Genomic DNA, 72,089 nt, shown 5'->3' on the forward strand with positions numbered 1-72,089 from the left:
ATAGTGATACAACGTGAAACTACTTTACTGTATCAAGTTTCAAGATGCTAGCACAAACCGTGTTGGATTTAGAGTTCCAAATACATGTATCAATATAGGAGAAAACAGAGTGAAACCTAAAAATTCAAACTGGTACTGGAAATGAACGCTTCAACATAGAAGAACGAACTTTGGGGAACCAAGTCGCCTTAGTGTACTGATCATTACCTGAAAGTATCATCCAGTTTGGGTGAAAAATATTTGCTGAGATTTTTGGAGATTCGTAATTTTTGGAAGCTTGGCAACCCCTTTCCATGAAAGTGTTTCTCGCCAGTCACTGCTTAGGGCTACATCAAGAGGAAACAAAACCTAGAGATAGAACGTGAAACTACTTTACTGTGTCAAGTTTCAAGAAGCTAGCACAAACCGTGTTGGATTTAGAGTTCCAAATACATGTATCAATATAGGAGAAAACAGAGTGAAACCTAAAAATTCAAACTGTTACTGGAAATGAACGCTTCAACATAGAAGAACGAAATTTGGGGAACCAAGTCGCCTTCTTGTACTGATCATTACGTGAAAGTATCATCCAATTTGGGTTAAAAAATATTTGCTGAGATTTCTGGAGATTCGTAACTTTTGGAAGCTTGGCAACCTTTTTCCATGAAAGTGTTTCTCGCCAGTCACTGCTTAGGGCTACATCAAGAGGAAACAAAACATAGAGATAGAACGTGAAACTACTTTACTGTGTCAAGTTTCAAGAAGCTAGCACAAACCGTGTTGGATTTAGAGTTCCAAATACATGTATCAATATAGGAGAAAACAGAGTGAAACCTAAAAATTCAAACTGTTACTGGAAATGAACGCTTCAACATAGAAGAACGAAATTTGGGGAACCAAGTCGCCTTCGTGTACTGATCATAACCTGAAAGTATCATCCAGTTTGGGTGAAAAAATATTTGCTGAGATTTCTAGAGATTCGTAACTTTTGGAAGCTTGGCAACCTTTTTCCATGAAAGTGTTTCTCACCAGTCACTGCTTAGGGCTACATCAAGAGGAAACAGAATATAGAGATAGAACGTGAAATTACTTTACTTTGTCAAGTTTCATGAAGCTAGCACAAACCGTGTTGGATTTAGAGTTCCAAATACATGTATCAATATAGGAGAAAACAGAGTGAAACCTAAAAATTCAAACTGTTACTGGAAATGAACGCTTCAACATAGAAGAACGACATTTGGGGAACCAAGTCGCCTTCGTGTACTGATCAATACCTGAATGTATCATCCAGTTTGGGTGAAAAAATATTTGCTGAGATTTCTGGAGATTCGTAATTTTTGGAAGCTTGGCAACCCCTCTCCATGAAAGTGGTTCTCGCCAGTCACTGCTTAGGGCTACAGCAAGAGGAAACAAAACATAGAGATACAAAGTGAAACTACTTTACTGTATCAAGTTTCAAGAAGCTAGCACAAACCGTGTTGGATTTAGAGTTCCAAATACATCTATCAATATAGGAGAAAACAGAGTGAAACCTAAAAATTCAAACTGTTACTGGAAATGAACGCTTCCACATAGAAGAACGAAATTTGGGGAACCAAGTCGCCTTAGTGTACTGATCATTACCTGAAAGTATCATCCAGTTTGGGTGAAAAAATATTTGCTGAGATTTTTGGAGATTCGTAATTTTTGGAAGCTTGGCAACCCCTCTCCATGAAAGTGGTTCTCGCCAGTCACTGCTTAGGGCTACAGCAAGAGGAAAAAAAACATAGAGATAGAACGTGAAACTACTTTACTGTATCAAGTTTCAAGAAGCTAGCACAAACCGTGTTGGATTTAGAGTTCCAAATACATCTATCAATATAGGAGAAAACAGAGTGAAACCTAAAAATTCAAACTGTTACTGGAAATGAACGCTTCAACATAGAAGAACGAAATTTGGGGAACCAAGTCGCCTACATGTACTGATCATTACCTGAAAGTATCATCCAGTTTGGGTGAAAAAATAATTGCTGAGATTTCTGGAGATTCGTAACTTTTGGAAGCTTGGCAACCTTTTTCCATCAAAGTGTTTCTCGCCACTCGATGCTTAGGGCTACATCAAGAGGAAACAGAATATAGAGATAGAACGTGAAACTACTTTACTTTGTCAAGTTTCATGAAGCTAGCAAAAACCGTGTTGGATTTAGAGTTCCAAATACATCTATCAATATAGGAGAAAACAGAGTGAAACCTAAAAATTCAAACTGTTACTGGAAATGAACGCTTCAACATAGAAGAAGGACATTTGGGGAACCAAGTCGCCTTCGTGTACTGATCATTACCTGAAAGTATCATCCAGTTTGGGTGAAAAAATATTTGCTGAGATTTCTGGAGATTCGTAATTTTTGGAAGCTTGGCAACCCCTCTCCATGAACGTGGTTCTCGCCAGTCACTGCTTAGGGCTACAGCAACAGGAAACAAAACATAGAGATACAACGTGAAACTACTTTACTGTATCAAGTTTCAAGAAGCTAGCACAAACCGTGTGGGATTTAGACTTCCAAATACATGTATCAATATAGGAGAAAACAGAGTGAAACCTAAAAATTCAAACTGTTACTGGAAATGAAAGCTTCAACATAGAAGAACGACATTTGGGGAACCAAGTCGCCTTCGTGTACTGATCATTACCTGAAAGTATCATCCAGTTTGGGTGAAAAAATATTTGCTGAGATTTTTGGAGATTCGTAATTTTTGGAAGCTTGGCAACCCCTCTCCATGAAAGTGGTTCTCGCCAGTCACTGCTTAGGGCTACAGCAAGAGGAAACAAAACATAGAGATAGAACGTGAAACTACTTTACTGTATCAAGTTTCAAGAAGCTAGCACAAACCGTGTTGGATTTAGAGTTCCAAATACATGTATCAATATAGGAGAAAACAGAGTGAAACCTAAAAATTCAAACTGTTACTGGAAATGAACGCTTCAACATAGAAGAACAAACTTTGGGGAACCAAGTCGCCTTAGTGTACTGATCATTACCTGAAAGTATCATCCAGTTTGGGTGAAAAAATATTTGCTGAGATTTCTGGAGATTCGTAACTTTTGGAAGCTTGGCAACCTTTTTCCATGAAAGTGTTTCTCACCAGTCACTGCTTAGGGCTACATCAAGAGGAAACAGAATATAGAGATAGAACGTGAAACTACTTTACTTTGTCAAGTTTCATGAAGCTAGCACAAACCGTGTTGGATTTAGAGTTCCAAATACATGTATCAATATAGGAGAAAACAGAGTGAAACCTAAAAATTCAAACTGTTACAGGAAATGAACGCTTCAACATAGAAGAACGACATTTGGGGAACCAAGTCGCCTTAGTGTACTGATCATTACCTGAAAGTATCATCCAGTTTGGGTGAAAAAATATTTGCTGAGATTTCTGGAGATTCGTAATTTTTGGAAGCTTGGCAACCCCTTTCCATGAAAGTGTTTCTCACCAGTCACTGCTTAGGGCTACATCAAGAGGAAACAAAACATAGAGATAGAACGTGAAACTACTTTACTGTGTCAAGTTTCAAGAAGCTAGCACAAACCGTGTTGGATTTAGAGTTCCAAATACATGTATCAATATAGGAGAAAACAGAGTGAAACCTAAAAATTCAAACTGTTACTGGAAATGAACGCTTCAACATAGAAGAACGAAATTTGGGGAACCAAGTCGCCTTCGTGTACTGATCATAACCTGAAAGTATCATCCAGTTTGGGTGAAAAAATATTTGCTGAGATTTCTAGAGATTCGTAACTTTTGGAAGCTTGGCAACCTTTTTCCATGAAAGTGTTTCTCACCAGTCACTGCTTAGGGCTACATCAAGAGGAAACAGAATATAGAGATAGAACGTGAAATTACTTTACTTTGTCAAGTTTCATGAAGCTAGCACAAACCGTGTTGGATTTAGAGTTCCAAATACATCTATCAATATAGGAGAAAACAGAGTGAAACCTAAAAATTCAAAGTGTTACTGGAAATGAACGCTTCAACATAGAAGAACGACATTTGGGGAACCAAGTCGCCTTCGTGTACTGATCAATACCTGAATGTATCATCCAGTTTGGGTGAAAAAATATTTGCTGAGATTTCTGGAGATTCGTAATTTTTGGAAGCTTGGCAACCCCTCTCCATGAAAGTGGTTCTCGCCAGTCACTGCCTAGGGCTACAGCAAGAGGAAAAAAAAACATAGAGATAGAACGTGAAACTACTTTACTGTATCAAGTTTCAAGAAGCTAGCACAAACCGTGTTGGATTTAGAGTTCCAAATACATCTATCAATATAGGAGAAAACAGAGTGAAACCTAAAAATTCAAACTGTTACTGGAAATGAACGCTTCAACATAGAAGAACGAAATTTGGGGAACCAAGTCGCCTACATGTACTGATCATTACCTGAAAGTATCATCCAGTTTGGGTGAAAAAATATTTGCTGAGATTTCTGGAGATTCGTAACTTTTGGAAGCTTGGCAACCTTTTTCCATCAAAGTGTTTCTCGCCACTCGATGCTTAGGGCTACATCAAGAGGAAACAGAATATAGAGATAGAACGTGAAACTACTTTACTTTGTCAAGTTTCATGAAGCTAGCACAAACCGTGTTGGATTTAGAGTTCCAAATACATGTATCAATATAGGAGAAAACAGAGTGAAACCTAAAAATTCAAACTGTTACAGGAAATGAACGCTTCAACATAGAAGAACGACATTTGGGGAACCAAGTCGCCTTAGTGTACTGATCATTACCTGAAATTATCATCCAGTTTGGGTGAAAAAATATTTGCTGAGATTTCTGGAGATTCGTAATTTTTGAAGCTTGGCAACCCCTTTCCATGAAAGTGTTTCTCGCCAGTCAGTGCTTAGGGCTACATCAAGAGGAAACAAAACGTAGAGATAGAACGTGAAACTACTTTAATGTGTCAAGTTTCAAGAAGCTAGCACAAACCGTGTTGGATTTAGAGTTCTAAATACATGTATCAATATAGGAGAAAACAGAGTGAAACCTAAAAATTCAAACTGTTACTGGAAATGAATGCTTCCACATAGAAGAACGAAATTTGGGGAACCAAGTCGCCTTCGTGTACTGATCATTACCTGAAAGTATCATCCAGTTTGGGTGAAAAAATATTTGCTGAGATTTCTGGAGATTCGTAATTTTTGGAAGCTTGGCAACCCCTCTCCATGAAAGTGGTTCTCGCCAGTCACTGCTTAGGGCTACAGCAACAGGAAACAAAACATAGAGATACAACGTGAAACTACTTTACTGTATCAAGTTTCAAGAAGCTAGCACAAACCGTGTTGGATTTAGACTTCCAAATACATGTATCAATATAGGAGAAAACAGAGTGAAACCTAAAAATTCAAACTGTTACTGGAAATGAACGCTTCAACATAGAAGAACGAACTTTGGGGAACCAAGTCGCCTTAGTGTACTGATCATTACCTGGAAGTATCATCCAGTTTGGGTGAAAAAATATTTGCTGAGATTTTTGGAGATTCGTAATTTTTGGAAGCTTGGCAACCCCTCTCCATGAAAGTGGGTCTCGCCAGTCACTACTTAGGGCTACAGCAAGAGGAAACAAAACATAGAGATAGAACGTGAAACTACTTTACTGTATCAAGTTTCAAGAAGCTAGCACAAACCGTGTTGGATTTAGAGTTCCAAATACATGTATCAATATAGGAGAAAACAGAGTGAAACCTAAAAATTCAAACTGTTACTGGAAATGAACGCTTCAACATAGAAGAACAAACTTTGGGGAACCAAGTCGCCTTAGTGTACTGATCATTACCTGAAAGTATCATCCAGTTTGGGTGAAAAAATATTTGCTGAGATTTCTGGAGATTCGTAACTTTTGGAAGCTTGGCAACCTTTTTCCATGAAAGTGTTTCTCACCAGTCACTGCTTAGGGCTACATCAAGAGGAAACAGAATATAGAGATAGAACGTGAAACTACTTTACTTTGTCAAGTTTCATGAAGCTAGCACAAACCGTGTTGGATTTAGAGTTCCAAATACATGTATCAATATAGGAGAAAACAGAGTGAAACCTAAAAATTCAAACTGTTACAGGAAATGAACGCTTCAACATAGAAGAACGACATTTGGGGAACCAAGTCGCCTTAGTGTACTGATCATTACCTGAAAGTATCATCCAGTTTGGGTGAAAAAATATTTGCTGAGATTTCTGGAGATTCGTAATTTTTGAAGCTTGGCAACCCCTTTCCATGAAAGTGTTTCTCGCCAGTCACTGCTTAGGGCTACATCAAGAGGAAACAAAACGTAGAGATAGAACGTGAAACTACTTTAATGTGTCAAGTTTCAAGAAGCTAGCACAAACCGTGTTGGATTTAGAGTTCTAAATACATGTATCAATATAGGAGAAAACAGAGTGAAACCTAAAAATTCAAACTGTTACTGGAAATGAATGCTTCCACATAGAAGAACGAAATTTGGGGAACCAAGTCGCCTTCGTGTACTGATCATTACCTGAAAGTATCATCCAGTTTGGGTGAAAAAATATTTGCTGAGATTTCTGGAGATTCGTAATTTTTGGAAGCTTGGCAACCCCTCTCCATGAAAGTGGTTCTCGCCAGTCACTGCTTAGGGCTACAGCAAGAGGAAACAAAACATAGTGATACAACGTGAAACTACTTTACTGTATCAAGTTTCAAGAAGCTAGCACAAACCGTGTTGGATTTAGAGTTCCAAATACATGTATCAATATAGGAGAAAACAGAGTGAAACCTAAAAATTCAAACTGTTACTGGAAATGAACGCTTCAACATAGAAGAACGAACTTTGGGGAACCAAGTCGCCTTAGTGTACTGATCATTACCTGAAAGTATCATCCAGTTTGGGTGAAAAATATTTGCTGAGATTTTTGGAGATTCGTAATTTTTGGAAGCTTGGCAACCCCTTTCCATGAAAGTGTTTCTCGCCAGTCACTGCTTAGGGCTACATCAAGAGGAAACAAAACCTAGAGATAGAACGTGAAACTACTTTACTGTGTCAAGTTTCAAGAAGCTAGCACAAACCGTGTTGGATTTAGAGTTCCAAATACATGTATCAATATAGGAGAAAACAGAGTGAAACCTAAAAATTCAAACTGTTACTGGAAATGAACGCTTCAACATAGAAGAACGAAATTTGGGGAACCAAGTCGCCTTCGTGTACTGATCATTACGTGAAAGTATCATCCAGTTTGGGTGAAAAAATATTTGCTGAGATTTCTGGAGATTCGTAACTTTTGGAAGCTTGGCAACCTTTTTCCATGAAAGTGTTTCTCACCAGTCACTGCTTAGGGCTACATCAAGAGGAAACAGAATATAGAGATAGAACGTGAAACTACTTTACTTTGTCAAGTTTCATGAAGCTAGCACAAACCGTGTTGGATTTAGAGTTCCAAATACATGTATCAATATAGGAGAAAACAGAGTGAAACCTAAAAATTCAAACTGTTACAGGAAATGAACGCTTCAACATAGAAGAACGACATTTGGGGAACCAAGTCGCCTTAGTGTACTGATCATTACCTGAAAGTATCATCCAGTTTGGGTGAAAAAATATTTGCTGAGATTTCTGGAGATTCGTAATTTTTGAAGCTTGGCAACCCCTTTCCATGAAAGTGTTTCTCGCCAGTCACTGCTTAGGGCTACATCAAGAGGAAACAAAACGTAGAGATAGAACGTGAAACTACTTTAATGTGTCAAGTTTCAAGAAGCTAGCACAAACCGTGTTGGATTTAGAGTTCTAAATACAGGTATCAATATAGGAGAAAACAGAGTGAAACCTAAAAATTCAAACTGTTACTGGAAATGAATGCTTCCACATAGAAGAACGAAATTTGGGGAACCAAGTCGCCTTCGTGTACTGATCATTACCTGAAAGTATCATCCAGTTTGGGTGAAAAAATATTTGCTGAGATTTCTGGAGATTCGTAATTTTTGGAAGCTTGGCAACCCCTCTCCATGAAAGTGGTTCTCGCCAGTCACTGCTTAGGGCTACAGCAAGAGGAAACAAAACATAGTGATACAACGTGAAACTACTTTACTGTATCAAGTTTCAAGAAGCTAGCACAAACCGTGTTGGATTTAGAGTTCCAAATACATGTATCAATATAGGAGAAAACAGAGTGAAACCTAAAAATTCAAACTGTTACTGGAAATGAACGCTTCAACATAGAAGAACGAACTTTGGGGAACCAAGTCGCCTTAGTGTACTGATCATTACCTGAAAGTATCATCCAGTTTGGGTGAAAAATATTTGCTGAGATTTTTGGAGATTCGTAATTTTTGGAAGCTTGGCAACCCCTTTCCATGAAAGTGTTTCTCGCCAGTCACTGCTTAGGGCTACATCAAGAGGAAACAAAACCTAGAGATAGAACGTGAAACTACTTTACTGTGTCAAGTTTCAAGAAGCTAGCACAAACCGTGTTGGATTTAGAGTTCCAAATACATGTATCAATATAGGAGAAAACAGAGTGAAACCTAAAAATTCAAACTGTTACTGGAAATGAACGCTTCAACATAGAAGAACGAAATTTGGGGAACCAAGTCGCCTTCGTGTACTGATCATTACGTGAAAGTATCATCCAGTTTGGGTGAAAAAATATTTGCTGAGATTTCTGGAGATTCGTAACTTTTGGAAGCTTGGCAACCTTTTTCCATGAAAGTGTTTCTCGCCAGTCACTGCTTAGGGCTACATCAAGAGGAAACAGTATATAGAGATACAACATGAAACTACTTTACTTTGTCAAGTTTCATGAAGCTAGCACAAACCGTGTTGGATTTAGAGTTCCAAATACATCTATCAATATAGGAGAAAACAGAGTGAAACCTAAAAATTCAAACTGTTACTGGAAATGAACGCTTCAACATAGAAGAACGAAATTTGGGGAACCAAGTCGCCTTCGTGTACTGATCATTACCTGAAAGTATCATCCAGTTTGGGTGAAAAAATATTTGCTGAGATTTCTGGAGATTCGTAATTTTTGGAAGCTTGGCAACCCCTCTCCATGAAAGTGGTTCTCGCCAGTCACTGCTTAGGGCTACAGCAAGAGGAAACAAAACATAGAGATACAACGTGAAACTACTTTACTGTATCAAGTTTCAAGAAGCTAGCACAAACCGTGTTGGATTTAGAGTTCCAAATACATGTATCAATATAGGAGAAAACAGAGTGAAACCTAAAAATTCAAACTGTTACTGGAAATGAACGCTTCAACATAGAAGAACGAACTTTGGGGAACCAAGTCGCCTTAGTGTACTGATCATTACCTGAAAGTATCATCCAGTTTGGGTGAAAAAATATTTGCTGAGATTTCTGGAGATTCGTAATTTTTGGAAGCTTGGCAACCCCTTTCCATGCAAGTGTTTCTTGCCAGTCACTGCTTAGGGCTACATCAAGAGGAAACAAAACATAGAGATAGAACGTGAAACTACTTTACTGTGTCAAGTTTCAAGAAGCTAGCACAAACCGTGTTGGATTTAGAGTTCCAAATACATGTATCAATATAGGAGAAAACAGAGTGAAACCTAAAAATTCAAACTGTTACAGGAAATGAACGCTTCAACATAGAAGAACTACATTTGGGGAACCAAGTCGCCTTAGTGTACTGATCATTACCTGAAAGTATCATCCAGTTTGGGTGAAAAAATATTTGCTGAGATTTCTGGAGATTCGTAATTTTTGGAAGCTTGGCAACCCCTTTCCATGAAAGTGTTTCTCGCGAGTCACTGCTTAGGGCTACATCAAGAGGAAACAAAACATAGAGATAGAACGTGAAACTACTTTACTGTGTCAAGTTTCAAGAAGCTAGCACAAACCGTGTTGGATTTAGAGTTCCAAATACATGTATCAATATAGGAGAAAACAGAGTGAAACCTAAAAATTCAAACTGTTACTGGAAATGAACGCTTCAACATAGAAGAACGAAATTTGGGGAACCAAGTCGCCTTAGTGTACTGATCATTACCTGAAAGTATCATCCAGTTTGGGTGAAAAAATATTTGCTGAGATTTCTGGAGATTCGTAACTTTTGGAAGCTTGGCAACCTTTTTCCATGAAAGTGTTTCTCACCATTCACTGCTTAGGGCTACATCAAGAGGAAACAGAATATAGAGATAGAACGTGAAACTACTTTACTTTGTCAAGTTTCATGAAGCTAGCACAAACCGTGTTGGATTTAGAGTTCCAAATACATGTATCAATATAGGAGAAAACAGAGTGAAACCTAAAAATTCAAAGTGTTACTGGAAATGAACGCTTCAACATAGAAGAACGACATTTGGGGAACCAAGTCGCCTTCGTGTACTGATCATTACCTGAAAGTATCATCCAGTTTGGGTGAAAAAATATTTGCTGAGATTTCTGGAGATTCGTAATTTTTGGAAGCTTGGCAACCCCTCTCCATGAAAGTGGTTCTCGCCAGTCACTGCTTAGGGCTACAGCAAGAGGAAACAAAACATAGAGATACAACGTGAAACTACTTTACTGTATCAAATTTCAAGAAGCTAGCACAAACCGTGTTGGATTTAGAGTTCCAAATACATGTATCAATATAGGAGAAAACAGAGTGAAACCTAAAAATTCAAACTGTTACTGGAAATGAACGCTTCAACATAGAAGAACGAACTTTGGGGAACCAAGTCGCCTTAGTGTACTGATCATTACCTGAAAGTATCATCCAGTTTGGGTGAAAAAATATTTGCTGAGATTTCTGGAGATTCGTAATTTTTGGAATCTTGGCAACCCCTTTCCATGAAAGTGTTTCTCACCAGTCACTGCTTAGGGCTACATCAAGAGGAAACAGAATATAGAGATAGAACATGAAACTACTTTACTTTGTCAAGTTTCATGAAGCTAGCACAAACCGTGTTGGATTTAGAGTTCCAAATACATCTATCAATATAGGAGAAAACAGAGTGAAACCTAAAAATTCAAAGTGTTACTGGAAATGAACGCTTCAACATAGAAGAACGACATTTGGGGAACCAAGTCGCCTTCGTGTACTGATCATTACCTGAAAGTATCATCCAGTTTGGGTGAAAAAATATTTGCTGAGATTTCTGGAGATTCGTAATTTTTGGAAGCTTGGCAACCCCTCTCCATGAAAGTGGTTCTCGCCAGTCACTGCTTAGGGCTACAGCAAGAGGAAACAAAACATAGAGATACAACTTGAAACTACTTTACTGTATCAAATTTCAAGAAGCTAGCACAAACCGTGTTGGATTTAGAGTTCCAAATACATGTATCAATATAGGAGAAAACAGAGTGAAACCTAAAAATTCAAACTGTTACTGGAAATGAACGCTTCAACATAGAAGAACGACATTGGGGGAACCAAGTCGCCTTAGTGTACTGATCATTACCTGAAAGTATCATCCAGTTTGGGTGAAAAAATATTTGCTGTGATTTCTGGAGATTCGTAATTTTTGGAAGCTTGACAACCCCTTTCCATGAAAGTGTTTCTCGCCAGTCACTGCTTAGGGCTACATCAAGAGGAAACAAAACATAGAGATAGAACGTGAAACTACTTTACTGTGTCAAGTTTCAAGAAGCTAGCACAAACCGTGTTGGATTTAGAGTTCCAAATACATGTATCAATATAGGAGAAAACAGAATGAAACCTAAAAATTCAAACTGTTACTGGAAATGAACGCTTCAACATAGAAGAACGAAATTTGGGGAACCAAGTCGCCTTCGTGTACTGATCATAACCTGAAAGTATCATCCAGTTTGGGTGAAAAAATATTTGCTGAGATTTCTGGAGATTCGTAATTTTTGGAAGCTTGGCAACCCCTCTCCATGAAAGTGTTTCTCACCAGTCACTGTTTAGGGCTACAGCAAGAGGAAACAAAACATAGAGATACAAAGTGAAACTACTTTACTGTATCAAGTTTCAAGAAGCTAGCACAAACCGTGTTGGATTTAGAGTTCCAAATACATCTATCAATATAGGAGAAAACAGAGTGAAACCTAAAAATTCAAACTGTTACTGGAAATGAACGCTTCAACATAGAAGAACGAACTTTGGGGAACCAAGTCGCCTTCGTGTACTGATCATTACCTGAAAGTATAATCCAGTTTGGGTGAAAAAATATTTGCTGAGATTTTTGGAGATTCGTAATTTTTGGAAGCTTGGCAACCCCTCTCCATGAAAGTGTTTCTCGCCAGTCACTGCTTAGGGCTACAGCAAGAGGAAACAAAACATAGAGATAGAACGTGAAACTACTTTACTGTGTCAAGTTTCAAGAAGCTAGCACAAACCGTGTTGGATTTAGAGTTCCAAATACATCTATCAATATAGGAGAAAACAGAGTGAAACCTAAAAATTCAAACTGTTACTGGAAATGAACGCTTCCACATAGAAGAACGAAATTTGGGGAACCAAGTCGCCTTAGTGTACTGATCATTACCTGAAAGTATCATCCAGTTTGGGTGAAAAAATATTTGCTGAGATTTTTGGAGATTCGTAATATTTGGAAGCTTGGCAACCCCTCTCCATGAAAGTGGTTCTCGCCAGTCACTGCTTAGGGCTACAGCAAGAGGAAACAAAACATAGAGATAGAACGTGAAACTACTTTACTGTATCAAGTTTCAAGAAGCTAGCACAAACCGTGTTGGATTTAGAGTTCCAAATACATCTATCAATATAGGAGAAAACAGAGTGAAACCTAAAAATTCAAACTGTTACTGGAAATGAACGCTTCAACATAGAAGAACGAAATTTGGGGAACCAAGTCGCCTACGTGTAGTGATCATTACCTGAAAGTATCATCCAGTTTGGGTGAAAAAATATTTGCTGAGATTTCTGGAGATTCGTAACTTTTGGAAGCTTGGCAACCTTTTTCCATCAAAGTGTTTCTCGCCACTCGATGCTTAGGGCTACATCAAGAGGAAACAGAATATAGAGATAGAACGTGAAACTACTTTACTTTGTCAAGTTTCATGAAGCTAGCAAAAACCGTGTTGGATTTAGAGTTCCAAATACATCTATCAATATAGGAGAAAACAGAGTGAAACCTAAAAATTCAAACTGTTACTGGAAATGAACGCTTCAACATAGAAGAAGGACATTTGGGGAACCAAGTCGCCTTCGTGTACTGATCATTACCTGAAAGTATCATCCAGTTTGGGTGAAAAAATATTTGCTGAGATTTCTGGAGATTCGTAACTTTTGGAAGCTTGGCAACCTTTTTCCATGAAAGTGTTTCTCACCAGTCACTGCTTAGGGCTACATCAAGAGGAAACAGAATATAGAGATAGAACGTGAAACTACTTTACTTTGTCAAGTTTCATGAAGCTAGCACAAACCGTGTTGGATTTAGAGTTCCAAATACATCTATCATTATAGGAGAAAACAGAGTGAAACCTAAAAATTCAAAGTGTTACTGGAAATGAACGCTTCAAAATAGAAGAACGACATTTGGGGAACCAAATCGCCTTCGTGTACTGATCATTACCTGAAAGTATCATCCAGTTTGGGTGAAAAAATATTTGCTGAGATTTCTGGAGATTCGTAATTTTTGGAAGCTTGGCAACCCCTCTCCATGAAAGTGGTTCTCGCCAGTCACTGCTTAGGGCTACAGCAAGAGGAAACAAAACATAGAGATACAACGTGAAACTACTTTACTGTATCAAGTTTCAAGAAGCTAGCACAAACCGTGTTGGATTTAGAGTTCCAAATACATGTATCAATATAGGAGAAAACAGAGTGAAACCTAAAAATTCAAACTGTTACTGGAAATGAACGCTTCAACATAGAAGAATGAACTTTGGGGAACCAAGTCGCCTTAGTGTACTGATCATTACCTGAAAGTATCATGCAGTTTGGGTGAAAAAATATTTGCTGAGATTTCTGGAGATTCGTAATTTTTGGAAGCTTGGCAACCCCTTTCCATGAAAGTGTTTCTTGCCAGTCACTGCTTAGGGCTACATCAAGAGGAAACAAAACATAGAGATAGAACGTGAAACTACTTTACTGTGTCAAGTTTCAAGAAGCTAGCACAAACCGTGTTGGATTTAGAGTTCCAAATACATGTATCAATATAGGAGAAAACAGAGTGAAACCTAAAAATTCAAACTGTTACAGGAAATGAACGCTTCAACATAGAAGAACGAACTTTGGGGAACCAAGTCGCCTTAGTGTACTGATCATTACCTGAAAGTATCATCCAGTTTGGGTGAAAAAATATTTGCTGAGATTTCTGGAGATTCGTAATTTTTGGAAGCTTGGCAACCCCTTTCCATGAAAGTGTTTCTCGCCAGTCACTGCTTAGGGCTACATCAAGAGGAAACAAAACATAGAGATAGAACGTGAAACTACTTTACTGTGTCAAGTTTCAAGAAGCTAGCACAAACCGTGTTGGATTTAGAGTTCCAAATACATGTATCAATATAGGAGAAAACAGAATGAAACCTAAAAATTCAAACTGTTACTGGAAATGAACGCTTCAACATAGAAGAACGAAATTTGGGGAACCAAGTCGCCTTCGTGTACTGATCATAACCTGAAAGTATCATCCAGTTTGGGTGAAAAAATATTTGCTGAGATTTCTGGAGATTCGTAACTTTTGGAAGCTTGGCAACCTTTTTCCATGAAAGTGTTTCTCACCAGTCACTGCTTAGGGCTACATCAAGAGGAAACAGAATATAGAGATAGAACGTGAAACTACTTTACTGTGTCAAGTTTCATGAAGCTAGCACAAACCGTGTTGGATTTAGAGTTCCAAATACATCTATCATTATAGGAGAAAACAGAGTGAAACCTAAAAATTCAAAGTGTTACTGGAAATGAACGCTTCAAAATAGAAGAACGACATTTGGGGAACCAAATCGCCTTCGTGTACTGATCATTACCTGAAAGTATCATCCAGTTTGGGTGAAAAAATATTTGCTGAGATTTCTGGATATTCGTAATTTTTGGAAGCTTGGCAACCCCTCTCCATGAAAGTGGTTCTCGCCAGTCACTGCTTAGGGCTACAGCAAGAGGAAACAAAACATAGAGATACAACGTGAAACTACTTTACTGTATCAAGTTTCAAGAAGCTAGCACAAACCGTGTTGGATTTAGAGTTCCAAATACATGTATCAATATAGGAGAAAACAGAGTGAAACCTAAAAATTCAAACTGTTACTGGAAATGAACGCTTCAACATAGAAGAATGAACTTTGGGGAACCAAGTCGCCTTAGTGTACTGATCATTACCTGAAAGTATCATGCAGTTTGGGTGAAAAAATATTTGCTGAGATTTCTGGAGATTCGTAATTTTTGGAAGCTTGGCAACCCCTTTCCATGAAAGTGTTTCTTGCCAGTCACTGCTTAGGGCTACAGCAAGAGGAAACAAAACATAGAGATAGAACGTGAAACTACTTTACTGTGTCAAGTTTCAAGAAGCTAGCACAAACCGTGTTGGATTTAGAGTTCCAAATACATGTATCAATATAGGAGAAAACAGAGTGAAACCTAAAAATTCAAACTGTTACAGGAAATGAACGCTTCAACATAGAAGAACGACATTTGGGGAACCAAGTCGCCTTAGTGTACTGATCATTACCTGAAAGTATCATCCAGTTTGGGTGAAAAAATATTTGCTGAGATTTCTGGAGATTCGTAATTTTTGGAAGCTTGGCAACCCCTTTCCATGAAAGTGTTTCTCGCCAGTCACTGCTTAGGGCTACATCAAGAGGAAACAAAACATAGAGATAGAACTTGAAACTACTTTACTATGTCAAGTTTCAAGAAGCTAGCACAAACCGTGTTGGATTTAGAGTTCCAAATACATGTATCAATATAGGAGAAAACAGAGTGAAACCTAAAAATTCAAACTGTTACTGGAAATGAACGCTTCAACATAGAAGAACGAAATTTGGGGAACCAAGTCGCCTTCGTGTACTGATCATAACCTGAAAGTATCATCCAGTTTGGGTGAAAAAATATTTGCTGAGATTTCTAGAGATTCGTAACTTTTGGAAGCTTGGCTACCCCTTTCCATGAAAGTGTTTCTCACCAGTCACTGCTTAGGGCTACATCAAGAGGAAACAGAATATAGAGATAGAACGTGAAATTACTTTACTTTGTCAAGTTTCATGAAGCTAGCACAAACCGTGTTGGATTTAGAGTTCCAAATACATGTATCAATATAGGAGAAAACAGAGTGAAACCTAAAAATTCAAAGTGTTACTGGAAATGAACGCTTCAACATAGAAGAACGACATTTGGGGAACCAAGTCGCCTTCGTGTACTGATCAATACCTGAAAGTATCATCCAGTTTGGGTGAAAAAATATTTGCTGAGATTTCTGGAGATTCGTAATTTTTGGAAGCTTGGCAACCCCTTTCCATGAAAGTGTTTCTCGCCAGTCACTGCTTAGGGCTACATCAAGAGGAAACAAAACATAGAGATAGAACGTGAAACTACTTTACTGTATCAAGTTTCAAGAAGCTAGCACGAACCGTGTTGGATTTAGAGTTCCAAATACATGTATCAATATAGGAGAAAACAGAGTGAAACCTAAAAATTCAAACTGTTACTGGAAATGAACGCTTCAACATAGAAGAACGAACTTTGGGGAACCAAGTCGCCTTAGTGTACTGATCATTACCTGAAAGTATCATCCAGTTTGGGTGAAAAAATATTTGCTGAGATTTTTGGAGATTCGTAATTTTTGGAAGCTTGGCAACCCCTCTCCATGAAAGTGTTTCTCGCCAGTCACTGCTTAGGGCTACAGCAAGAGGAAACAAAACATAGAGATAGAACGTGAAACTACTTTACTGTATCAAGTTTCAAGAAGCTAGCACAAACCGTGTTGGATTTAGAGTTCCAAATACATGTATCAATATAGGAGAAAACAGAGTGAAACCTAAAAATTCAAACTGTTACTGGAAATGAACGCTTCAACATAGAAGAACGAACTTTGGGGAACCAAGTCGCCTTAGTGTACTGATCATTACCTGAAAGTATCATCCAGTTTGGGTGAAAAAATATTTGCTGAGATTTCTGGAGATTCGTAATTTTTGGAAGCTTGGCAACCCCTTTCCATGAAAGTGTTTCTCGCCAGTCACTGCTTAGGGCTACATCAAGAGGAAACAAAACATAGAGAAAGAACGTGAAACTACTTTACTGTGTCAAGTTTCAAGAAGCTAGCACAAACCGTGTTGGATTTAGAGTTCCAAATACATGTATCAATATAGGAGAAAACAGAGTGAAACCTAAAAATTCAAACTGTTACAGGAAATGAACGCTTCAACATAGAAGAACGACATTTGGGGAACCAAGTCGCCTTAGTATACTGATCATTACCTGAAAGTATCATCCAGTTTGGGTGAAAAAATATTTGCTGAGATTTCTGGAGATTCGTAATTTTTGGAAGCTTGGCAACCCCTTTCCATGAAAGTGTTTCTCGCCAGTCACTGCTTAGGGCTACATCAAGAGGAAACAAAACATAGAGATAGAACGTGAAACTACTTTACTGTGTCAAGTTTCAAGAAGCTAGCACAAACCGTGTTGGATTTAGAGTTCCAAATACATGTATCAATATAGGAGAAAACAGAATGAAACCTAAAAATTCAAACTGTAACTGGAAATGAACGCTTCAACATAGAAGAACGAAATTTGGGGAACCAAGTCGCCTTCGTGTACTGATCATAACCTGAAAGTATCATCCAGTTTGGGTGAAAAAATATTTGCTGAGATTTCTGGAGATTCGTAACTTTTGGAAGCTTGGCAACCTTTTTCCATGAAAGTGTTTCTCACCAGTCACTGCTTAGGGCTACATCAAGAGGAAACAGAATATAGAGATAGAACGTGAAACTACTTTACTTTGTCAAGTTTCATGAAGCTAGCACAAACCGTGTTGGATTTAGAGTTCCAAATACATCTATCATTATAGGAGAAAACAGAGTGAAACCTAAAAATTCAAAGTGTTACTGGAAATGAACGCTTCAAAATAGAAGAACGACATTTGGGGAACCAAATCGCCTTCGTGTACTGATCATTACCTGAAAGTATCATCCAGTTTGGGTGAAAAAATATTTGCTGAGATTTCTGGAGATTCGTAATTTTTGGAAGCTTGGCAACCCCTCTCCATGAAAGTGTTTCTCGCCAGTCACTGCTTAGGGCTACAGCAAGAGGAAACAAAACATAGAGATACAACGTGAAACTACTTTACTGTATCAAGTTTCAAGAAGCTAGCACAAACCGTGTTGGATTTAGAGTTCCAAATACATGTATCAATATAGGAGAAAACAGAGTGAAACCTAAAAATTCAAACTGTTACTGGAAATGAACGCTTCAACATAGAAGAATGAACTTTGGGGAACCAAGTCGCCTTAGTGTACTGATCATTACCTGAAAGTATCATGCAGTTTGGGTGAAAAAATATTTGCTGAGATTTCTGGAGATTCGTAATTTTTGGAAGCTTGGCAACCCCTTTCCATGAAAGTGTTTCTCGCCAGTCACTGCTTAGGGCTACATCAAGAGGAAACAAAACATAGAGATAGAACGTGAAAATACTTTACTGTGTCAAGTTTCAAGAAGCTAGCACAAACCGTGTTGGATTTAGAGTTCCAAATACATGTATCAATATAGGAGAAAACAGAGTGAAACCTAAAAATTCAAACTGTTACTGGAAATGAACGCTTCAACATAGAAGAACGAAATTTGGGGAACCAAGTCGCCTTCGTGTACTGATCATAACCTGAAAGTATCATCCAGTTTGGGTGAAAAAATATTTGCTGAGATTTCTAGAGATTCGTAACTTTTGGAAGCTTGGCAACCTTTTTCCATGAAAGTGTTTCTCACCAGTCACTGCTTAGGGCTACATCAAGAGGAAACAGAATATAGAGATAGAACGTGAAATTACTTTACTTTGTCAAGTTTCATGAAGCTAGCACAAACCGTGTTGGATTTAGAGTTCCAAATACATCTATCAATATAGGAGAAAACAGAGTGAAACCTAAAAATTCAAAGTGTTACTGGAAATGAACGCTTCAACATAGAAGAACGACATTTGGGGAACCAAGTCGCCTTCGTGTACTGATCAATACCTGAAAGTATCATCCAGTTTGGGTGAAAAAATATTTGCTGAGATTTCTGGAGATTCGTAATTTTTGGAAGCTTGGCAACCCCTCTCGATGAAAGTGGTTCTCGCCAGTCACTGCTTAGGGCTACAGCAAGAGGAAACAAAACATAGAGATACAAAGTGAAACTACTTTACTGTATCAAGTTTCAAGAAGCTAGCACAAACCGTGTTGGATTTAGAGTTCCAAATACATCTATCAATATAGGAGAAAACAGAGTGAAACCTAAAAATTCAAACTGTTACTGGAAATGAACGCTTCCACATAGAAGAACGAAATTTGGGGAACCAAGTCGCCTTAGTGTACTGATCATTACCTGAAAGTATCATCCAGTTTGGGTGAAAAAATATTTGCTGAGATTTTTGGAGATTCGTAATTTTTGGAAGCTTGGCAACCCCTCTCCATGAAAGTGGTTCTCGCCAGTCACTGCTTAGGGCTACAGCAAGAGGAAACAAAACATAGAGATACAACGTGAAACTACTTTACTGTATCAAATTTCAAGAAGCTAGCACAAACCGTGTTGGATTTAGAGTTCCAAATACATGTATCAATATAGGAGAAAACAGAGTGAAACCTAAAAATTCAAACTGTTACTGGAAATGAACGCTTCAACATAGAAGAACAAACTTTGGGGAACCAAGTCGCCTTAGTGTACTGATCATTACCTGAAAGTATCATCCAGTTTGGGTGAAAAAATATTTGCTGAGATTTCTGAAGATTCGTAACTTTTGGAAGCTTGGCAACCTTTTTCCATGAAAGTGTTTCTCACCAGTCACTGCTTAGGGCTACATCAAGAGGAAACAGAATATAGAGATAGAACGTGAATCTACTTTACTTTGTCAAGTTTCATGAAGCTAGCACAAACCGTGTTGGATTTAGAGTTCCAAATACATGTATCAATATAGGAGAAAACAGAGTGAAACCTAAAAATTCAAACTGTTACAGGAAATGAACGCTTCAACATAGAAGAACGACATTTGGGGAACCAAGTCGCCTTAGTGTACTGATCATTACCTGAAAGTATCATCCAGTTTGGGTGAAAAAATATTTGCTGAGATTTCTGGAGATTCGTAATTTTTGAAGCTTGGCAACCCCTTTCCATGAACGTGTTTCTCGCCAGTCACTGCTTAGGGCTCCATCAAGAGGAAACAAAACGTAGAGATAGAACGTGAAACTACTTTAATGTGTCAAGTTTCAAGAAGCTAGCACAAACCGTGTTGGATTTAGAGTTCTAAATACATGTATCAATATAGGAGAAAACAGAGTGAAACCTAAAAATTCAAACTGTTACTGGAAATGAATGCTTCCACATAGAAGAACGAAATTTGGGGAACCAAGTCGCCTTCGTGTACTGATCATTACCTGAAAGTATCATCCAGTTTGGGTGAAAAAATATTTGCTGAGATTTCTGGAGATTCGTAATTTTTGGAAGCTTGGCAACCCCTCTCCATGAAAGTGGTTCTCGCCAGTCACTGCTTAGGGCTACAGCAAGAGGAAACAAAACATAGTGATACAACGTGAAACTACTTTACTGTATCAAGTTTCAAGAAGCTAGCACAAACCTTGTTGGATTTAGAGTTCCAAATACATGTATCAATATAGGAGAAAACAGAGTGAAACCTAAAAATTCAAACTGTTACTGGAAATGAACGCTTCAACATAGAAGAACGAACTTGGGGGAACCAAGTCGCCTTAGTGTACTGATCATTACCTGAAAGTATCATTCAGTTTGGGAGAAAAATATTTGCTGAGATTTTTGGAGATTCGTAATTTTTGGAAGCTTGGCAACCCCTTTCCATGAAAGTGTTTCTCGCCAGTCACTGCTTAGGGCTACATCAAGAGGAAACAAAACCTACAGATAGAACGTGAAACTACTTTACTGTGTCAAGTTTCAAGAAGCTAGCACAAACCGTGTTGGATTTAGAGTTCCAAATACATGTATCAATATAGGAGAAAACAGAGTGAAACCTAAAAATTCAAACTGTTACTGGAAATGAACGCTTCAACATAGAAGAACGAAATTTGGGGAACCAAGTCGCCTTAGTGTACTGATCATTACCTGAAAGTATCATCCAGTTTGGGTGAAAAAATATTTGCTGAGATTTCTGGAGATTCGTAACTTTTGGAAGCTTGGCAACCTTTTTCCATGAAAGTGTTTCTCACCAGTCACTGCTTAGGGCTACATCAAGAGGAAACAGAATATAGAGATAGAACGTGAAACTACTTTACTTTGTCAAGTTTCATGAAGCAAGCACAAACCGTGTTGGATTTAGAGTTCCAAATACATGTATCAATATAGGAGAAAACAGAGTGAAACCTAAAAATTCAAAGTGTTACTGGAAATGAACGCTTCAACATAGAAGAACGACATTTGGGGAACCAAGTCGCCTTCGTGTACTGATCATTACCTGAAAGTATCATCCAGTTTGGGTGAAAAAATATTTGCTGAGATTTCTGGAGATTCGTAATTTTTGGAAGCTTGGCAACCCCTCTCCATGAAAGTGGTTCTCGCCAGTCACTGCTTAGGGCTACAGCAAGAGGAAACAAAACATAGAGATACAACGTGAAACTACTTTACTGTATCAAATTTCAAGAAGCTAGCACAAACCGTGTTGGATTTAGAGTTCCAAATACATGTATCAATATAGGAGAAAACAGAGTGAAACCTAAAAATTCAAACTGTTACTGGAAATGAACGCTTCAACATAGAAGAACGAACTTTGGGGAACCAAGTCGCCTTAGTGTACTGATCATTACCTGAAAGTATCATCCAGTTTGGGTGAAAAAATATTTGCTGAGATTTCTGGAGATTCGTAATTTTTGGAATCTTGGCAACCCCTTTCCATGAAAGTGTTTCTCACCAGTCACTGCTTAGGGCTACATCAAGAGGAAACAGAATATAGAGATAGAACGTGAAACTACTTTACTTTGTCAAGTTTCATGAAGCTAGCACAAACCGTGTTGGATTTAGAGTTCCAAATACATCTATCAATATAGGAGAAAACAGAGTGAAACCTAAAAATTCAAAGTGTTACTGGAAATGAACGCTTCAACATAGAAGAACGACATTTGGGGAACCAAGTCGCCTTCGTGTAGTGATCATTACCTGAAAGTATCATCCAGTTTGGGTGAAAAAATATTTGCTGAGATTTCTGGAGATTCGTAATTTTTGGAAGCTTGGCAACCCCTCTCCATGAAAGTGGTTCTCGCCAGTCACTGCTTAGGGCTACAGCAAGAGGAAACAAAACATAGAGATACAACGTGAAACTACTTTACTGTATCAAATTTCAAGAAGCTAGCACAAACCGTGTTGGATTTAGAGTTCCAAATACATGTATCAATATAGGAGAAAACAGAGTGAAACCTAAAAATTCAAACTGTTACTGGAAATGAACGCTTCAACATAGAAGAACGACATTTGGGGAACCAAGTCGCCTTAGTGTACTGATCATTACCTGAAAGTATCATCCAGTTTGGGTGAAAAAATATTTGCTGAGATTTCTGGAGATTCGTAATTTTTGGAAGCTTGGCAACCCCTTTCCATGAAAGTGTTTCTCGCCAGTCACTGCTTAGGGCTACATCAAGAGGAAACAAAACATAGAGATAGAACGTGAAACTACTTTACTGTGTCAAGTTTCAAGAAGCTAGCACAAACCGTGTTGGATTTAGAGTTCCAAATACATGTATCAATATAGGAGAAAACAGAATGAAACCTAAAAATTCAAACTGTTACTGGAAATGAACGCTTCAACATAGAAGAACGAAATTTGGGTAACCAAGTCGCCTTCGTGTACTGATCATAACCTGAAAGTATCATCCAGTTTGGGTGAAAAAATATTTGCTGAGATTTCTGGAGATTCGTAACTTTTGGAAGCTTGGCAACCTTTTTCCATGAAAGTGTTTCTCACCAGTCACTGCTTAGGGCTACATCAAGAGGAAACAGAATATAGAGATAGAACGTGAAACTACTTTACTTTGTCAAGTTTCATGAAGCTAGCACAAACCGTGTTGGATTTAGAGTTCCAAATACATCTATCAATATAGGAGAAAACAGAGTGAAACCTAAAAATTCAAAGTGTTACTGGAAATGAACGCTTCAACATAGAAGAACGACATTTGGGGAACCAAGTCGCCTTCGTGTACTGATCAATACCTGAAAGTATCATCCAGTTTGGGTGAAAAAATATTTGCTGAGATTTCTGGAGATTCGTAATTTTTGGAAGCTTGGCAACCCCTCTCCATGAAAGTGTTTCTCGCCAGTCACTGCTTAGGGCTACAGCAAGAGGAAACAAAACATAGAGAGAGAACTTGAAACTACTTTACTGTGTCAAGTTTCAAGAAGCTAGCACAAACCGTGTTGGATTTAGAGTTCCAAATACATCTATCAATATAGGAGAAAACAGAGTGAAACCTAAAAATTCAAACTGTTACTGGAAATGAACGCTTCCACATAGAAGAACGAAATTTGGGGAACCAAGTCGCCTTAGTGTACTGATCATTACCTGAAAGTATCATCCAGTTTGGGTGAAAAAATATTTGCTGAGATTTTTGGAGATTCGTAATTTTTGGAAGCTTGGCAACCCCTCTCCATGAAAGTGGTTCTCGCCAGTCACTGCTTAGGGCCACAGCAAGAGGAAACAAAACATAGAGATAGAACGTGAAACTACTTTACTGTATCAAGTTTCAAGAAGCTAGCACAAACCGTGTTGGATTTAGAGTTCCAAATACATCTATCAATATAGGAGAAAACAGAGTGAAACCTAAAAATTCAAACTGTTACTGGAAATGAACGCTTCAACATAGAAGAACGAAATTTGGGGAACCAAGTCGCCTACGTGTAGTGATCATTACCTGAAAGTATCATCCAGTTTGGGTGAAAAAATATTTGCTGAGATTTCTGGAGATTCGTAACTTTTGGAAGCTTGGCAACCTTTTTCCATCAAAGTGTTTCTCGCCACTCGATGCTTAGGGCTACATCAAGAGGAAACAGAATATAGAGATAGAACGTGAAACTACTTTACTTTGTCAAGTTTCATGAAGCTAGCACAAACCGTGTTGGATTTAGAGTTCCAAATACATCTATCAATATAGGAGAAAACAGAGTGAAACCTAAAAATTCAAACTGTTACTGGAAATGAACGCTTCAACATAGAAGAAGGACATTTGGGGAACCAAGTCGCCTTCGTGTACTGATCATTACCTGAAAGTATCATCCAGTTTGGGTGAAAAAATATTTGCTGAGATTTCTGGAGATTCGTAATTTTTGGAAGCTTGGCAACCCCTCTCCATGAAAGTGGTTCTCGCCAGTCACTGCTTAGGGCTACAGCAACAGGAAACAAAACATAGAGATACAACGTGAAACTACTTTACTGTATCAAGTTTCAAGAAGCTAGCACAAACCGTGTTGGATTTAGAGTTCCAAATACATGTATCAATATAGGAGAAAACAGAGTGAAACCTAAAAATTCAAAGTGTTACTGGAAATGAACGCTTCAACATAGAAGAACGACATTTGGGGAACCAAGTCGCCTTCGTGTACTGATCAATACCTGAAAGTATCATCCAGTTTGGGTGAAAAAATATTTGCTGAGATTTCTGGAGATTCGTAATTTTTGGAAGCTTGGCAACCCCTTTCCATGAAAGTGTTTCTCGCCAGTCACTGCTTAGGGCTACATCAAGAGGAAACAAAACATAGAGATAGAACGTGAAACTACTTTACTGTATCAAGTTTCAAGAAGCTAGCACGAACCGTGTTGGATTTAGAGTTCCAAATACATGTATCAATATAGGAGAAAACAGAGTGAAACCTAAAAATTCAAACTGTTACTGGAAATGAACGCTTCAACATAGAAGAACGAACTTTGGGGAACCAAGTCGCCTTAGTGTACTGATCATTACCTGAAAGTATCATCCAGTTTGGGTGAAAAAATATTTGCTGAGATTTTTGGAGATTCGTAATTTTTGGAAGCTTGGCAACCCCTCTCCATGAAAGTGTTTCTCGCCAGTCACTGCTTAGGGCTACAGCAAGAGGAAACAAAACATAGAGATAGAACGTGAAACTACTTTACTGTATCAAGTTTCAAGAAGCTAGCACAAACCGTGTTGGATTTAGAGTTCCAAATACATGTATCAATATAGGAGAAAACAGAGTGAAACCTAAAAATTCAAACTGTTACTGGAAATGAACGCTTCAACATAGAAGAACGAACTTTGGGGAACCAAGTCGCCTTAGTGTACTGATCATTACCTGAAAGTATCATCCAGTTTGGGTGAAAAAATATTTGCTGAGATTTCTGGAGATTCGTAATTTTTGGAAGCTTGGCAACCCCTTTCCATGAAAGTGTTTCTCGCCAGTCACTGCTTAGGGCTACATCAAGAGGAAACAAAACATAGAGAAAGAACGTGAAACTACTTTACTGTGTCAAGTTTCAAGAAGCTAGCACAAACCGTGTTGGATTTAGAGTTCCAAATACATGTATCAATATAGGAGAAAACAGAGTGAAACCTAAAAATTCAAACTGTTACAGGAAATGAACGCTTCAACATAGAAGAACGACATTTGGGGAACCAAGTCGCCTTAGTATACTGATCATTACCTGAAAGTATCATCCAGTTTGGGTGAAAAAATATTTGCTGAGATTTCTGGAGATTCGTAATTTTTGGAAGCTTGGCAACCCCTTTCCATGAAAGTGTTTCTCGCCAGTCACTGCTTAGGGCTACATCAAGAGGAAACAAAACATAGAGATAGAACGTGAAACTACTTTACTGTGTCAAGTTTCAAGAAGCTAGCACAAACCGTGTTGGATTTAGAGTTCCAAATACATGTATCAATATAGGAGAAAACAGAATGAAACCTAAAAATTCAAACTGTAACTGGAAATGAACGCTTCAACATAGAAGAACGAAATTTGGGGAACCAAGTCGCCTTCGTGTACTGATCATAACCTGAAAGTATCATCCAGTTTGGGTGAAAAAATATTTGCTGAGATTTCTGGAGATTCGTAACTTTTGGAAGCTTGGCAACCTTTTTCCATGAAAGTGTTTCTCACCAGTCACTGCTTAGGGCTACATCAAGAGGAAACAGAATATAGAGATAGAACGTGAAACTACTTTACTTTGTCAAGTTTCATGAAGCTAGCACAAACCGTGTTGGATTTAGAGTTCCAAATACATCTATCATTATAGGAGAAAACAGAGTGAAACCTAAAAATTCAAAGTGTTACTGGAAATGAACGCTTCAAAATAGAAGAACGACATTTGGGGAACCAAATCGCCTTCGTGTACTGATCATTACCTGAAAGTATCATCCAGTTTGGGTGAAAAAATATTTGCTGAGATTTCTGGAGATTCGTAATTTTTGGAAGCTTGGCAACCCCTCTCCATGAAAGTGTTTCTCGCCAGTCACTGCTTAGGGCTACAGCAAGAGGAAACAAAACATAGAGATACAACGTGAAACTACTTTACTGTATCAAGTTTCAAGAAGCTAGCACAAACCGTGTTGGATTTAGAGTTCCAAATACATGTATCAATATAGGAGAAAACAGAGTGAAACCTAAAAATTCAAACTGTTACTGGAAATGAACGCTTCAACATAGAAGAATGAACTTTGGGGAACCAAGTCGCCTTAGTGTACTGATCATTACCTGAAAGTATCATGCAGTTTGGGTGAAAAAATATTTGCTGAGATTTCTGGAGATTCGTAATTTTTGGAAGCTTGGCAACCCCTTTCCATGAAAGTGTTTCTCGCCAGTCACTGCTTAGGGCTACATCAAGAGGAAACAAAACATAGAGATAGAACGTGAAAATACTTTACTGTGTCAAGTTTCAAGAAGCTAGCACAAACCGTGTTGGATTTAGAGTTCCAAATACATGTATCAATATAGGAGAAAACAGAGTGAAACCTAAAAATTCAAACTGTTACTGGAAATGAACGCTTCAACATAGAAGAACGAAATTTGGGGAACCAAGTCGCCTTCGTGTACTGATCATAACCTGAAAGTATCATCCAGTTTGGGTGAAAAAATATTTGCTGAGATTTCTAGAGATTCGTAACTTTTGGAAGCTTGGCAACCTTTTTCCATGAAAGTGTTTCTCACCAGTCACTGCTTAGGGCTACATCAAGAGGAAACAGAATATAGAGATAGAACGTGAAATTACTTTACTTTGTCAAGTTTCATGAAGCTAGCACAAACCGTGTTGGATTTAGAGTTCCAAATACATCTATCAATATAGGAGAAAACAGAGTGAAACCTAAAAATTCAAAGTGTTACTGGAAATGAACGCTTCAACATAGAAGAACGACATTTGGGGAACCAAGTCGCCTTCGTGTACTGATCAATACCTGAAAGTATCATCCAGTTTGGGTGAAAAAATATTTGCTGAGATTTCTGGAGATTCGTAATTTTTGGAAGCTTGGCAACCCCTCTCGATGAAAGTGGTTCTCGCCAGTCACTGCTTAGGGCTACAGCAAGAGGAAACAAAACATAGAGATACAAAGTGAAACTACTTTACTGTATCAAGTTTCAAGAAGCTAGCACAAACCGTGTTGGATTTAGAGTTCCAAATACATCTATCAATATAGGAGAAAACAGAGTGAAACCTAAAAATTCAAACTGTTACTGGAAATGAACGCTTCCACATAGAAGAACGAAATTTGGGGAACCAAGTCGCCTTAGTGTACTGATCATTACCTGAAAGTATCATCCAGTTTGGGTGAAAAAATATTTGCTGAGATTTTTGGAGATTCGTAATTTTTGGAAGCTTGGCAACCCCTCTCCATGAAAGTGGTTCTCGCCAGTCACTGCTTAGGGCTACAGCAAGAGGAAACAAAACATAGAGATACAACGTGAAACTACTTTACTGTATCAAATTTCAAGAAGCTAGCACAAACCGTGTTGGATTTAGAGTTCCAAATACATGTATCAATATAGGAGAAAACAGAGTGAAACCTAAAAATTCAAACTGTTACTGGAAATGAACGCTTCAACATAGAAGAACAAACTTTGGGGAACCAAGTCGCCTTAGTGTACTGATCATTACCTGAAAGTATCATCCAGTTTGGGTGAAAAAATATTTGCTGAGATTTCTGAAGATTCGTAACTTTTGGAAGCTTGGCAACCTTTTTCCATGAAAGTGTTTCTCACCAGTCACTGCTTAGGGCTACATCAAGAGGAAACAGAATATAGAGATAGAACGTGAATCTACTTTACTTTGTCAAGTTTCATGAAGCTAGCACAAACCGTGTTGGATTTAGAGTTCCAAATACATGTATCAATATAGGAGAAAACAGAGTGAAACCTAAAAATTCAAACTGTTACAGGAAATGAACGCTTCAACATAGAAGAACGACATTTGGGGAACCAAGTCGCCTTAGTGTACTGATCATTACCTGAAAGTATCATCCAGTTTGGGTGAAAAAATATTTGCTGAGATTTCTGGAGATTCGTAATTTTTGAAGCTTGGCAACCCCTTTCCATGAACGTGTTTCTCGCCAGTCACTGCTTAGGGCTCCATCAAGAGGAAACAAAACGTAGAGATAGAACGTGAAACTACTTTAATGTGTCAAGTTTCAAGAAGCTAGCACAAACCGTGTTGGATTTAGAGTTCTAAATACATGTATCAATATAGGAGAAAACAGAGTGAAACCTAAAAATTCAAACTGTTACTGGAAATGAATGCTTCCACATAGAAGAACGAAATTTGGGGAACCAAGTCGCCTTCGTGTACTGATCATTACCTGAAAGTATCATCCAGTTTGGGTGAAAAAATATTTGCTGAGATTTCTGGAGATTCGTAATTTTTGGAAGCTTGGCAACCCCTCTCCATGAAAGTGGTTCTCGCCAGTCACTGCTTAGGGCTACAGCAAGAGGAAACAAAACATAGTGATACAACGTGAAACTACTTTACTGTATCAAGTTTCAAGAAGCTAGCACAAACCTTGTTGGATTTAGAGTTCCAAATACATGTATCAATATAGGAGAAAACAGAGTGAAACCTAAAAATTCAAACTGTTACTGGAAATGAACGCTTCAACATAGAAGAACGAACTTGGGGGAACCAAGTCGCCTTAGTGTACTGATCATTACCTGAAAGTATCATTCAGTTTGGGAGAAAAATATTTGCTGAGATTTTTGGAGATTCGTAATTTTTGGAAGCTTGGCAACCCCTTTCCATGAAAGTGTTTCTCGCCAGTCACTGCTTAGGGCTACATCAAGAGGAAACAAAACCTACAGATAGAACGTGAAACTACTTTACTGTGTCAAGTTTCAAGAAGCTAGCACAAACCGTGTTGGATTTAGAGTTCCAAATACATGTATCAATATAGGAGAAAACAGAGTGAAACCTAAAAATTCAAACTGTTACTGGAAATGAACGCTTCAACATAGAAGAACGAAATTTGGGGAACCAAGTCGCCTTAGTGTACTGATCATTACCTGAAAGTATCATCCAGTTTGGGTGAAAAAATATTTGCTGAGATTTCTGGAGATTCGTAACTTTTGGAAGCTTGGCAACCTTTTTCCATGAAAGTGTTTCTCACCAGTCACTGCTTAGGGCTACATCAAGAGGAAACAGAATATAGAGATAGAACGTGAAACTACTTTACTTTGTCAAGTTTCATGAAGCTAGCACAAACCGTGTTGGATTTAGAGTTCCAAATACATGTATCAATATAGGAGAAAACAGAGTGAAACCTAAAAATTCAAAGTGTTACTGGAAATGAACGCTTCAACATAGAAGAACGACATTTGGGGAACCAAGTCGCCTTCGTGTACTGATCATTACCTGAAAGTATCATCCAGTTTGGGTGAAAAAATATTTGCTGAGATTTCTGGAGATTCGTAATTTTTGGAAGCTTGGCAACCCCTCTCCATGAAAGTGGTTCTCGCCAGTCACTGCTTAGGGCTACAGCAAGAGGAAACAAAACATAGAGATACAACGTGAAACTACTTTACTGTATCAAATTTCAAGAAGCTAGCACAAACCGTGTTGGATTTAGAGTTCCAAATACATGTATCAATATAGGAGAAAACAGAGTGAAACCTAAAAATTCAAACTGTTACTGGAAATGAACGCTTCAACATAGAAGAACGAACTTTGGGGAACCAAGTCGCCTTAGTGTACTGATCATTACCTGAAAGTATCATCCAGTTTGGGTGAAAAAATATTTGCTGAGATTTCTGGAGATTCGTAATTTTTGGAATCTTGGCAACCCCTTTCCATGAAAGTGTTTCTCACCAGTCACTGCTTAGGGCTACATCAAGAGGAAACAGAATATAGAGATAGAACGTGAAACTACTTTACTTTGTCAAGTTTCATGAAGCTAGCACAAACCGTGTTGGATTTAGAGTTCCAAATACATCTATCAATATAGGAGAAAACAGAGTGAAACCTAAAAATTCAAAGTGTTACTGGAAATGAACGCTTCAACATAGAAGAACGACATTTGGGGAACCAAGTCGCCTTCGTGTAGTGATCATTACCTGAAAGTATCATCCAGTTTGGGTGAAAAAATATTTGCTGAGATTTCTGGAGATTCGTAATTTTTGGAAGCTTGGCAACCCCTCTCCATGAAAGTGGTTCTCGCCAGTCACTGCTTAGGGCTACAGCAAGAGGAAACAAAACATAGAGATACAACGTGAAACTACTTTACTGTATCAAATTTCAAGAAGCTAGCACAAACCGTGTTGGATTTAGAGTTCCAAATACATGTATCAATATAGGAGAAAACAGAGTGAAACCTAAAAATTCAAACTGTTACTGGAAATGAACGCTTCAACATAGAAGAACGACATTTGGGGAACCAAGTCGCCTTAGTGTACTGATCATTACCTGAAAGTATCATCCAGTTTGGGTGAAAAAATATTTGCTGAGATTTCTGGAGATTCGTAATTTTTGGAAGCTTGGCAACCCCTTTCCATGAAAGTGTTTCTCGCCAGTCACTGCTTAGGGCTACATCAAGAGGAAACAAAACATAGAGATAGAACGTGAAACTACTTTACTGTGTCAAGTTTCAAGAAGCTAGCACAAACCGTGTTGGATTTAGAGTTCCAAATACATGTATCAATATAGGAGAAAACAGAATGAAACCTAAAAATTCAAACTGTTACTGGAAATGAACGCTTCAACATAGAAGAACGAAATTTGGGTAACCAAGTCGCCTTCGTGTACTGATCATAACCTGAAAGTATCATCCAGTTTGGGTGAAAAAATATTTGCTGAGATTTCTGGAGATTCGTAACTTTTGGAAGCTTGGCAACCTTTTTCCATGAAAGTGTTTCTCACCAGTCACTGCTTAGGGCTACATCAAGAGGAAACAGAATATAGAGATAGAACGTGAAACTACTTTACTTTGTCAAGTTTCATGAAGCTAGCACAAACCGTGTTGGATTTAGAGTTCCAAATACATCTATCAATATAGGAGAAAACAGAGTGAAACCTAAAAATTCAAAGTGTTACTGGAAATGAACGCTTCAACATAGAAGAACGACATTTGGGGAACCAAGTCGCCTTCGTGTACTGATCAATACCTGAAAGTATCATCCAGTTTGGGTGAAAAAATATTTGCTGAGATTTCTGGAGATTCGTAATTTTTGGAAGCTTGGCAACCCCTCTCCATGAAAGTGTTTCTCGCCAGTCACTGCTTAGGGCTACAGCAAGAGGAAACAAAACATAGAGAGAGAACTTGAAACTACTTTACTGTGTCAAGTTTCAAGAAGCTAGCACAAACCGTGTTGGATTTAGAGTTCCAAATACATCTATCAATATAGGAGAAAACAGAGTGAAACCTAAAAATTCAAACTGTTACTGGAAATGAACGCTTCCACATAGAAGAACGAAATTTGGGGAACCAAGTCGCCTTAGTGTACTGATCATTACCTGAAAGTATCATCCAGTTTGGGTGAAAAAATATTTGCTGAGATTTTTGGAGATTCGTAATTTTTGGAAGCTTGGCAACCCCTCTCCATGAAAGTGGTTCTCGCCAGTCACTGCTTAGGGCCACAGCAAGAGGAAACAAAACATAGAGATAGAACGTGAAACTACTTTACTGTATCAAGTTTCAAGAAGCTAGCACAAACCGTGTTGGATTTAGAGTTCCAAATACATCTATCAATATAGGAGAAAACAGAGTGAAACCTAAAAATTCAAACTGTTACTGGAAATGAACGCTTCAACATAGAAGAACGAAATTTGGGGAACCAAGTCGCCTACGTGTAGTGATCATTACCTGAAAGTATCATCCAGTTTGGGTGAAAAAATATTTGCTGAGATTTCTGGAGATTCGTAACTTTTGGAAGCTTGGCAACCTTTTTCCATCAAAGTGTTTCTCGCCACTCGATGCTTAGGGCTACATCAAGAGGAAACAGAATATAGAGATAGAACGTGAAACTACTTTACTTTGTCAAGTTTCATGAAGCTAGCACAAACCGTGTTGGATTTAGAGTTCCAAATACATCTATCAATATAGGAGAAAACAGAGTGAAACCTAAAAATTCAAACTGTTACTGGAAATGAACGCTTCAACATAGAAGAAGGACATTTGGGGAACCAAGTCGCCTTCGTGTACTGATCATTACCTGAAAGTATCATCCAGTTTGGGTGAAAAAATATTTGCTGAGATTTCTGGAGATTCGTAATTTTTGGAAGCTTGGCAACCCCTCTCCATGAAAGTGGTTCTCGCCAGTCACTGCTTAGGGCTACAGCAACAGGAAACAAAACATAGAGATACAACGTGAAACTACTTTACTGTATCAAGTTTCAAGAAGCTAGCACAAACCGTGTTGGATTTAGAGTTCCAAATACATGTATCAATATAGGAGAAAACAGAGTGAAACCTAAAAATTCAAACTGTTACTGGAAATGAACGCTTCAACATAGAAGAACGAACTTTGGGGAACCAAGTCGCCTTAGTGTACTGATCATTACCTGAAAGTATCATCCAGTTTGGGTGAAAAAATATTTGCTGAGATTTTTGGAGATTCGTAATTTTTGGAAGCTTGGCAACCCCTCTCCATGAAAGTGTTTCTCGCCAGTCACTGCTTAGGGCTACAGCAAGAGGAAACAAAACATAGAGATAGAACGTGAAACTACTTTACTGTATCAAGTTTCAAGAAGCTAGCACAAACCGTGTTGGATTTAGAGTTCCAAATACATGTATCAATATAGGAGAAAACAGAGTGAAACCTAAAAATTCAAACTGTTACTGGAAATGAACGCTTCAACATAGAAGAACGAACTTTGGGGAACCAAGTCGCCTTAGTGTACTGATCATTACCTGAAAGTATCATCCAGTTTGGGTGAAAAAATATTTGCTGAGATTTCTGGAGATTCGTAATTTTTGGAAGCTTGGCAACCCCTTTCCATGAAAGTGTTTCTCGCCAGTCACTGCTTAGGGCTACATCAAGAGGAAACAAAACATAGAGATAGAACGTGAAACTACTTTACTGTGTCAAGTTTCAAGAAGCTAGCACAAACCGTGTTGGATTTAGAGTTCCAAATACATGTATCAATATAGGAGAAAACAGAGTGAAACCTAAAAATTCAAACTGTTACTGGAAATGAACGCTTCAACATAGAAGAACGAAATTTGGGGAACCAAGTCGCCTTCGTGTACTGATCATTACCTGAAAGTATCATCCAGTTTGGGTGAAAAAATATTTGCTGAGATTTCTGGAGATTCGTAATTTTTGGAAGCTTGGCAACCCCTTTCCATGAAAGTGTTTCTCGCCAGTCACTGCTTAGGGCTACATCAAGAGGAAACAAAACATAGAGATAGAACGTGAAAATACTTTACTGTGTCAAGTTTCAAGAAGCTAGCACAAACCGTGTTGGATTTAGAGTTCCAAATACATGTATCAATATAGGAGAAAACAGAGTGAAACCTAAAAATTCAAACTGTTACTGGAAATGAACGCTTCAACATAGAAGAACGAACTTTGGGGAACCAAGTCGCCTTCGTGTACTGATCATAACCTGAAAGTATCATCCAGTTTGGGTGAAAAAATATTTGCTGAGATTTCTGGAGATTCGTAACTTTTGGAAGCTTGGCAACCTTTTTCCATGAAAGTGTTTCTCACCAGTCACTGCTTAGGGCTACATCAAGAGGAAACAGAATATAGAGATAGAACGTGAAACTACTTTACTTTGTCATGTTTCATGAAGCTAGCACAAACCGTGTTGGATTTAGAGTTCCAAATACATCTATCAATATAGGAGAAAACAGAGTGAAACCTAAAAATTCAAAGTGTTACTGGAAATGAACGCTTCAACATAGAAGAACGACATTTGGGGAACCAAGTCGCCTTCGTGTACTGATCATTACCTGAAAGTATCATCCAGTTTGGGTGAAAAAATATTTGCTGAGATTTCTGGAGATTCGTAATTTTTGGAAGCTTGGCAACCCCTCTCCATGAAAGTGGTTCTCGCCAGTCACTGCTTAGGGCTACAGCAAGAGGAAACAAAACATAGAGATACAACGTGAAACTACTTTACTGTATCAAATTTCAAGAAGCTAGCACAAACCGTGTTGGATTTAGAGTTCCAAATACATGTATCAATATAGGAGAAAACAGAGTGAAACCTAAAAATTCAAACTGTTACTGGAAATGAACGCTTCAACATAGAAGAACGAACTTTGGGGAACCAAGTCGCCTTAGTGTACTGATCATTACCTGAAAGTATCATCCAGTTTGGGTGAAAAAATATTTGCTGAGATTTCTGGAGATTCGTAATTTTTGGAAGCTTGGCAACCCCTTTCCATGAAAGTGTTTCTCGCCAGTCACTGCTTAGGGCTACATCAAGAGGAAACAAAACATAGAGATAGAACGTGAAACTACTTTACTGTGTCAAGTTTCAAGAAGCTAGCACAAACCGTGTTGGATTTAGAGTTCCAAATACATGTATCAATATAGGAGAAAACAGAGTGAAACCTAAAAATTCAAACTGTTACTGGAAATGAACGCTTCAACATAGAAGAACGAAATTTGGGGAACCAAGTCGCCTTCGTGTACTGATCATTACCTGAAAGTATCATCCAGTTTGGGTGAAAAAATATTTGCTGAGATTTCTGGAGATTCGTAATTTTTGGAAGCTTGGCAACCCCTCTCCATGAAAGTGGTTCTCGCCAGTCACTGCTTAGGGCTACAGCAACAGGAAACAAAACATAGAGATACAACGTGAAACTACTTTACTGTATCAAGTTTCAAGAAGCTAGCACAAACCGTGTTGGATTTAGAGTTCCAAATACATGTATCAATATAGGAGAAAACAGAGTGAAACCTAAAAATTCAAACTGTTACTGGAAATGAACGCTTCAACATAGAAGAACGAACTTTGGGGAACCAAGTCGCCTTAGTGTACTGATCATTACCTGAAAGTATCATCCAGTTTGGGTGAAAAAATATTTGCTGAGATTTTTGGAGATTTGTAATTTTTGGAAGCTTGGCAACCCCTCTCCATGAAAGTGTTTCTCGCCAGTCACTGCTTAGGGCTACAGCAAGAGGAAACAAAACATAGAGATAGAACGTGAAACTACTTTACTGTATCAAGTTTCAAGAAGCTAGCACAAACCGTGTTGGATTTAGAGTTCCAAATACATGTATCAATATAGGAGAAAACAGAGTGAAACCTAAAAATTCAAACTGTTACTGGAAATGAACGCTTCAACATAGAAGAACGAACTTTGGGGAACCAAGTCGCCTTAGTGTACTGATCATTACCTGAAAGTATCATCCAGTTTGGGTGAAAAAATATTTGCTGAGATTTCTGGAGATTCGTAATTTTTGGAAGCTTGGCAACCCCTTTCCATGAAAGTGTTTCTCGCCAGTCACTGCTTAGGGCTACATCAAGAGGAAACAAAACATAGAGATAGAACGTGAAACTACTTTACTGTGTCAAGTTTCAAGAAGCTAGCACAAACCGTGTTGGATTTAGAGTTCCAAATACATGTATCAATATAGGAGAAAACAGAGTGAAACCTAAAAATTCAAACTGTTACAGGAAATGAACGCTTCAACATAGAAGAACGACATTTGGGGAACCAAGTCGCCTTAGTGTACTGATCATTACCTGAAAGTATCATCCAGTTTGGGTGAAAAAATATTTGCTGAGATTTCTGGAGATTCGTAATTTTTGGAAGCTTGGCAACCCCTTTCCATGAAAGTGTTTCTCGCCAGTCACTGCTTAGGGCTACATCAAGAGGAAACAAAACATAGAGATAGAACGTGAAACTACTTTACTGTGTCAAGTTTCAAGAAGCTAGCACAAACCGTGTTGGATTTAGAGTTCCAAATACATGTATCAATATAGGAGAAAACAGAATGAAACCTAAAAATTCAAACTGTTACTGGAAATGAACGCTTCAACATAGAAGAACGAAATTTGGGGAACCAAGTCGCCTTCGTGTACTGATCATAACCTGAAAGTATCATCCAGTTTGGGTGAAAAAATATTTGCTGAGATTTCTGGAGATTCGTAACTTTTGGAAGCTTGGCAACCTTTTTCCATGAAAGTGTTTCTCACCAGTCACTGCTTAGGGCTACATCAAGAGGAAACAGAATATAGAGATAGAACGTGAAACTACTTTACTTTGTCAAGTTTCATGAAGCTAGCACAAACCGTGTTGGATTTAGAGTTCCAAATACATCTATCAATATAGGAGAAAACAGAGTGAAACCTAAAAATTCAAAGTGTTACTGGAAATGAACGCTTCAACATAGAAGAACGACATTTGGGGAACCAAGTCGCCTTCGTGTACTGATCAATACCTGAAAGTATCATCCAGTTTGGGTGAAAAAATATTTGCTGAGATTTCTGGAGATTCGTAATTTTTGGAAGCTTGGCAACCCCTCTCCATGAAAGTGGTTCTCGCCAGTCACTGCTTAGGGCTACAGCAAGAGGAAACAAAACATAGAGATACAAAGTGAAACTACTTTACTGTATCAAGTTTCAAGAAGCTAGCACAAACCGTGTTGGATTTAGAGTTCCAAATACATCTATCAATATAGGAGAAAACAGAGTGAAACCTAAAAATTCAAACTGTTACTGGAAATGAACGCTTCAACATAGAAGAACGAACTTTGGGGAACCAAGTCGCCTTCGTGTACTGATCATTACCTGAAAGTATCATCCAGTTTGGGTGAAAAAATATTTGCTGAGATTTTTGGAGATTCTTAATTTTTGGAAGCTTGGCAACCCCTCTCCATGAAAGTGTTTCTCGCCAGTCACTGCTTAGGGCTACAGCAAGAGGAAACAAAACATAGAGAGAGAACTTGAAACTACTTTACTGTGTCAAGTTTCAAGAAGCTAGCACAAACCGTGTTGGATTTAGAGTTCCAAATACATCTATCAATATAGGAGAAAACAGAGTGAAACCTAAAAATTCAAACTGTTACTGGAAATGAACGCTTCCACATAGAAGAACGAAATTTGGGGAACCAAGTCGCCTTAGTGTACTGATCATTACCTGAAAGTATCATCCAGTTTGGGTGAAAAAATATTTGCTGAGATTTTTGGAGATTCGTAATTTTTGGAAGCTTGGCAACCCCTCTCCATGAAAGTGGTTCTCGCCAGTCACTGCTTAGGGCTACAGCAAGAGGAAACAAAACATAGAGATAGAACGTGAAACTACTTTACTGTATCAAGTTTCAAGAAGCTAGCACAAACCGTGTTGGATTTAGAGTTCCAAATACATCTATCAATATAGGAGAAAACAGAGTGAAACCTAAAAATTCAAACTGTTACTGGAAATGAACGCTTCAACATAGAAGAACGAAATTTGGGGAACCAAGTCGCCTACGTGTAGTGATCATTACCTGAAAGTATCATCCAGTTTGGGTGAAAAAATATTTGCTGAGATTTCTGGAGATTCGTAACTTTTGGAAGCTTGGCAACCTTTTTCCATCAAAGTGTTTCTCGCCACTCGATGCTTAGGGCTACATCAAGAGGAAACAGAATATAGAGATAGAACGTGAAACTACTTTACTTTGTCAAGTTTCATGAAGCTAGCAAAAACCGTGTTGGATTTAGTGTTCCAAATACATCTATCAATATAGGAGAAAACAGAGTGAAACCTAAAAATTCAAACTGTTACTGGAAATGAACGCTTCAACATAGAAGAAGGACATTTGGGGAACCAAGTCGCCTTCGTGTACTGATCATTACCTGAAAGTATCATCCAGTTTGGGTGAAAAAATATTTGCTGAGATTTCTGGAGATTCGTAATTTTTGGAAGCTTGGCAACCCCTCTCCATGAAAGTGGTTCTCGCCAGTCACTGCTTAGGGCTACAGCAACAGGAAACAAAACATAGAGATACAACGTGAAACTACTTTACTGTATCAAGTTTCAAGAAGCTAGCACAAACCGTGTTGGATTTAGAGTTCCAAATACATGTATCAATATAGGAGAAAACAGAGTGAAACCTAAAAATTCAAACTGTTACTGGAAATGAACGCTACAACATAGAAGAACGAACTTTGGGGAACCAAGTCGCCTTAGTGTACTGATCATTACCTGAAAGTATCATCCAGTTTGGGTGAAAAAATATTTGCTGAGATTTTTGGAGATTCGTAATTTTTGGAAGCTTGGCAACCCCTCTCCATGAAAGTGTTTCTCGCCAGTCACTGCTTAGGGCTACAGCAAGAGGAAACAAAACATAGAGATAGAACGTGAAACTACTTTACTGTATCAAGTTTCAAGAAGCTAGCACCAACCGTGTTGGATTTAGAGTTCCAAATACATGTATCAATATAGGAGAAAACAGAGTGAAACCTAAAAATTCAAACTGTTACTGGAAATGAACGCTTCAACATAGAAGAACGAACTTTGGGGAACCAAGTCGCCTTAGTGTACTGATCATTACCTGAAAGTATCATCCAGTTTGGGTGAAAAAATATTTGCTGAGATTTCTGGAGATTCGTAATTTTTGGAAGCTTGGCAACCCCTTTCCATGAAAGTGTTTCTCGCCAGTCACTGCTTAGGGCTACATCAAGAGGAAACAAAACATAGAGATAGAACGTGAAACTACTTTACTGTGTCAAGTTTCAAGAAGCTAGCACAAACCGTGTTGGATTTAGAGTTCCAAATACATGTATCAATATAGGAGAAAACAGAGTGAAACCTAAAAATTCAAACTGTTACTGGAAATGAACGCTTCAACATAGAAGAACGAAATTTGGGGAACCAAGTCGCCTTCGTGTACTGATCATTACCTGAAAGTATCATCCAGTTTGGGTGAAAAAATATTTGCTGAGATTTCTGGAGATTCGTAACTTTTGGAAGCTTGGCAACCTTTTTCCATGAAAGTGTTTCTCACCAGTCACTGCTTAGGGCTACATCAAGAGGAAACAGAATATAGAGATAGAACGTGAAACTACTTTACTTTGTCAAGTTTCATGAAGCTAGCACAAACCGTGTTGGATTTAGAGTTCCAAATACATGTATCAATATAGGAGAAAACAGAGTGAAACCTAAAAATTCAAACTGTTACAGGAAATGAACGCTTCAACATAGAAGAACGACATTTGGGGAACCAAGTCGCCTTAGTGTACTGATCATTACCTGAAAGTATCATCCAGTTTGGGTGAAAAAATATTTGCTGAGATTTTTGGAGATTCGTAATTTTTGGAAGCTTGGCAACCCCTCTCCATGAAAGTGGTTCTCGCCAGTCACTGCTTAGGGCTACAGCAAGAGGAAACAAAACATAGAGATAGAACGTGAAACTACTTTACTGTATCAAGTTTCAAGAAGCTAGCACAAACCGTGTTGGATTTAGAGTTCCAAATACATCTATCAATATAGGAGAAAACAGAGTGAAACCTAAAAATTCAAACTGTTACTGGAAATGAACGCTTCAACATAGAAGAACGAAATTTGGGGAACCAAGTCTCCTACGTGTACTGATCATTACCTGAAAGTATCATCCAGTTTGGGTGAAAAAATATTTGCTGAGATTTCTGGAGATTCGTAACTTTTGGAAGCTTGGCAACCTTTTTCCATCAAAGTGTTTCTCGCCACTCGATGCTTAGGGCTACATCAAGAGGAAACAGAATATAGAGATAGAACGTGAAACTACTTTACTTTGTCAAGTTTCATGAAGCTAGCACAAACCGTGTTCGATTTAGAGTTCCAAATACATCTATCAATATAGGAGAAAACAGAGTGAAACCTAAAAATTCAAACTGTTACTGGAAATGAACGCTTCAACATAGAAGAAGGACATTTGGGGAACCAAGTCGCCTTCGTGTACTGATCATTACCTGAAAGTATCATCCAGTTTGGGTGAAAAAATATTTGCTGAGATTTCTGGAGATTCGTAATTTTTGGAAGCTTGGCAACCCCTCTCCATGAAAGTGTTTCTCGCCAGTCACTGCTTAGGGCTACAGCAAGAGGAAACAAAACATACAGATAGAACGTGAAACTACTTTACTGTATCAAGTTTCAAGAAGCTAGCACAAACCGTGTTGGATTTAGAGTTCCAAATACATGTATCAATATAGGAGAAAACAGAGTGAAACCTAAAAATTCAAACTGTTACTGGAAATGAACGCTTCAACATAGAAGAACGAACTTTGGGGAACCAAGTCGCCTTAGTGTACTGATCATTACCTGAAAGTATCATCCAGTTTGGGTGAAAAAATATTTGCTGAGATTTTTGGAGATTCGTAATTTTTGGAAGCTTGGCAACCCCTCTCCATGAAAGTGTTTCTCGCCAGTCACTGCTTAGGGCTACATCAAGAGGAAACAAAACATAGAGAGAGAACTTGAAACTATTTTACTGTGTCAAGTTTCAAGAAGCTAGCACAAACCGTGTTGGATTTAGACTTCCAAATACATCTATCAATATAGGAGAAAACAGAGTGAAACCTAAAAATTCAAACTGTTACTGGAAATGAACGCTTCAACATAGAAGAACGAACTTTGGGGAACCAAGTCGCCTTAGTGTACTGATCATTACCTGAAAGTATCATCCAGTTTGGGTGAAAAAATATTTGCTGAGATTTCTGGAGATTCGTAATTTTTGGAAGCTTGGCAACCCCTTTCCATGAAAGTGTTTCTCGCCAGTCACTGCTTAGGGCTACACCAAGAGGAAAGAAAACATAGAGATAGAACGTGAAACTACTTTACTGTGTCAAGTTTCAAGAAGCTAGCACACACCGTGTTGGATTTAGAGTTCCAAATACATGTATCAATATAGGAGAAAACAGAGTGAAACCTAAAAATTCAAACTGTTACAGGAAATGAACGCTTCAACATAGAAGAACGACATTTGGGGAACCAAGTCGCCTTAGTGTACTGATCATTACCTGAAAGTATCATCCAGTTTGGGTGAAAAAATATTTGCTGAGATTTGTGGAGATTCGTAATTTTTGGAATCTTGGCAACCCCTTTCCATGAAAGTGTTTCTCGCCAGTCACTGCTTAGTGCTACATCAAGAGGAAACAAAACATAGAGATAGAACGTGAAACTACTTTACTGTATCAAGTTTCAAGAAGCTAGCACAAACCGTGTTGGATTTAGAGTTCCAAATACATGTATCAATATAGGAGAAAACAGAGTGAAACCTAAAAATTCAAACTGTTACTGGAAATGAACGCTTCAACATAGAAGAACGAACTTTGGGGAACCAAGTCGCCTTAGTGTACTGATCATTACCTGAAAGTATCATCCAGTTTGGGTGAAAAAATATTTGCTGAGATTTCTGGAGATTCGTAATTTTTGGAAGCTTGGCAACCCCTTTCCATGAAAGTGTTTCTCGCCAGTCACTGCTTAGGGCTACATCAAGAGGAAACAAAACATAGAGATAGAACGTGAAACTACTTTACTGTGTCAAGTTTCAAGAAGCTAGCACAAACCGTGTTGGATTTAGAGTTCCAAATACATGTATCAATATAGGAGAAAACAGAGTGAAACCTAAAAATTCAAACTGTTACTGGAAATGAACGCTTCAACATAGAAGAACGAAATTTGGGGAACCAAGTCGCCTTCGTGTACTGATCATTACCTGAAAGTATCATCCAGTTTGGGTGAAAAAATATTTGCTGAGATTTCTGGAGATTCGTAAGTTTTGGAAGCTTGGCAACCTTTTTCCATGAAAGTGTTTCTCACCAGTCACTGCTTAGGGCTACATCAAGAGGAAACAAAACATAGAGATAGAACGTGAAACTACTTTACTTTGTCAAGTTTCATGAAGCTAGCACAAACCGTGTTGGATTTAGAGTTCCAAATACATGTATCAATATAGGAGAAAACAGACTGAAACCTAAAAATTCAAACTGTTACAGTAAATGAACGCTTCAACATAGAAGAACGACATTTGGGGAACCAAGTCGCCTTAGTGTACTGATCATTACCTGAAAGTATCATCCAGTTTGGGTGAAAAAATATTTGCTGAGATTTCTGGAGATTCGTAATTTTTGAAGCTTGGCAACCCCTTTCCATGAAAGTGTTTCTCGCCAGTCACTGCTTAGGGCTACATCAAGAGGAAACAAAACGTAGAGATAGAACGTGAAACTACTTTAATGTGTCAAGTTTCAAGAAGCTAGCACAAACCGTGTTGGATTTAGAGTTCCAAATACATGTATCAATATAGGAGAAAACAGAGTGAAACCTAAAAATTCAAACTGTTACTGGAAATGAACGCTTCAATATAGAAGAACGAAATTTGGGGAACCAAGTCGCCTTCGTGTACTGATCATTACCTGAAAGTATCATCCAGTTTGGGTGAAAAAATATTTGCTGAGATTTCTGGAGATTCGTAATTTTTGGAAGCTTGGCAACCCCTCTCCATGAAAGTGGTTCTCGCCAGTCACTGCTTAGGGCTACAGCAACAGGAAACAAAACATAGAGATACAACGTGAAACTACTTTACTGTATCAAGTTTCAAGAAGCTAGCACAAACCGTGTTGGATTTAGAGTTCCAAATACATGTATCAATATAGGAGAAAACAGAGTGAAACCTAAAAATTCAAACTGTTACTTGAAATGAACGCTTCAACATAGAAGAACGAACTTTGGGGAACCAAGTCGCCTTAGTGTACTGATCATTACCTGAAAGTATCATCCAGTTTGGGTGAAAGAATATTTGCTGAGATTTTTGGAGATTTGTAATTTTTGGAAGCTTGGCAACCCCTCTCCATGAAAGTGTTTCTCGCCAGTCACTGCTTAGGGCTACAGCAAGAGGAAACAAAACATAGAGATAGAACGTGAAACTACTTTACTGTATCAAGTTTCAAGAAGCTAGCACAAACCGTGTTGGATTTAGAGTTCCAAATACATGTATCAATATAGGAGAAAACAGAGTGAAACCTAAAAATTCAAACTGTTACTGGAAATGAACGCTTCAACATAGAAGAACGAACTTTGGGGAACCAAGTCGCCTTAGTGTACTGATCATTACCTGAAAGTATCATCCAGTTTGGGTGAAAAAATATTTGCTGAGATTTCTGGAGATTCGTAATTTTTGGAAGCTTGGCAACCCCTTTCCATGAAAGTGTATCTCGCCAGTCACTGCTTAGGGCTACATCAAGAGGAAACAAAACATAGAGATAGAACGTGAAACTACTTTACTGTGTCAAGTTTCAAGAAGCTAGCACAAACCGTGTTGGATTTAGAGTTCCAAATACATGTATCAATATAGGAGAAAACAGAGTGAAACCTAAAAATTCAAACTGTTACAGGAAATGAACGCTTCAACATAGAAGAACGACACTTGGGGAACCAATTCGCCTTAGTGTACTGATCATTACCTGAAAGTATCATCCAGTTTGGGTGAAAAAATATTTGCTGAGATTTCTGGAGATTCGTAATTTTTGGAAGCTTACAACCCCTTTCCATGAAAGTGTTTCTCGCCAGTCACTGCTAGGGCTACATCAAGAGGAAACAAAACATAGAGATAGAACGTGAAACTACTTTACTGTGTCAAGTTTCAAGAAGCTAGCACAAACCGTGTTGGATTTAGAGTTCCAAATACATGTATCAATATAGGAGAAAACAGAATGAAACCTAAAAATTCAAACTGTTACTGGAAATGAACGCTTCAACATAGAAGAACGAAATTTGGGGAACCAAGTCGCCTTCGTGTACTGATCATAACCTGAAAGTATCATCCAGTTTGGGTGAAAAAATATTTGCTGAGATTTCTGGAGATTCGTAACTTTTGGAAGCTTGGCAACCTTTTTCCATGAAAGTGTTTCTCACCAGTCACTGCTTAGGGCTACATCAAGAGGAAACAGAATATAGAGATAGAACGTGAAACTACTTTACTTTGTCAAGTTTCATGAAGCTAGCACAAACCGTGTTGGATTTAGAGTTCCAAATACATCTATCAATATAGGAGAAAACAGAGTGAAACCTAAAAATTCAAAGTGTTACTGGAAATGAACGCTTCAACATAGAAGAACGACATTTGGGGAACCAAGTCGCCTTCGTGTACTGATCAATACCTGAAAGTATCATCCAGTTTGGGTGAAAAAATATTTGCTGAGATTTCTGGAGATTCGTAATTTTTGGAAGCTTGGCAACCCCTCTCCATGAAAGTGGTTCTCGCCAGTCACTGCTTAGGGCTACAGCAAGAGGAAACAAAACATAGAGATAAAAAGTGAAACTACTTTACTGTATCAAGTTTCAAGAAGCTAGCACAAACCGTGTTGGATTTAGAGTTCCAAATACATCTATCAATATAGGAGAAAACAGAGTGAAACCTAAAAATTCAAACTGTTACTGGAAATGAACGCTTCAACATAGAAGAACGAACTTTGGGGAACCAAGTCGCCTTCGTGTACTGATCATTACCTGAAAGTATCATCCAGTTTGGGTGAAAAAATATTTGCTGAGATTTTTGGAGATTCTTAATTTTTGGAAGCTTGGCAACCCCTCTCCATGAAAGTGTTTCTCGATAGTCACTGCTGAGGGCTACAGCAAGAGGAAACAAAACATAGAGAGAGAACTTGAAACTACTTTACTGTGTCAAGTTTCAAGAAGCTAGCACAAACCGTGTTGGATTTAGAGTTCCAAATACATCTATCAATATAGGAGAAAACAGAGTGAAACCTAAAAATTCAAACTGTTACTGGAAATGAACGCTTCCACATAGAAGAACGAAATTTGGGGAACCAAGTCGCCTTCGTGTACTGATCATTACCTGAAAGTATCATCCAGTTTGGGTGAAAAAATATTTGCTGAGATTTTTGGAGATTCGTAATTTTTGGAAGCTTGGCAACCCCTCTCCATGAAAGTGGTTCTCGCCAGTCACTGCTTAGGGCTACAGCAAGAGGAAACAAAACATAGAGATAGAACGTGAAACTACTTTACTGTATCAAGTTTCAAGAAGCTAGCACAAACCGTGTTGGATTTAGAGTTCCAAATACATCTATCAATATAGGAGAAAACAGAGTGAAACCTAAAAATTCAAACTGTTACTGGAAATGAACGCTTCAACATAGAAGAACGAAATTTGGGGAACCAAGTCGCCTACGTGTAGTGATCATTACCTGAAAGTATCATCCAGTTTGGGTGAAAAAATATTTGCTGAGATTTCTGGAGATTCGTAACTTTTGGAAGCTTGGCAACCTTTTTCCATCAAAGTGTTTCTCGCCACTCGATGCTTAGGGCTACATCAAGAGGAAACAGAATATAGAGATAGAACGTGAAACTACTTTACTTTGTCAAGTTTCATGAAGCTAGCAAAAACCGTGTTGGATTTAGTGTTCCAAATACATCTATCAATATAGGAGAAAACAGAGTGAAACCTAAAAATTCAAACTGTTACTGGAAATGAACGCTTCAACATAGAAGAAGGACATTTGGGGAACCAAGTCGCCTTCGTGTACTGATCATTACCTGAAAGTATCATCCAGTTTGGGTGAAAAAATATTTGCTGAGATTTTTGGAGATTCTTAATTTTTGGAAGCTTGGCAACCCCTCTCCATGAAAGTGTTTCTCGCCAGTCACTGCTTAGGGCTACAGCAAGAGGAAACAAAACATAGAGATACAACGTGAAACTACTTTACTGTATCAAGTTTCAAGAAGCTAGCACAAACCGTGTTGGATTTAGAGTTCCAAATACATGTATCAATATAGGAGAAAACAGAGTGAAACCTAAAAATTCAAACTGTTACTGGAAATGAACGCTTCCACATAGAAGAACGAAATTTGGGGAACCAAGTCGCCTTAGTGTACTGATCATTACCTGAAAGTATCATCCAGTTTGGGTGAAAAAATATTTGCTGAGATTTTTGGAGATTCGTAATTTTTGGAAGCTTGGCAACCCCTCTCCATGAAAGTGGTTCTCGCCAGTCACTGCTTAGGGCTACAGCAAGAGGAAACAAAACATAGAGATAGAACGTGAAACTACTTTACTGTATCAAGTTTCAAGAAGCTAGCACAAACCGTGTTGGATTTAGAGTTCCAAATACATCTATCAATATAGGAGAAAACAGAGTGAAACCTAAAAATTCAAACTGTTACTGGAAATGAACGCTTCAACATAGAAGAACGAAATTTGGGGAACCAAGTCGCCTACGTGTAGTGATCATTACCTGAAAGTATCATCCAGTTTGGGTGAAAAAATATTTGCTGAGATTTCTGGAGATTCGTAACTTTTGGAAGCTTGGCAACCTTTTTCCATCAAAGTGTTTCTCGCCACTCGATGCTTAGGGCTACATCAAGAGGAAACAGAATATAGAGATAGAACGTGAAACTACTTTACTTTGTCAAGTTTCATGAAGCTAGCAAAAACCGTGTTGGATTTAGTGTTCCAAATACATCTATCAATATAGGAGAAAACAGAGTGAAACCTAAAAATTCAAACTGTTACTGGAAATGAACGCTTCAACATAGAAGAACGAAATTTGGGGAACCAAGTCGCCTTCGTGTACTGATCATTACCTGAAAGTATCATCCAGTTTGGGTGAAAAAATATTTGCTGAGATTTCTGGAGATTCGTAACTTTTGGAAGCTTGGCAACCTTTTTCCATGAAAGTGTTTCTCACCAGTCACTGCTTAGGGCTACATCAAGAGGAAACAGAACATAGAGATAGAACGAGAAACTACTTTACTTTGTCAAGTTTCATGAAGCTAGCACAAACCGTGTTGGATTTAGAGTTCCAAATACATGTATCAATATAGGAGAAAACAGAGTGAAACCTAAAAATTCAAACTGTTACAGGAAATGAACGCTTCAACATAGAAGAACGACATTTGGGGAACCAAGTCGCCTTAGTGTACTGATCATTACCTGAAAGTATCATCCAGTTTGGGTGAAAAAATATTTGCTGAGATTTTTGGAGATTCGTAATTTTTGGAAGCTTGGCAACCCCTCTCTATGAAAGTGGTTCTCGCCAGTCACTGCTTAGGGCTACAGCAAGAGGAAACAAAACATAGAGATAGAACGTGAAACTACTTTACTGTATCAAGTTTCAAGAAGCTAGCACAAACCGTGTTGGATTTAGAGTTCCAAATACATCTATCAATATAGGAGAAAACAGAGTGAAACCTAAAAATTCAAACTGTTACTGGAAATGAACGCTTCAACATAGAAGAACGAAATTTGGGGAACCAAGTCTCCTACGTGTACTGATCATTACCTGAAAGTATCATCCAGTTTGGGTGAAAAAATATTTGCTGAGATTTCTGGAGATTCGTAACTTTTGGAAGCTTGGCAACCTTTTTCCATCAAAGTGTTTCTCGCCACTCGATGCTTAGGGCTACATCAAGAGGAAACAGAATATAGAGATAGAACGTGAAACTACTTTACTTTGTCAAGTTTCATGAAGCTAGCACAAACCGTGTTCGATTTAGAGTTCCAAATACATCTATCAATATAGGAGAAAACAGAGTGAAACCTAAAAATTCAAACTGTTACTGGAAATGAACGCTTCAACATAGAAGAAGGACATTTGGGGAACCAAGTCGCCTTCGTGTACTGATCATTACCTGAAAGTATCATCCAGTTTGGGTGAAAAAATATTTGCTGAGATTTCTGGAGATTCGTAACTTTTGGAAGCTTGGCAACCCCTCTCCATGAAAGTGTTTCTCGCCAGTCACTGCTTAGGGCTACAGCAAGAGGAAACAAAACATACAGATAGAACGTGAAACTACTTTACTGTATCAAGTTTCAAGAAGCTAGCACAAACCGTGTTGGATTTAGAGTTCCAAATACATGTATCAATATAGGAGAAAACAGAGTGAAACCTAAAAATTCAAACTGTTACTGGAAATGAACGCTTCAACATAGAAGAACGAACTTTGGGGAACCAAGTCGCCTTAGTGTACTGATCATTACCTGAAAGTATCATCCAGTTTGGGTGAAAAAATATTTGCTGAGATTTTTGGAGATTCGTAATTTTTGGAAACTTGGCAACCCCTCTCCATGAAAGTGTTTCTCGCCAGTCACTGCTTAGGGCTACATCAAGAGGAAACAAAACATAGAGAGAGAACTTGAAACTATTTTACTGTGTCAAGTTTCAAGAAGCTAGCACAAACCGTGTTGTATTTAGACTTCCAAATACATCTATCAATATAGGAGAAAACAGAGTGAAACCTAAAAATTCAAACTGTTACTGGAAATGAACGCTTCAACATAGAAGAACGAACTTTGGGGAACCAAGTCGCCTTAGTGTACTGATCATTACCTGAAAGTATCATCCAGTTTGGGTGAAAAAATATTTGCTGAGATTTCTGGAGATTCGTAATTTTTGGAAGCTTGGCAACCCCTTTCCATGAAAGTGTTTCTCGCCAGTCACTGCTTAGGGCTACACCAAGAGGAAAGAAAACATAGAGATAGAACGTGAAACTACTTTACTGTGTCAAGTTTCAAGAAGCTAGCACACACCGTGTTGGATTTAGAGTTCCAAATACATGTATCAATATAGGAGAAAACAGAGTGAAACCTAAAAATTCAAACTGTTACAGGAAATGAACGCTTCAACATAGAAGAACGACATTTGGGGAACCAAGTCGCCTTAGTGTACTGATCATTACCTGAAAGTATCATCCAGTTTGGGTGAAAAAATATTTGCTGAGATTTGTGGAGATTCGTAATTTTTGGAATCTTGGCAACCCCTTTCCATGAAAGTGTTTCTCGCCAGTCACTGCTTAGGGCTACATCAAGAGGAAACAAAACATAGAGATAGAACGTGAAACTACTTTACTGTATCAAGTTTCAAGAAGCTAGCACAAACCGTGTTGGATTTAGAGTTCCAAATACATGTATCAATATAGGAGAAAACAGAGTGAAACCTAAAAATTCAAACTGTTACTGGAAATGAACGCTTCAACATAGAAGAACGAACTTTGGGGAACCAAGTCGCCTTAGTGTACTGATCATTACCTGAAAGTATCATCCAGTTTGGGTGAAAAAATATTTGCTGAGATTTCTGGAGATTCGTAATTTTTGGAAGCTTGGCAACCCCTTTCCATGAAAGTGTTTCTCGCCAGTCACTGCTTAGGGCTACATCAAGAGGAAACAAAACATAGAGAGAGAACGTGAAACTACTTTACTGTGTCAAGTTTCAAGAAGCTAGCACAAACCGTGTTGGATTTAGAGTTCCAAATACATGTATCAATATAGGAGAAAACAGAGTGAAACCTAAAAATTCAAACTGTTACTGGAAATGAACGCTTCAACATAGAAGAACGAAATTTGGGGAACCAAGTCGCCTTCGTGTACTGATCATTACCTGAAAGTATCATCCAGTTTGGGTGAAAAAATATTTGCTGAGATTTCTGGAGATTCGTAAGTTTTGGAAGCTTGGCAACCTTTTTCCATGAAAGTGTTTCTCACCAGTCACTGCTTAGGGCTACATCAAGAGGAAACAAAACATAGAGATAGAACGTGAAACTACTTTACTTTGTCAAGTTTCATGAAGCTAGCACAAACCGTGTTGGATTTAGAGTTCCAAATACATGTATCAATATAGGAGAAAACAGAGTGAAACCTAAAAATTCAAAGTGTTACAGTAAATGAACGCTTCAACATAGAAGAACGACATTTGGGGAACCAAGTCGCCTTAGTGTACTGATCATTACCTGAAAGTATCATCCAGTTTGGGTGAAAAAATATTTGCTGAGATTTCTGGAGATTCGTAATTTTTGAAGCTTGGCAACCCCTTTCCATGAAAGTGTTTCTCGCCAGTCACTGCTTAGGGCTACATCAAGAGGAAACAAAACGTAGAGATAGAACGTGAAACTACTTTAATGTGTCAAGTTTCAAGAAGCTAGCACAAACCGTGTTGGATTTAGAGTTCTAAATACATGTATCAATATAGGAGAAAACGGAGTGAAACCTAAAAATTCAAACTGTTACTGGAAATGAACGCTTTAACATAGAAGAACGACATTTGGGGAACCAAGTCGCCTTAGTGTACTGATCATTACCTGAAAGTATCATCCAGTTTGGGTGAAAAAATATTTGCTGAGATTTCTGGAGATTCGTAATTTTTGGAAGCTTGGCAACCCCTTTCCATGAAAGTGTTTCTCGCCAGTCACTGCTTAGGGCTACATCAAGAGGAAACAAAACATAGAGAGAGAACTTGAAACTATATTACTGTGTCAAGTTTCAAGAAGCTAGCACAAACCGTGTTGGATTTAGACTTCCAAATACATCTATCAATATAGGAGAAAACAGAGTGAAACCTAAAAATTCAAACTGTTACTGGAAATGAACGCTTCAACATAGAAGAACGAACTTTGGGGAACCAAGTCGCCTTAGTGTACTGATCATTACCTGAAAGTATCATCCAGTTTGGGTGAAAAAATATTTGCTGAGATTTCTGGAGATTCGTAATTTTTGGAAGCTTGGCAACCCCTTTCCATGAAAGTGTTTCTCGCCAGTCACTGCTTAGGGCTACATCAAGAGGAAACAAAACATAGAGATAGAACGTGAAACTACTTTACTGTGTCAAGTTTCAAGAAGCTAGCACAAACCGTGTTGGATTTAGAGTTCCAAATACATGTATCAATATAGGAGAAAACAGAGTGAAACCTAAAAATTCAAACTGTTACTGGAAATGAACGCTTCAACATAGAAGAACGAAATTTGGGGAACCAAGTCGCCTTCGTGTACTGATCATTACCTGAAAGTATCATCCAGTTTGGGTGAAAAAATATTTGCTGAGATTTCTGGAGATTCGTAAGTTTTGGAAGCTTGGCAACCTTTTTCCATGAAAGTGTTTCTCACCAGTCACTGCTTAGGGCTACATCAAGAGGAAACAAAACATAGAGATAGAACGTGAAACTACTTTACTTTGTCAAGTTTCATGAAGCTAGCACAAACCGTGTTGGATTTAGAGTTCCAAATACATGTATCAATATAGGAGAAAACAGAGTGAAACCTAAAAATTCAAACTGTTACTGGAAATGAACGCTTCAACATAGAAGAACGAACTTTGGGGAACCAAGTCGCCTTAGTGTACTGATCATTACCTGAAAGTATCATCCAGTTTGGGTGAAAAAATATTTGCTGAGATTTCTGGAGATTCGTAATTTTTGAAGCTTGGCAACCCCTTTCCATGAAAGTGTTTCTCGCCAGTCACTGCTTAGGGCTACATCAAGAGGAAACAAAACGTAGAGATAGAACGTGAAACTACTTTAATGTGTCAAGTTTCAAGAAGCTAGCACAAACCGTGTTGGATTTAGAGTTCTAAATACATGTATCAATATAGGAGAAAACGGAGTGAAACCTAAAAATTCAAACTGTTACTGGAAATGAACGCTTTAACATAGAAGAACGACATTTGGGGAACCAAGTCGCCTTAGTGTACTGATCATTACCTGAAAGTATCATCCAGTTTGGGTGAAAAAATATTTGCTGAGATTTCTGGAGATTCGTAATTTTTGGAAGCTTGGCAACCCCTTTCCATGAAAGTGTTTCTCGCCAGTCACTGCTTAGGGCTACATCAAGAGGAAACAAAACATAGAGAGAGAACTTGAAACTATATTACTGTGTCAAGTTTCAAGAAGCTAGCACAAACCGTGTTGGATTTAGACTTCCAAATACATCTATCAATATAGGAGAAAACAGAGTGAAACCTAAAAATTCAAACTGTTACTGGAAATGAACGCTTCAACATAGAAGAACGAACTTTGGGGAACCAAGTCGCCTTAGTGTACTGATCATTACCTGAAAGTATCATCCAGTTTGGGTGAAAAAATATTTGCTGAGATTTCTGGAGATTCGTAATTTTTGGAAGCTTGGCAACCCCTTTCCATGAAAGTGTTTCTCGCCAGTCACTGCTTAGGGCTACATCAAGAGGAAACAAAACATAGAGATAGAACGTGAAACTACTTTACTGTGTCAAGTTTCAAGAAGCTAGCACAAACCGTGTTGGATTTAGAGTTCCAAATACATGTATCAATATAGGAGAAAACAGAGTGAAACCTAAAAATTAAAACTGTTACAGGAAATGAACGCTTCAACATAGAAGAACGACATTTGGGGAACCAAGTCGCCTTAGTGTACTGATCATTACCTGAAAGTATCATCCAGTTTGGGTGAAAAAATATTTGCTGAGATTTGTGGAGATTCGTAATTTTTGGAAGCTTGGCAACCCCTTTCCATGAAAGTGTTTCTCGCCAGTCACTGCTTAGGGCTACATCAAGAGGAAACAAAACATAGAGATAGAACGTGAAACTACTTTACTGTGTCAAGTTTCAAGAAGCTAGCACAAACCGTGTTGGATTTAGAGTTCCAAATACATCTATCAATATAGGAGAAAACAGAGTGAAACCTAAAAATTCAAACTGTTACTGGAAATGAACGCTTCAACATAGAAGAACGACATTTGGGGAACCAAGTCGCCTTAGTGTACTGATCATTACCTGAAAGTATCATCCAGTTTGGGTGAAAAAATATTTGCTGAGATTTCTGGAGATTCGTAACTTTTGGAAGCTTGGCAACCTTTTTCCATCAAAGTGTTTCTCGCCACTCGATGCTTAGGGCTACATCAAGAGGAAACAGAATATAGAGATAAAACGTGAAACTACTTTACTTTGTCAAGTTTCATGAAGCTAGCACAAACCGTGTTGGATTTAGAGTTCCAAATACATGTATCAATATAGGAGAAAACAGAGTGAAACCTAAAAATTCAAACTGTTACTGGAAATGAACGCTTCAACATAGAAGAACGACATTTGGGGAACCAAGTCGCCTTCGTGTACTGATCATTACCTGAAAGTATCATCCAGTTTGGGTGAAAAAATATTTGCTGAGATTTCTGGAGACTCGTAATTTTTGGAAGCTTGGCAACCCCTTTCCATGAAAGTGTTTCTCACCAGTCACTGCTTAGGGCTACATCAAGAGGAAACAAAACATAGAGAGAGAACTTGAAACTACTTTACTGTGTCAAGTTTCAAGAAGCTAGCACAAACCGTTTTGGATTTAGAGTTCCAAATACATCTATCAATATAGGAGAAAACAGAGTGAAACCTAAAAATTCAAACTGTTACTGGAAATGAACGCTTCCACATAGAAGAACGAAATTTGGGGAACCAAGTCGCCTTAGTGTACTGATCATTACCTGAAAGTATCATCCAGTTTGAGTGAAAAAATATTTGCTGAGATTTTTGGAGATTCGTATTTTTTGGAAGCTTGGCAACCCCTCTCCTTGAAAGTGGTTCTCGCCAGTCACAGCTTAGGGCTACAGCAAGAGGAAACAAAACATAGAGATAGAACGTGAAACTACTTTACTGTATCAAGTTTCAAGAAGCTAGCACAAACCGTGTTGGATTTAGAGTTCCAAATACATCTATCAATATAGGAGAAAACAGAGTGAAACCTAAAAATTCAAACTGTTACTGGAAATGAACGCTTCTACATAGAAGAACGACATTTGGGGAACCAAGTCGCCTTAGTGTACTGATCATTACCTGAAAGTATCATCCAGTTTGGGTGAAAAAATATTTGCTGAGATTTCTGGAGATTCGTAACTTTTGGAAGCTTGGCAACCTTTTTCCATCAAAGTGTTTCTCTCCACTCGATGCTTAGGGCTACATCAAGAGGAAACAGAATATAGAGATAAAACGTGAAACTACTTTACTTTGTCAAGTTTCATGAAGCTAGCACAAACCGTGTTGGATTTAGAGTTCCAAATACATGTATCAATATAGGAGAAAACAGAGTGAAACCTAAAAATTCAAACTGTTACTGGAAATGAACGCTTCAACATAGAAGAACGACATTTGGGGAACCAAGTCGCCTTCGTGTACTGATCATTACCTGAAAGTATCATCCAGTTTGGGTGAAAAAATATTTGCTGAGATTTCTGGAGATTCGTAATTTTTGGAAGCTTGGCAACCCCTCTCCATGAAAGTGGTTCTCGCCAGTCACTGCTTAGGGCTACAGCAAGAGGAAACAAAACATAGAGATACAACGTGAAACTACTTTACTGTATCAAATTTCAAGAAGCTAGCACAAACCGTGTTGGATTTAGAGTTCCAAATACATGTATCAATATAGGAGAAAACAGAGTGAAACCTAAAAATTCAAACTGTTACTGGAAATGAACGCTTCAACATAGAAGAACGAACTTTGGGGAACCAAGTCGCCTTAGTGTACTGATCATTACCTGAAAGTATCATCCAGTTTGGGTGAAAAAATATTTGCTGAGATTTCTGGAGATTCGTAATTTTTGGAATCTTGGCAACCCCTTTCCATGAAAGTGTTTCTCACCAGTCACTGCTTAGGGCTACATCAAGAGGAAACAGAATATAGAGATAGAACGTGAAACTACTTTACTTTGTCAAGTTTCATGAAGCTAGCACAAACCGTGTTGGATTTAGAGTTCCAAATACATCTATCAATATAGGAGAAAACAGAGTGAAACCTAAAAATTCAAAGTGTTACTGGAAATGAACGCTTCAACATAGAAGAACGACATTTGGGGAACCAAGTCGCCTTCGTGTACTGATCATTACCTGAAAGTATCATCCAGTTTGGGTGAAAAAATATTTGCTGAGATTTCTGGAGATTCGTAATTTTTGGAAGCTTGGCAACCCCTCTCCATGAAAGTGGTTCTCGCCAGTCACTGCTTAGGGCTACAGCAAGAGGAAACAAAACATAGAGATACAACGTGAAACTACTTTACTGTATCAAATTTCAAGAAGCTAGCACAAACCGTGTTGGATTTAGAGTTCCAAATACATGTATCAATATAGGAGAAAACAGAGTGAAACCTAAAAATTCAAACTGTTACTGGAAATGAACGCTTCAACATAGAAGAACGACATTTGGGGAACCAAGTCGCCTTAGTGTACTGATCATTACCTGAAAGTATCATCCAGTTTGGGTGAAAAAATATTTGCTGAGATTTCTGGAGATTCGTAATTTTTGGAAGCTTGGCAACCCCTTTCCATGAAAGTGTTTCTCGCCAGTCACTGCTTAGGGCTACATCAAGAGGAAACAAAACATAGAGATAGAACGTGAAACTACTTTACTGTGTCAAGTTTCAAGAAGCTAGCACAAACCGTGTTGGATTTAGAGTTCCAAATACATGTATCAATATAGGAGAAAACAGAATGAAACCTAAAAATTCAAACTGTTACTGGAAATGAACGCTTCAACATAGAAGAACGAAATTTGGGTAACCAAGTCGCCTTCGTGTACTGATCATAACCTGAAAGTATCATCCAGTTTGGGTGAAAAAATATTTGCTGAGATTTCTGGAGATTCGTAACTTTTGGAAGCTTGGCAACCTTTTTCCATGAAAGTGTTTCTCACCAGTCACTGCTTAGGGCTACATCAAGAGGAAACAGAATATAGAGATAGAACGTGAAACTACTTTACTTTGTCAAGTTTCATGAAGCTAGCACAAACCGTGTTGGATTTAGAGTTCCAAATACATCTATCAATATAGGAGAAAACAGAGTGAAACCTAAAAATTCAAAGTGTTACTGGAAATGAACGCTTCAACATAGAAGAACGACATTTGGGGAACCAAGTCGCCTTCGTGTACTGATCAATACCTGAAAGTATCATCCAGTTTGGGTGAAAAAATATTTGCTGAGATTTCTGGAGATTCGTAATTTTTGGAAGCTTGGCAACCCCTCTCCATGAAAGTGGTTCTCGCCAGTCACTGTTTAGGGCTACAGCAAGAGGAAACAAAACATAGAGATACAAAGTGAAACTACTTTACTGTATCAAGTTTCAAGAAGCTAGCACAAACCGTGTTGGATTTAGAGTTCCAAATACATCTATCAATATAGGAGAAAACAGAGTGAAACCTAAAAATTCAAACTGTTACTGGAAATGAACGCTTCAACATAGAAGAACGAACTTTGGGGAACCAAGTCGCCTTCGTGTACTGATCATTACCTGAAAGTATCATCCAGTTTGGGTGAAAAAATATTTGCTGAGATTTTTGGAGATTCGTAATTTTTGGAAGGTTGGCAACCTCTCTCCATGAAAGTGTTTCTCGCCAGTCACTGCTTAGGGCTACAGCAAGAGGAAACAAAACATAGAGAGAGAACTTGAAACTACTTTACTGTGTCAAGTTTCAAGAAGCTAGCACAAACCGTGTTGGATTTAGAGTTCCAAATACATCTATCAATATAGGAGAAAACAGAGTGAAACCTAAAAATTCAAACTGTTACTGGAAATGAACGCTTCAACATAGAAGAACGACATTTGGGGAACCAAGTCGCCTTCATGTACTGATCAATACCTGAAAGTATCATCCAGTTTGGGTGAAAAAATATTTGCTGAGATTTCTGGAGATTCGTAATTTTTGGAAGCTTGGCAACCCCTCTCCATGAAAGTGGTTCTCGCCAGTCACTGTTTAGGGCTACAGCAAGAGGAAACAAAACATAGAGATACAAAGTGAAACTACTTTACTGTATCAAGTTTCAAGAAGCTAGCACAAACCGTGTTGGATTTAGAGTTCCAAATACATCTATCAATATAGGAGAAAACAGAGTGAAACCTAAAAATTCAAACTGTTACTGGAAATGAACGCTTCAACATAGAAGAACGAACTTTGGGGAACCAAGTCGCCTTCGTGTACTGATCATTACCTGAAAGTATCATCCAGTTTGGGTGAAAAAATATTTGCTGAGATTTTTGGAGATTCGTAATTTTTGGAAGCTTGGCAACCCCTCTCCATGAAAGTGTTTCTCGCCAGTCACTGCTTAGGGCTACAGCAAGAGGAAACAAAACATAGCGAGAGAACTTGAAACTACTTTACTGTGTCAAGTTTCAAGAAGCTAGCACAAACCGTGTTGGATTTAGAGTTCCAAATACATCTATCAATATAGGAGAAAACAGAGTGAAACCTAAAAATTCAAACTGTTACTGGAAATGAACGCTTCCACATAGAAGAACGAAATTTGGGGAACCAAGTCGCCTTAGTGTACTGATCATTACCTGAAAGTATCATCCAGTTTGGGTGAAAAAATATTTGCTGAGATTTTTGGAGATTCGTAATTTTTGGAAGCTTGGCAACCCCTCTCCATGAAAGTGGTTCTCGCCAGTCACTGCTTAGGGCTACAGCAAGAGGAAACAAAACATAGAGATACAACGTGAAACTACTTTACTGTATCAAATTTCAAGAAGCTAGCACAAACCGTGTTGGATTTAGAGTTCCAAATACATGTATCAATATAGGAGAAAACAGAGTGAAACCTAAAAATTCAAACTGTTACTGGAAATGAACGCTTCAACATAGAAGAACGAACTTTGGGGAACCAAGTCGCCTTAGTGTACTGATCATTACCTGAAAGTATCATCCAGTTTGGGTGAAAAAATATTTGCTGAGATTTCTGGAGATTCGTAATTTTTGGAAGCTTGGCAACCCCTTTCCATGAAAGTGTTTCTCGCCAGTCACTGCTTAGGGCTACATCAAGAGGAAACAAAACATAGAGATAGAACGTGAAACTACTTTACTGTGTCAAGTTTCAAGAAGCTAGCACAAACCGTGTTGGATTTAGAGTTCCAAATACATGTATCAATATAGGAGAAAACAGAGTGAAACCTAAAAATTCAAACTGTTACTGGAAATGAACGCTTCAACATAGAAGAACAAAATTTGGGGAACCAAGTCGCCTTCGTGTACTGATCATTACCTGAAAGTATCATCCAGTTTGGGTGAAAAAATATTTGCTGAGATTTCTGGAGATTCGTAATTTTTGGAAGCTTGGCAACCCCTCTCCATGAAAGTGGTTCTCGCCAGTCACTGCTTAGGGCTACAGCAACAGGAAACAAAACATAGAGATACAACGTGAAACTACTTTACTGTATCAAGTTTCAAGAAGCTAGCACAAACCGTGTTGGATTTAGAGTTCCAAATACATGTATCAATATAGGAGAAAACAGAGTGAAACCTAAAAATTCAAACTGTTACTGGAAATGAACGCTTCAACATAGAAGAACGAACTTTGGGGAACCAAGTCGCCTTAGTGTACTGATCATTACCTGAAAGTATCATCCAGTTTGGGTGAAAAAATATTTGCTGAGATTTTTGGAGATTCGTAATTTTTGGAAGCTTGGCAACCCCTCTCCATGAAAGTGTTTCTCGCGAGTCACTGCTTAGGGCTACAGCAAGAGGAAACAAAACATAGAGATAGAACGTGAAACTACTTTACTGTATCAAGTTTCAAGAAGCTAGCACAAACCGTGTTGGATTTAGAGTTCCAAATACATGTATCAATATAGGAGAAAACAGAGTGAAACCTAAAAATTCAAACTGTTACTGGAAATGAACGCTTCAACATAGAAGAACGAACTTTGGGGAACCAAGTCGCCTTAGTGTACTGATCATTACCTGAAAGTATCATCCAGTTTGGGTGAAAAAATATTTGCTGAGATTTCTGGAGATTCGTAATTTTTGGAAGCTTGGCAACCCCTTTCCATGAAAGTGTTTCTCGCCAGTCACTGCTTAGGGCTACATCAAGAGGAAACAAAACATAGAGATAGAACGTGAAACTACTTTACTGTGTCAAGTTTCAAGAAGCTAGCACAAACCGTGTTGGATTTAGAGTTCCAAATACATGTATCAATATAGGAGAAAACAGAGTGAAACCTAAAAATTCAAACTGTTACAGGAAATGAACGCTTCAACATAGAAGAACGACATTTGGGGAACCAAGTCGCCTTAGTGTACTGATCATTACCTGAAAGTATCATCCAGTTTGGGTGAAAAAATATTTGCTGAGATTTCTGGAGATTCGTAATTTTTGGAAGCTTGGCAACCCCTTTCCATGAAAGTGTTTCTCGCCAGTCACTGCTTAGGGCTACATCAAGAGGAAACAAAACATAGAGATAGAACGTGAAACTACTTTACTGTGTCAAGTTTCAAGAAGCTAGCACAAACCGTGTTGGATTTAGAGTTCCAAATACATGTATCAATATAGGAGAAAACAGAATTAAACCTAAAAATTCAAACTGTTACTGGAAATGAACGCTTCAACATAGAAGAACGAAATTTGGGGAACCAAGTCGCCTTCGTGTACTGATCATAACCTGAAAGTATCATCCAGTTTGGGTGAAAAAATATTTGCTGAGATTTCTGGAGATTCGTAACTTTTGGAAGCTTGGCAACCTTTTTCCATGAAAGTGTTTCTCACCAGTCACTGCTTAGGGCTACATCAAGAGGAAACAGAATATAGAGATAGAACGTGAAACTACTTTACTTTGTCAAGTTTCATGAAGCTAGCACAAACCGTGTTGGATTTAGAGTTCCAAATACATCTATCAATATAGGAGAAAACAGAGTGAAACCTAAAAATTCAAAGTGTTACTGGAAATGAACGCTTCAACATAGAAGAACGAACTTTGGGGAACCAAGTCGCCTTCGTGTACTGATCAATACCTGAAAGTATCATCCAGTTTGGGTGAAAAAATATTTGCTGAGATTTCTGGAGATTCGTAACTTTTGGAAGCTTGGCAACCTTTTTCCATCAAAGTGTTTCTCGCCACTCGATGCTTAGGGCTACATCAAGAGGAAACAGAATATAGAGATAGAACGTGAAACTACTTTACTTTGTCAAGTTTCATGAAGCTAGCAAAAACCGTGTTGGATTTAGAGTTCCAAATACATCTATCAATACAGGAGAAAACAGAGTGAAACCTAAAAATTCAAACTGTTACTGGAAATGAACGCTTCAACATAGAAGAAGGACATTTGGGGAACCAAGTCGCCTTCGTGTACTGATCATTACCTGAAAGTATCATCCAGTTTGGGTGAAAAAATATTTGCTGAGATTTCTGGAGATTCGTAATTTTTGGAAGCTTGGCAACCCCTCTCCATGAAAGTGGTTCTCGCCAGTCACTGCTTAGGGCTACAGCAACAGGAAACAAAACATAGAGATACAACGTGAAACTACTTTACTGTATCAAGTTTCAAGAAGCTAGCACAAACCGTGTTGGATTTAGAGTTCCAAATACATCTATCAATATAGGAGAAAACAGAGTGAAACCTAAAAATTCAAACTGTTACTGGAAATGAACGCTTCAACATAGAAGAACGAACTTTGGGGAACCAAGTCGCCTTAGTGTACTGATCATTACCTGAAAGTATCATCCAGTTTGGGTGAAAAAATATTTGCTGAGATTTTTGGAGATTCGTAATTTTTGGAAGCTTGGCAACCCCTCTCCATGAAAGTGTTTCTCGCCAGTCACTGCTTAGGGCTACAGCAAGAGGAAACAAAACATAGAGATAGAACGTGAAACTACTTTACTGTATCAAGTTTCAAGAAGCTAGCACAAACCGTGTTGGATTTAGAGTTCCAAATACATGTATCAATATAGGAGAAAACAGAGTGAAACCTAAAAATTCAAACTGTTACTGGAAATGAACGCTTCAACATAGAAGAACGAACTTTGGGGAACCAAGTCGCCTTAGTGTACTGATCATTACCTGAAAGTATCATCCAGTTTGGGTGAAAAAATATTTGCTGAGATTTCTGGAGATTCATAATTTTTGGAAGCTTGGCAACCCCTTTCCATGAAAGTGTTTCTCGCCAGTCACTGCTTAGGGCTACATCAAGAGGAAACAAAACATAGAGATAGAACGTGAAACTACTTTACTGTGTCAAGTTTCAAGAAGCTAGCACAAACCGTGTTGGATTTAGAGTTCCAAATACATGTATCAATATAGGAGAAAACAGAGTGAAACCTAAAAATTCAAACTGTTACTGGAAATGAACGCTTCAACATAGAAGAACGAAATTTGGGGAACCAAGTCGCCTTCGTGTACTGATCATTACCTGAAAGTATCATCCAGTTTGGGTGAAAAAATATTTGCTGAGATTTCTGGAGATTCGTAATTTTTGGAAGCTTGGCAACCCCTTTCCATGAAAGTGTTTCTCGCCAGTCACTGCTTAGGGCTACATCAAGAGGAAACAAAACATAGAGATAGAACGTGAAACTACTTTACTGTGTCAAGTTTCAAGAAGCTAGCACAAACCGTGTTGGATTTAGAGTTCCAAATACATGTATCAATATAGGAGAAAACAGAATGAAACCTAAAAATTCAAACTGTTACTGGAAATGAACGCTTCAACATAGAAGAACGAAATTTGGGGAACCAAGTCGCCTTCGTGTACTGATCATAACCTGAAAGTATCATCCAGTTTGGGTGAAAAAATATTTGCTGAGATTTCTGGAGATTCGTAACTTTTGGAAGCTTGGCAACCTTTTTCCATGAAAGTGTTTCTCACCAGTCACTGCTTAGGGCTACATCAAGAGGAAACAGAATATAGAGATAGAACGTGAAACTACTTTACTTTGTCATGTTTCATGAAGCTAGCACAAACCGTGTTGGATTTAGAGTTCCAAATACATCTATCAATATAGGAGAAAACAGAGTGAAACCTAAAAATTCAAAGTGTTACTGGAAATGAACGCTTCAACATAGAAGAACGACATTTGGGGAACCAAGTCGCCTTCGTGTACTGATCATTACCTGAAAGTATCATCCAGTTTGGGTGAAAAAATATTTGCTGAGATTTCTGGAGATTCGTAATTTTTGGAAGCTTGGCAACCCCTCTCCATGAAAGTGGTTCTCGCCAGTCACTGCTTAGGGCTACAGCAAGAGGAAACAAAACATAGAGATACAACGTGAAACTACTTTACTGTATCAAATTTCAAGAAGCTAGCACAAACCGTGTTGGATTTAGAGTTCCAAATACATGTATCAATATAGGAGAAAACAGAGTGAAACCTAAAAATTCAAACTGTTACTGGAAATGAACGCTTCAACATAGAAGAACGAACTTTGGGGAACCAAGTCGCCTTAGTGTACTGATCATTACCTGAAAGTATCATCCAGTTTGGGTGAAAAAATATTTGCTGAGATTTCTGGAGATTCGTAATTTTTGGAAGCTTGGCAACCCCTTTCCATGAAAGTGTTTCTCGCCAGTCACTGCTTAGGGCTACATCAAGAGGAAACAAAACATAGAGATAGAACGTGAAACTACTTTACTGTGTCAAGTTTCAAGAAGCTAGCACAAACCGTGTTGGATTTAGAGTTCCAAATACATGTATCAATATAGGAGAAAACAGAGTGAAACCTAAAAATTCAAACTGTTACAGGAAATGAACGCTTCAACATAGAAGAACGACATTTGGGGAACCAAGTCGCCTTAGTGTACTGATCATTACCTGAAAGTATCATCCAGTTTGGGTGAAAAAATATTTGCTGAGATTTCTGGAGATTCGTAATTTTTGGAAGCTTGGCAACCCCTTTCCATGAAAGTGTTTCTCGCCAGTCACTGCTTAGGGCTACATCAAGAGGAAACAAAACATAGAGATAGAACGTGAAACTACTTTACTGTGTCAAGTTTCAAGAAGCTAGCACAAACCGTGTTGGATTTAGAGTTCCAAATACATGTATCAATATAGGAGAAAACAGAATGAAACCTAAAAATTCAAACTGTTACTGGAAATGAACGCTTCAACATAGAAGAACGAAATTTGGGGAACCAAGTCGCCTTCGTGTACTGATCATAACCTGAAAGTATCATCCAGTTTGGGTGAAAAAATATTTGCTGAGATTTCTGGAGATTCGTAACTTTTGGAAGCTTGGCAACCTTTTTCCATGAAAGTGTTTCTCACCAGTCACTGCTTAGGGCTACATCAAGAGGAAACAGAATATAGAGATAGAACGTGAAACTACTTTACTTTGTCAAGTTTCATGAAGCTAGCACAAACCGTGTTGGATTTAGAGTTCCAAATACATCTATCAATATAGGAGAAAACAGAGTGAAACCTAAAAATTCAAAGTGTTACTGGAAATGAACGCTTCAACATAGAAGAACGACATTTGGGGAACCAAGTCGCCTTCGTGTACTGATCAATACCTGAAAGTATCATCCAGTTTGGGTGAAAAAATATTTGCTGAGATTTCTGGAGATTCGTAATTTTTGGAAGCTTGGCAACCCCTCTCCATGAAAGTGGTTCTCGCCAGTCACTGCTTAGGGCTACAGCAAGAGGAAACAAAACATAGAGATACAAAGTGAAACTACTTTACTGTATCAAGTTTCAAGAAGCTAGCACAAACCGTGTTGGATTTAGAGTTCCAAATACATCTATCAATATAGGAGAAAACAGAGTGAAACCTAAAAATTCAAACTGTTACTGGAAATGAACGCTTCAACATAGAAGAACGAAATTTGGGGAACCAAGTCGCCTTCGTGTACTGATCATTACCTGAAAGTATCATCCAGTTTGGGTGAAAAAATATTTGCTGAGATTTTTGGAGATTCTTAATTTTTGGAAGCTTGGCAACCCCTCTCCATGAAAGTGTTTCTCGCCAGTCACTGCTTAGGGCTACAGCAAGAGGAAACAAAACATAGAGAGAGAACTTGAAACTACTTTACTGTGTCAAGTTTCAAGAAGCTAGCACAAACCGTGTTGGATTTAGAGTTCCAAATACATCTATCAATATAGGAGAAAACAGAGTGAAACCTAAAAATTCAAACTGTTACTGGAAATGAACGCTTCCACATAGAAGAACGAAATTTGGGGAACCAAGTCGCCTTAGTGTACTGATCATTACCTGAAAGTATCATCCAGTTTGGGTGAAAAAATATTTGCTGAGATTTTTGGAGATTCGTAATTTTTGGAAGCTTGGCAACCCCTCTCCATGAAAGTGGTTCTCGCCAGTCACTGCTTAGGGCTACAGCAAGAGGAAACAAAACATAGAGATAGAACGTGAAACTACTTTACTGTATCAAGTTTCAAGAAGCTAGCACAAACCGTGTTGGATTTAGAGTTCCAAATACATCTATCAATATAGGAGAAAACAGAGTGAAACCTAAAAATTCAAACTGTTACTGGAAATGAACGCTTCAACATAGAAGAACGAAATTTGGGGAACCAAGTCGCCTACGTGTAGTGATCATTACCTGAAAGTATCATCCAGTTTGGGTGAAAAAATATTTGCTGAGATTTCTGGAGATTCGTAACTTTTGGAAGCTTGGCAACCTTTTTCCATCAAAGTGTTTCTCGCCACTCGATGCTTAGGGCTACATCAAGAGGAAACAGAATATAGAGATAGAACGTGAAACTACTTTACTTTGTCAAGTTTCATGAAGCTAGCAAAAACCGTGTTGGATTTAGAGTTCCAAATACATCTATCAATATAGGAGAAAACAGAGTGAAACCTAAAAATTCAAACTGTTACTGGAAATGAACGCTTCAACATAGAAGAAGGACATTTGGGGAACCAAGTCGCCTTCGTGTACTGATCATTACCTGAAAGTATCATCCAGTTTGGGTGAAAAAATATTTGCTGAGATTTCTGGAGATTCGTAATTTTTGGAAGCTTGGCAACCCCTTTCCATGAAAGTGTTTCTCGCCAGTCACTGCTTAGGGCTACATCAAGAGGAAACAAAACGTAGAGATAGAACGTGAAACTACTTTAATGTGTCAAGTTTCAAGAAGCTAGCACAAACCGTGTTGGATTTAGAGTTCTAAATACATGTATCAATATAGGAGAAAACGGAGTGAAACCTAAAAATTCAAACTGTTACTGGAAATGAACGCTTTAACATAGAAGAACGACATTTGGGGAACCAAGTCGCCTTAGTGTACTGATCATTACCTGAAAGTATCATCCAGTTTGGGTGAAAAAATATTTGCTGAGATTTCTGGAGATTCGTAATTTTTGGAAGCTTGGCAACCCCTTTCCATGAAAGTGTTTCTCGCCAGTCACTGCTTAGGGCTACATCAAGAGGAAACAAAACATAGAGAGAGAACTTGAAACTATTTTACTGTGTCAAGTTTCAAGAAGCTAGCACAAACCGTGTTGGATTTAGACTTCCAAATACATCTATCAATATAGGAGAAAACAGAGTGAAACCTAAAAATTCAAACTGTTACTGGAAATGAACGCTTCAACATAGAAGAACGAACTTTGGGGAACCAAGTCGCCTTAGTGTACTGATCATTACCTGAAAGTATCATCCAGTTTGGGTGAAAAAATATTTGCTGAGATTTCTGGAGATTCGTAATTTTTGGAAGCTTGGCAACCCCTTTCCATGAAAGTGTTTCTCGCCAGTCACTGCTTAGGGCTACATCAAGAGGAAACAAAACATAGAGATAGAACGTGAAACTACTTTACTGTGTCAAGTTTCAAGAAGCTAGCACAAACCGTGTTGGATTTAGAGTTCCAAATACATGTATCAATATAGGAGAAAACAGAGTGAAACCTAAAAATTAAAACTGTTACAGGAAATGAACGCTTCAACATAGAAGAACGACATTTGGGGAACCAAGTCGCCTTAGTGTACTGATCATTACCTGAAAGTATCATCCTTTTTGGGTGAAAAAATATTTGCTGAGATTTGTGGAGATTCGTAATTTTTGGAAGCTTGGCAACCCCTTTCCATGAAAGTGTTTCTCGCCAGTCACTGCTTAGGGCTACATCAAGAGGAAACAAAACATAGAGATAGAACGTGAAACTACTTTACTGTGTCAAGTTTCAAGAAGCTAGCACAAACCGTGTTGGATTTAGAGTTCCAAATACATGTATCAATATAGGAGAAAACAGAGTGAAACCTAAAAATTCAAACTGTTACAGGAAATGAACGCTTCAACATAGAAGAACGACATTTGGGGAACCAAGTCGCCTTAGTGTACTGATCATTACCTGAAAGTATCATCCAGTTTGGGTGAAAAAATATTTGCTGAGATTTCTGGAGACTCGTAATTTTTGGAAGCTTGGCAACCCCTTTCCATGAAAGTGTTTCTCACCAGTCACTGCTTAGGGCTACATCAAGAGGAAACAAAACATAGAGAGAGAACTTGAAACTACTTTACTGTGTCAAGTTTCAAGAAGCTAGCACAAACCGTGTTGGATTTAGAGTTCCAAATACATCTATCAATATAGGAGAAAACAGAGTGAAACCTAAAAATTCAAACTGTTACTGGAAATGAACGCTTCCACATAGAAGAACAAAATTTGGGGAACCAAGTCGCCTTAGTGTACTGATCATTACCTGAAAGTATCATCCAGTTTGAGTGAAAAAATATTTGCTGAGATTTTTGGAGATTCGTAATTTTTGGAAGCTTGGCAACCCCTCTCCATGAAAGTGGTTCTCGCCAGTCACTGCTTAGGGCTACAGCAAGAGGAAACAAAACATAGAGATAGAACGTGAAACTACTTTACTGTATCAAGTTTCAAGAAGCTAGCACAAACCGTGTTGGATTTAGAGTTCCAAATACATCTATCAATATAGGAGAAAACAGAGTGAAACCTAAAAATTCAAACTGTTACTGGAAATGAACGCTTCAACATAGAAGAACGACATTTGGGGAACCAAGTCGCCTTAGTGTACTGATCATTACCTGAAAGTATCATCCAGTTTGGGTGAAAAAATATTTGCTGAGATTTCTGGAGATTGGTAACTTTTGGAAGCTTGGCAACCTTTTTCCATCAAAGTGTTTCTCGCCACTCGATGCTTAGGGCTACATCAAGAGGAAACAGAATATAGAGATAAAACGTGAAACTACTTTACTTTGTCAAGTTTCATGAAGCTAGCACAAACCGTGTTGGATTTAGAGTTCCAAATACATGTATCAATATAGGAGAAAACAGAGTGAAACCTAAAAATTCAAACTGTTACTGGAAATGAACGCTTCAACATAGAAGAACGACATTTGGGGAACCAAGTCGCCTTCGTGTACTGATCATTACCTGAAAGTATCATCCAGTTTGGGTGAAAAAATATTTGCTGAGATTTCTGGAGATTCGTAATTTTTGGAAGCTTGGCAACCCCTCTCCATGAAAGTGGTTCTCGCCAGTCACTGCTTAGGGCTACAGCAAGAGGAAACAAAACATAGAGATACAATGTGAAACTACTTTACTGTATCAAGTTTCAAGAAGCTAGCACAAACCGTGTTGGATTTAGAGTTCCAAATACATGTATCAATATAGGAGAAAACAGAGTGAAACCTAAAAATTCAAACTGTTACAGTAAATGAACGCTTCAACATAGAAGAACGACATTTGGGGAACCAAGTCGCCTTAGTGTACTGATCATTACCTGAAAGTATCATCCAGTTTGGGTGAAAAAATATTTGCTGAGATTTCTGGAGATTCGTAATTTTTGAAGCTTGGCAACCCCTTTCCATGAAAGTGTTTCTCGCCAGTCACTGCTTAGGGCTACATCAAGAGGAAACAAAACGTAGAGATAGAACGTGAAACTACTTTAATGTGTCAAGTTTCAAGAAGCTAGCACAAACCGTGTTGGATTTAGAGTTCTAAATACATGTATCAATATAGGAGAAAACGGAGTGAAACCTAAAAATTCAAACTGTTACTGGAAATGAACGCTTTAACATAGAAGAACGACATTTGGGGAACCAAGTCGCCTTAGTGTACTGATCATTACCTGAAAGTATCATCCAGTTTGGGTGAAAAAATATTTGCTGAGATTTCTGGAGATTCGTAATTTTTGGAAGCTTGGCAACCCCTTTCCATGAAAGTGTTTCTCGCCAGTCACTGCTTAGGGCTACATCAAGAGGAAACAAAACATAGAGAGAGAACTTGAAACTATATTACTGTGTCAAGTTTCAAGAAGCTAGCACAAACCGTGTTGGATTTAGACTTCCAAATACATCTATCAATATAGGAGAAAACAGAGTGAAACCTAAAAATTCAAACTGTTACTGGAAATGAACGCTTCAACATAGAAGAACGAACTTTGGGGAACCAAGTCGCCTTAGTGTACTGATCATTACCTGAAAGTATCATCCAGTTTGGGTGAAAAAATATTTGCTGAGATTTCTGGAGATTCGTAATTTTTGGAAGCTTGGCAACCCCTTTCCATGAAAGTGTTTCTCGCCAGTCACTGCTTAGGGCTACATCAAGAGGAAACAAAACATAGAGATAGAACGTGAAACTACTTTACTGTGTCAAGTTTCAAGAAGCTAGCACAAACCGTGTTGGATTTAGAGTTCCAAATACATGTATCAATATAGGAGAAAACAGAGTGAAACCTAAAAATTCAAACTGTTACTGGAAATGAACGCTTCAACATAGAAGAACGAAATTTGGGGAACCAAGTCGCCTTCGTGTACTGATCATTACCTGAAAGTATCATCCAGTTTGGATGAAAAAATATTTGCTGAGATTTCTGGAGATTCGTAAGTTTTGGAAGCTTGGCAACCTTTTTCCATGAAAGTGTTTCTCACCAGTCACTGCTTAGGGCTACATCAAGAGGAAACAAAACATAGAGATAGAACGTGAAACTACTTTACTTTGTCAAGTTTCATGAAGCTAGCACAAACCGTGTTGGATTTAGAGTTCCAAATACATGTATCAATATAGGAGAAAACAGAGTGAAACCTAAAAATTCAAACTGTTACTGGAAATGAACGCTTCAACATAGAAGAACGAACTTTGGGGAACCAAGTCGCCTTAGTGTACTGATCATTACCTGAAAGTATCATCCAGTTTGGGTGAAAAAATATTTGCTGAGATTTCTGGAGATTCGTAATTTTTGAAGCTTGGCAACCCCTTTCCATGAAAGTGTTTCTCGCCAGTCACTGCTTAGGGCTACATCAAGAGGAAACAAAACGTAGAGATAGAACGTGAAACTACTTTAATGTGTCAAGTTTCAAGAAGCTAGCACAAACCGTGTTGGATTTAGAGTTCTAAATACATGTATCAATATAGGAGAAAACGGAGTGAAACCTAAAAATTCAAACTGTTACTGGAAATGAACGCTTTAACATAGAAGAACGACATTTGGGGAACCAAGTCGCCTTAGTGTACTGATCATTACCTGAAAGTATCATCCAGTTTGGGTGAAAAAATATTTGCTGAGATTTCTGGAGATTCGTAATTTTTGGAAGCTTGGCAACCCCTTTCCATGAAAGTGTTTCTCGCCAGTCACTGCTTAGGGCTACATCAAGAGGAAACAAAACATAGAGAGAGAACTTGAAACTATATTACTGTGTCAAGTTTCAAGAAGCTAGCACAAACCGTGTTGGATTTAGACTTCCAAATACATCTATCAATATAGGAGAAAACAGAGTGAAACCTAAAAATTCAAACTGTTACTGGAAATGAACGCTTCAACATAGAAGAACGAACTTTGGGGAACCAAGTCGCCTTAGTGTACTGATCATTACCTGAAAGTATCATCCAGTTTGGGTGAAAAAATATTTGCTGAGATTTCTGGAGATTCGTAATTTTTGGAAGCTTGGCAACCCCTTTCCATGAAAGTGTTTCTCGCCAGTCACTGCTTAGGGCTACATCAAGAGGAAACAAAACATAGAGATAGAACGTGAAACTACTTTACTGTGTCAAGTTTCAAGAAGCTAGCACAAACCGTGTTGGATTTAGAGTTCCAAATACATGTATCAATATAGGAGAAAACAGAGTGAAACCTAAAAATTAAAACTGTTACAGGAAATGAACGCTTCAACATAGAAGAACGACATTTGGGGAACCAAGTCGCCTTAGTGTACTGATCATTACCTGAAAGTATCATCCAGTTTGGGTGAAAAAATATTTGCTGAGATTTGTGGAGATTCGTAATTTTTGGAAGCTTGGCAACCCCTTTCCATGAAAGTGTTTCTCGCCAGTCACTGCTTAGGGCTACATCAAGAGGAAACAAAACATAGAGATAGAACGTGAAACTACTTTACTGTGTCAAGTTTCAAGAAGCTAGCACAAACCGTGTTGGATTTAGAGTTCCAAATACATCTATCAATATAGGAGAAAACAGAGTGAAACCTAAAAATTCAAACTGTTACTGGAAATGAACGCTTCAACATAGAAGAACGACATTTGGGGAACCAAGTCGCCTTAGTGTACTGATCATTACCTGAAAGTATCATCCAGTTTGGGTGAAAAAATATTTGCTGAGATTTCTGGAGATTCGTAACTTTTGGAAGCTTGGCAACCTTTTTCCATCAAAGTGTTTCTCGCCACTCGATGCTTAGGGCTACATCAAGAGGAAACAGAATATAGAGATAAAACGTGAAACTACTTTACTTTGTCAAGTTTCATGAAGCTAGCACAAACCGTGTTGGATTTAGAGTTCCAAATACATGTATCAATATAGGAGAAAACAGAGTGAAACCTAAAAATTCAAACTGTTACTGGAAATGAACGCTTCAACATAGAAGAACGACATTTGGGGAACCAAGTCGCCTTCGTGTACTGATCATTACCTGAAAGTATCATCCAGTTTGGGTGAAAAAATATTTGCTGAGATTTCTGGAGACTCGTAATTTTTGGAAGCTTGGCAACCCCTTTCCATGAAAGTGTTTCTCACCAGTCACTGCTTAGGGCTACATCAAGAGGAAACAAAACATAGAGAGAGAACTTGAAACTACTTTACTGTGTCAAGTTTCAAGAAGCTAGCACAAACCGTTTTGGATTTAGAGTTCCAAATACATCTATCAATATAGGAGAAAACAGAGTGAAACCTAAAAATTCAAACTGTTACTGGAAATGAACGCTTCCACATAGAAGAACGAAATTTGGGGAACCAAGTCGCCTTAGTGTACTGATCATTACCTGAAAGTATCATCCAGTTTGAGTGAAAAAATATTTGCTGAGATTTTTGGAGATTCGTATTTTTTGGAAGCTTGGCAACCCCTCTCCTTGAAAGTGGTTCTCGCCAGTCACTGCTTAGGGCTACAGCAAGAGGAAACAAAACATAGAGATAGAACGTGAAACTACTTTACTGTATCAAGTTTCAAGAAGCTAGCACAAACCGTGTTGGATTTAGAGTTCCAAATACATCTATCAATATAGGAGAAAACAGAGTGAAACCTAAAAATTCAAACTGTTACTGGAAATGAACGCTTCTACATAGAAGAACGACATTTGGGGAACCAAGTCGCCTTAGTGTACTGATCATTACCTGAAAGTATCATCCAGTTTGGGTGAAAAAATATTTGCTGAGATTTCTGGAGATTCGTAACTTTTGGAATCTTGGCAACCTTTTTCCATCAAAGTGTTTCTCTCCACTCGATGCTTAGGGCTACATCAAGAGGAAACAGAATATAGAGATAAAACGTGAAACTACTTTACTTTGTCAAGTTTCATAAAGCTAGCACAAACCGTGTTGGATTTAGAGTTCCAAATACATGTATCAATATAGGAGAAAACAGAGTGAAACCTAAAAATTCAAACTGTTACTGGAAATGAACGCTTCAACATAGAAGAACGACATTTGGGGAACCAAGTCGCCTTCGTGTACTGATCATTACCTGAAAGTATCATCCAGTTTGGGTGAAAAAATATTTGCTGAGATTTCTGGAGATTCGTAATTTTTGGAAGCTTGGCAACCCCTCTCCATGAAAGTGGTTCTCGCCAGTCACTGCTTAGGGCTACAGCAAGAGGAAACAAAACATAGAGATACAACGTGAAACTACTTTACTGTATCAAATTTCAAGAAGCTAGCACAAACCGTGTTGGATTTAGAGTTCCAAATACATGTATCAATATAGGAGAAAACAGAGTGAAACCTAAAAATTCAAACTGTTACTGGAAATGAACGCTTCAACATAGAAGAACGAACTTTGGGGAACCAAGTCGCCTTAGTGTACTGATCATTACCTGA

Source organism: Spermophilus citellus, assembly GCF_964194105.1.
Source record: "Spermophilus citellus genome assembly, chromosome: 10".
In the NCBI taxonomy this organism is placed as follows: Eukaryota; Metazoa; Chordata; class Mammalia; order Rodentia; family Sciuridae; genus Spermophilus; species Spermophilus citellus.